This window comes from Sphaerodactylus townsendi, linkage group LG04, assembly GCF_021028975.2.
Source record: "Sphaerodactylus townsendi isolate TG3544 linkage group LG04, MPM_Stown_v2.3, whole genome shotgun sequence".
In the NCBI taxonomy this organism is placed as follows: domain Eukaryota; kingdom Metazoa; phylum Chordata; class Lepidosauria; order Squamata; family Sphaerodactylidae; genus Sphaerodactylus; species Sphaerodactylus townsendi.
In genome coordinates, this window is record NC_059428.1 from 105,256,112 (window position 1) to 105,328,200 (window position 72,089).

The window sequence follows — 72,089 nt, forward strand, 5'->3', positions numbered from 1 at the left end:
CCAATTGCAGGAAAATCTTCAAAGAACAGCCTTGACCTCACAAAAAAATGTCTAATATTGAGATTTAAATAAGATTAACAATGGCTGATTATGCACAGCATGTTTTGCTGTGTGATAGACATATGGACATATTTCTTCAAGCCCTGCTTTCACTTTTCTTTCTCCGTTTGGCAAACATGATGCCTTCTAGAACGAATTTAATTTTGCTTTGCTGCCAGAATGAGGATATTTGACAGTGGGTACAATTTTGCCCAGGACATCTTTCCTTCCTCTGCCCACAGCCAGCCTTTCCACTCCCTCCCACTGCCATCCATGCCTTCCCCCTTGCCCCCCTTCCATGTTGCCACTCTCAATACAATGCTAACAGAGAGTGCTTGGAAGTAACAAACACTCTCTATATTCTCATGGCAGCAGCAGGGGGAAGCTGCAGGAGCGGAGGGGGAGAGCAGCTTTGGTCAGTCCCCTTATTTAGCAGCATGCGGGCCAGTGAATTGCTTTGCTCTTCTATTTGCGGGGGTGGGGATTGTCTTGCACTCCAGGCACAGAGTTTCCTTGGCAGTGCTGTAAAGAAGGGCACCTAGGCTGCTAGATCCCTTGGTGTTCAGTGGTCAGGACTGCCTTCCCCTGCCAGCACGTGGTCAAGTCTCTCTCTCTGCAAGCAACTGCTCAGGAAGCAACAGGTCTTATGGGAGGGGAAGTAGACAGCAGCAGGCAGGTAGAGGTGTGTGTGGATGTCCACCCCCACCCATTCCATTCTTGAACAAATGATTATGCTCCCTTGTGTCTCTTCTCTCCTCCCACCTGCCCTCTCCCCCATATTTTCACCCTCTCCTCTTTCCCCTGCATGTACATTTTTACAGGTGGTGGGGAGAGTGAGAATGAGAGGGAGAGGCAACAGCAGCTGCAGACTGGTGCTGTTAAAAGACCATTTGGTATTCAAGAGTGCTAGCTTAGTCTTTAAACTGCACCAGTCTGCAGCTGCTGCTGCCCTTCTCTCTCTGTCTTTCTCACAGTTTAAAGAATGAGCCAGCAATCTTGAGTACCGATTGTAGTGAGATCTGTGCTAATAAGAGTAAGTGCTTTTAAGATCTGTGCCTTTAAGAATAAATTGATGGGTGAAGTTAAGAGAACCAGGCCAGGAAAATGCCCTGCTGAAAAACTGCAGATCCAGGAGGGAGTGCTTCTTGTGTGTAAACAGAGAAATGTGAGGAGAGCCTTCTGCAAGCCCATTGTACACTGAAGAGACCCAAAGTAAGGTTCCATGCATAATGGGCCAATAATAACTAATTGCATCGTGGGCTGGTCCTGGATCCAGTGGGCCAGCTTTTTCAAGGCCATAAAGCACAAGCATGTGGCAGGAACCATTTTGGTCTTTCACCTGTGGCCATACTCAAATGTTATACCTTGTTATATTCTGTAGAAGTATACACCCAGCATTTTAGGTGTTGGTAGCAAGAAAAACAACAACAACAGCAATAACCATATCATGCTAGAAAACTCCAAAGTCTGTCAGCTGTGCTTTGTCCTATCCATTATATTACAAAGCTCTGCTGAACCTCTTTTGGAATTATAAAGGGCAGTGTGCAGCCAATACCCTTAGTTACGGCTATCAGGATTGCCCCAACTTAAGTTGCAGAGAACCACAAACTGTGCAAGATATTGCTGGGAGCTCTCCTGCTTGTACATTCTCATGGGGCTTAAAAGCTTTGCACAGAAGAGAATGCATAACTAGGTTATGTCCATAAAATAACAGGAATAAATAACTAGCATCAATAGGTATTTTTTCCCATTTGACATCGGCACATGCTAGATTATAGATTGCTAAAGCAGACAGATAATTGTTAGTTACTTAAGGAAATCTACACTGTGCTTGCCAAAAAAAACTTTATGAAGGATTCCACCTCATGATTGCCTTTCTAATACTTTTTGTTCCTATGTGGGCCTTTTAAAAGCCCACATCTTAAAAGTGACAACCACAAAAAGCCTGAGTTAACAAACTTTCAATTCCCGTTATTTACAGTAGAAACCATGGCTTCCAGTTTAATTTGTCTTGCTTCCCTGTACAGCTGCTTTTGTCTGCAGAAAAATAAGGGTTTTCATGAGCATCTCTTTTTCAAATATCAGACGCAGCATGCTCCTTTTAGTTTTGGTTTAGTAAATGGGGATTGAATGGCACCTGCGAATTTTGGTGCTGTGATTCAGAGGAGTTGCTGCTGTTTTCTTTGTAGCAGTTTTAGAATCTGAGCAGAAAAAAATGGCACAGGAGAGCTACTCTTTCCAGAAACCGTGCCACTGGAATTGAAGTCCAGTAATTAAAGCTATAGGGACCAACAAATGTTAGAAGTTGATGCAATGTGCCATATAAGTGAGTTTTACCCCCATCCCTTTAATAATACTCTCTTAGCACTTTAAGGAAGGTACTTAATCATACTTGTGATGCTGTATTAATAGCAAAAGTTGGCAAGTGCCATCTGCTTCCATTCCTGCTTTATAAAAGGAAAACAAGGGAAAATGAACTCTGCAGACAATGTTATCACCATGCTCAAAAGTTTTCAGAAGTGAAACTTCTGGATAAGAATGAAGGCATCTCTTGATCAGCCCCGATTAAGCTTAGCAATTTAATTTTCATTTGAGGACATGGGCCGCTGTCACTGGATGTCAAGCAACAACCTTGGTTGAAGTTAATTACCTTTGCAAGGCTGCAAGCACTTTGCCTTTGAATCGCTGGCAGTTCCATTATAATGTTACCCACCCACAGAGGTGTCAGATTGGACCTGTTTCTTCATAGCATGCTTTTTTGGAATACCAAATTCGCCAACTTGGATGCTTCCATTTCACCTTTCACACATGTTGCTCATTTTAATTCTCATTTCTTGATTGCTCCAAACATAATGAACCTGGATTATACACTGAACAGCACCATGTTGAAAATGATGTTGAAGTTCTCGTTGTGGTGTTTAATATGTGATGGCTCATTCAAGTGAACCAAATCCATTGTCCAATATGGGACTGGACAGTTTAGCTTTGCTCAGTGATTATTTTCCTCTTTCTTTGAATTGTGTTGCTAGGAAAAGGACCAGCTATCTTATCAGTCTACAGATCTTTCTCCCTCCTTCCCTCCTTGGGATTCTTCCTGTCTTCATAGCAACTCCTTGAGGGAAATTAGGTTAAGGAGGAGTGACTGACCCAAGATCACTTCACAATCACATCACACTGTAAGCGGATCCTAGATTTTTCTGATGATAGTTCAACACAAACTACTACATCAAACTGGATTTTTCTTTATACTACTGAATTGTTTTGGAGCAGATACAAGGAAGCTGTAAGATTTGGCAACTTGGACCCTCTGGGTTGCTGTGGAACCAGGAATCTGAACTTTTATGTGTCAACAAAGCCATCAAAGAGCCTGTAAAGACCCCAACTCTACAAGTGTGATTTTACTGATATAGTACAGAATGGTTAAGAATGAGAGGTAATCTTTATTTGAAAGTAGGGCACAATACCCAGATGCTATGTAACAATACTGGCCAATCTTACAATCACAGCAAATTCAGTTACACAAACACATTTTGATCCAGTTGGTTCAGGTGATATTATATGTTTCTTAAAAGAGAAAGCTAGTGGACGTACTCATACTGATTTCAGTGGGATAATTTCATTTCCACAGAAAAGGGAAGGTTGAACTTTCCCACGATGCCATGGGTGCTGCTATTCCCTTTCCTTATACATGTTTTAAAATGCTACCATTATAAGGGGCAAACCATATGAAACTCAGAGTTCCAAAGTATATTTTTAATAAAAAAATAGTAGGCATGTGAATCAGGCATGTGGCACAGAGGCAAGGAGTTTAACCCCACATGAGTCATTTTCCCAATCTGAAAAATCCCCATATATGAGAGACCAGACCCCTTTCGCACGTGCAGAACAATGCACTTTCAATCCACTTTCAGTGCACTTTGCAGCTGTGTGGAATAGCAAAATCCACTTGCAAACAGTTGTGAAAGTGGATTGAAAGTGCATTATTCTGCATGTGTGGAAGGGGCCAAAGTCTCCTGGCCAGGTCCCCCATTCCCTGCTGCCACTTAGTAGACCCGGCTGGTGGTGGTAATGAAGGAGGCTCCTTGGCATGATACATGATGTCATTTCCAGGGAAGACCCAGACATGATATGATTGTCCCAGGGTAATACACTGAGACTCACAGAAAACTCTATGGTTTAATCAGAGAGTTTGGGGTGAATTCTAGAGCATAATGCCAGCACAATGACATTTCTTCCTTTTTTTTTTGCCAGAAGTAAATTGCATGCCTGCGTAACCTTATGTAAAAAAAAAAAATCTTCCAAAGCTTTAAAATGTCTCTGGTATATTTGAAAACAAATTTAAATGTTGTTCGTTCCCTCATAGATGTGTCAGCTTAACTTAATAGTTATCCAAACTCATGTTAAACTCTTCATTGGTATTCTAAAACTCTGCCAAGTACAGAGAACTTCAGTTTCTCTGGTATTAAGTTTGTGATGAATTCAGTGCCTGCTTTTTAGAGTATGACCCTAATCTATCCATGCAGAGAGCCTCCTTCAAAAAGCAGTAATTGTGCCATTCTGGAGTAATTGAGGGGAAGTTAATCCACCTTTGCTTCCTCTTCTCAAGAAGAGTTTGGCACAATTACTGCTTTCTGAAGAGAGCTCAATATATGGCCTAGTAGTTTGATTGGGTCAGCATTCAAGGCCAGTGAGTGGAGCAGTTGCTTTGGTTCTCGTCCAGGTAGAAATATGTGCAGAAGCTTGCTTCTGTGTGCATATGGCCTCCAGCTAGAGGCTGTTTGTAAGATGTGACTTATTGTAATAAATACAATAAGAGAATCACAATAATCTTATATTTTTATTTCTTTTTAAAAAATATAGATACAAATTAACAAAACAGGGGGCAAGAAGAACCATACAATATTTACAGTTAGCTCTAGAGATGGGCAGCTTCATTCAAACTTAGAAGTGGCAGGATGTGACACCAGCACACTGTCCCGCTGTTTCCAATAGGGTTTTCCGGAGGTGTGGGGAGCTCAGAAAAGCCCCAAAACTCCCCTGCTGCTGGAAAGCCACATAGGGTTTAAAGAATAATGCCAAAAAGGTGGCATCAATCCAAGGGCCGGGTGTGCTGAGCAACCACTCCTAAGCCCCAGCTGACTAATGTCTGTTCTGCTTCCTGGAACGCATCCCCACCCCCACCTCACAGTTTGGACTTCCAGGTTTTCTGATGGTTTGGCTGATGGATGTGCGGCTGCCATTATGTCTTCCTCTTCTGCCAGAGTAAGAGGGAAAATGCAAGGTTGTGTCCTTTCCAGGAGCCCCCCCCCCCGAGGGGACTGTAAGAAGCAAAACAAAATTATGCATATAATATTATATAAAATATATAAAAATTAGCAGTGATGGCTGTTCTTAATATAAATTCTAATAATCCAAAGTATCTAAAGAACACTGATGAATTATTTCTATTATAACTTTCCAAAAAAATTTCCCTCAAAATAATTGCATTGACTTTATCATTTTTCTTAATGTGGTTAACCATTGGTTTCGCTTTAAACCACTTTTCAACCTAATGTAATCATTTTATAATTCTTCTAATTGTCCCAATCAACCTTTCTCAATCCTTCTTATATCTGGCATATATCCACCATAAGATTAGATCTTGCTTCTTCTTTTTTAGACAATAAGATTCTGAACTGAGTCTCTTGGGAGAAAGGCAGGTGTTGGATGTTTTAGCGTTCTTGTTTTGAAAAGTGTTCTTGTTGAGAACGTTTATAAGAAAATACAAAGAAATCCAAGCAATACAAAAATTATTCACTGGCACAAATTCAGTTGATAGTTGTTTGTGCTAGGAAAGGTCAAAATCATCTACAAATTCAAGTGATATGAGTAGAGCTCAATTCTAAGCCTTGAATGCTAGTCTGTCACCCCTGTATTAATTTGTATCCTATTTGCCCTCTCAGTAAAGAGAAGAATGACAAAAATGATTGATGAGTTGAGAGTATAGCAGCTGCTCTGGCATCTTACGTGACAACATTTGTGTGTGTGTATGTTGGGGGTGTAGTTTATTGTTAGCTGCTCCACCTTTTAAAATACAGTTAGAGCCTCAGGATCTCAGTCCGTATAGCCTTACTTAGGAGAATGGACTAGGGTTGTGCATGATTTTTTTCTCCAGTTATTATTTGGATTTGGGTTTAAGGGATCTGATTTTTTAAAAAAAATCTGAAGTCAAATCCCCTTATTAATATGGCCCTTTTTGGCTTTTTTTAATAGATATTTGTAAATTTTGGGGTCTATTAAACCCAAGCCTGAAAAATTCCAGCTGCCTTCGAAGTTCACATGGATTTCAGAGGAAGCAAGCAGCGCAGAGCGGAATAAGCCGTTCAGCTCTGCACTACCCACTGCCTCCAAAACCAATGTAAACATTGGAGGTGCAGGTGGCGCAGAGCTGAACGCTGGGCCCAGCCAAGGCCAGCATTCAGTTCTGCACTGTCTGCAATCTCCAATTTCAGTGGACTTCAGAAGCAGAGTCTTAATCATCAAATCTGCAAATCATCAGTTCATTTTCCCCTCTTTACGCAAAAAGTCTATAAGCCATTTCCAGTCAGTAATAAATGAAGATGTTGTCTTTTCTCTGATTGAAGAAATAAGTTGGGCCATCTTTGCAATTCCATCAACTTCACCAACCTGTTGTAGATCATCTTAGACCTTTTCATTTTTGAGAATATAATAATAATATTGCTGCCGTAGTCAAATATAAAATAAAGCTTTTCTAGCTCTTTGTCCATTAATCCCTACAGGAAAGCCTCTAGTTTCAATTGTACTTTTGAATTTTCTGAATTAGTGAGTAAATTTGTTTCCAGGGGTTTTTTTTTGGGGGGGGGGGGATTGGCTTTGCTACAGGTCCACCATAAATGATAAAATATCCTTCCTTTATACAGGACAGCATTTTTAGTTGCCATCACTTCAGCTTGTAGAGTGGGCACTACGTGCCCTTCACCATTAATGAAGTTTCTTAAGAATGTTGGTATTTTGCCCATGTCTGATTTTCCTTCCTGTTTATTCCACCTTTCTCAGGACATAATACTCCTGGTATTTTTTTCAACCCCTGCTTTCAAGAGAAACAGCCACTGCACACATTAAAGAACTATCCTTTTTTATTTGCGATGTACAAAGAAGTTTTTAAGGGTCCAAAATTTATTTGTATGTTTCTCTGGACCTAATAAGGGATAAGCTGTATCTTCCTAGACTTTAATTTGCTGGGTTATGTCTTCTGTCAGACTGGCATACGCTGTGTCTGGGTCCATGTCCTTTCCCAATTAATGCTCACTCCATCAGGACACAGCTTTCTTCAGCTGCCTCTCTTGCCAAGATTTCTTTGGAAAACATCTGCATAGCTGCCACCTGGTCATCTCCATCAACTTTTGTGGAGCATGCACTACTCCATCAATGTGGATTCTGGGAATGAAGTGGTTGTGGGGAAAGTCGTGTTGTAATCACTTTTTCACTGATGAGCCTACATCTGCCTCCTTGGTAATTGAGATTGCTATTCTCCCTCGTGGGATTCCACAGAAACCATAAAGATGAAAACATGGTAGTGCTTACCTGTAATTACTGTTGATTGAGTGGTCTTCAATTCAGGACTATACCCCTCTCTCCTTTCTCCACTAAGAGCTGTTCACTTGGAGGGTCTGACTTTTCCATGTTGGCAAAGGGAGACCTGAGGAATGAGGACTATTTCTGCCTCCCCCATGTGCCAGTTTGGGTGGGAATGCCAGCACAAGATGGAGAGGAAAAGGGAGCATTCCAAATGCTTGGAAAATTCTAGAAGGCTTTAGATTCTTCATCTCTGTGACTGGCCTGAACAAGCACAGTTCCATGTGTGTCTGCACAGAAGACCGTTTTGAGGTAAACACAACCCTTTACTTAAAAAAAAAAATCTTAATAGTAGGTACCACCTTTTTATTCGAGCCCCTCCTAATATATAATGACTGATGTTTGTCATAGTCTTCATGGGAATTATTTCTGTTTGGCTTAGTATGGCAGATGCTTTCTTTTCTTGTTTCTCAGGAACATAAGCCTTAATGCTTCTGTGAACAACGCAATATAATCTGTCCACTGTCACAGTTTTCACACTTCTTTCCACTGCTGAATATGCAAGCACACAGGTATAATTCATTGGCAGGAGAGTGGGGGGGGGGAGTATTTTTTTAAATAGAACTGAGGTTGCTTGACACATTTTTCACAGGCTTTACAGTTGCCAAGCAGCTCAAATGATATGTGCATTTGTTATGGTTATAAAGCCTAAATCTAAAAGATGAGGGAAACACAAGGATCCTACCTGTGTGTGTGAGAGAGATTTTTTTTTGCAGTGGAGAATTAATTGATGGAATAAGTGTGCCTTATAGTTTTCCTGCTCATCATGTCTTTCCTGTATCCCCACCCGATCTTTCCCTGGGTAGTGTTTCATTCTGCCCCCCCCCCCCCATCCAAACCAAGCTCCAAAATAGATGGTGAGCCTTTCTGGGCACTACATATAGATCTTAAAGGGATTTGAAGGTTAAAGCCCACCTCCACCTGCTAATTGTCTCCTGCAGTTTCCCACCATCAATTCCCATTATCTCAGTAAACATGGGGATGAGAAAATATGTTTGGAGAGATAATGTCTGGTTTGGTCCTAGATATACATCACAAGCACAGCTGTGACATAGTGGATTGAAGAGATTACAGAAACAACATTTATGTACAGTTTGTTGTTTTATGTTTCAGCATTCCAAAGCCTGCATAGGACCCAGCTGCATGCCAGAATATTTTGGCATGCAGCCCCATATAATGCAAATTAAACAGTAATTGGCACGTGGCTTGATCCTTTGCAGAACTGGGGATACCTAACCCCATTGAAATCAGTTCTGTATAGGAACTGAGCTATTAAAGTGTGTTTTTCCATTGTATTATATGAGACCCTGTTCTGCTATTGTACTAACAAAAGCTGGTAATGGGTAATAAAAAGAAAAGTGGGAAAGGACGAGAAAATATAGGACAGAGGAGAAGAAAAGGCGAATAAGAATTTGAAGGGAGCTTTACAAATAAGTGTTAAGGATAAGGAAAGCAAGATTATCAAATGGGATTAAATAGGAAAGAGACCATGGTGCTAGAGTCAGTGGTGGCAAACCTATGGCACTTCCAATGTTCACAGACTACAATTCCCATCAGTCCCTGCCAGCATGGCCAATGGCTAGACTGTTCCACAGGAGATAGAGTCTGTCATCCAGTGAACATACTCATCAACCTGCATAATTAAGATGATTGTATGTACCAGCAGAACAAATTATGCAGAAAAAATTATTCAACAAAGTGAACAAACCAAGCTCTGGACCTTGTCTGTCCCGCTCTCTGATTTTTTTCAGCCAATATATACTGATCAAGAGCACAACCTTACAACCATTTAGTGCTTTGCGCTTCGGCTCCGAATGGGGCCGGTCCAGAAGGCAGGGCTTTAAATAAGCCCTAGCCCAGCCCCCTAACCAACAGCGGCCAACCCCAATTCACATCAATCTTGCCCTTCTCTGGGCAAAATGACTTCCTGGTGGCCGACTGTGCATGCGCCAGAACGGGCGGACATGTGCATGAAGGTCCGCCCGCAACATCGACGTGTGTGAGGCGCATGTGAGGCGCGGCTGCGCTTTAACCTCTTATTCACATCATAGCAAAGTTAAGAAATACTTAGCCTTTACTGTGAAGAAAGCCTTGGGATTTTCTTCTAGATTATTCTGGAGCACTTCCACTACCTGCATCTTTGATTTGCGATTTGATGGGGGTGAAAGACTCTTTACATGTACTTGGAATTGAACCACAGGATTCTAAGCAAATATGCAAAGAACTGCAGCCAACTCTGTCCATTCCCCTAATAGAGGATATATGCAGAGCAGATTTCTCTGTGCATATCACTAGTGGGATAGAAAATTGCATGCACATATAAATGGTCTGCATCGAATCCCTTAGTGTGATACAGCAGTAGATAGTAGATCCCTAGATTCACTCTGCTGGGGAAAGAAAATAGAAAACAGTACCTTTTCTTTTCTCCTTACCCCCAGTCAGCTGATTTGCAACACTTCCTTTTCAGTGCCATCCTAAGCACAGTTATACCATTCTCTGAAATTCCAAATCCAAAAACCTTTATTAGGCATAAAACCAGTGCCAAGAATTTCAAATACAATAAAAAGATCATTATTGCTCAACTTGCAGTACACCGAGCAAAAACATAGCAACAGCTTCAGATATTGTACCATTCTCTGTTGGAGTCAATGGCCTTGGGAGGATATAGCTCGGTTTAGGATTGCACTGTTATTCACCTGCTGTAACAGTGACACACACAAAGCTGGATTACGCTGAGCGAGACCACAAGTCTGTTGAAATTAGTGTTGTCTGCTTTGACTGGCTGTGGGTCTCAGGAAGAGAGAACTTTCACAACACCTTCCACATGATCATACCTGTTGGCTACTTTGTAGAAGATTTCCCACATGCCCAATTTCAGCAGGTCTATACATATTTACCAGAGTTGGTAGCCCCCCCCCCCTCCAAATTCCTAGCCCCAGTAACACTACAAAAAAATTCTAGTTAGATTAAATTGAGCAGGGGGTCCACAACGTAATGCATGTTAGGGTCGTGGTGCCTGCCAACATATTTTCTGCTGCCCACCAGGTGTTTTAGGAAATACGTGGGGCCAAGTCGGGCTTTTGTTCAGCAAGGCTTCCAATGGCCATTGAAGATCTGATTGGCTGAGCAGAGATTTTTAAATGTTGCTTTGAACGCAGCTGCCACCACAGCACAAGAATCTGCACAGTGTTACTGAAGTTATGATGCAACTATCGTTCTGTGGCTGTCACCACCTCCTGCAGCTGCCATTTTGTATCTGCACCCACTGTGCCATGTCAGAATTCCAAATGTTTCTATAGGCTCAAAAAGACTGAGGACCCCTGAAATAGATTCTACACTTTCATGCCACATATCTTTTTCAGACTGAGTTAAGAAACTTAATGGACTGAGGTAAGGGTCACTCCTCACCACTCTGGGATGAACACAGGACCTGAGACTACCAATGAGTTGTCATGGAGACTCAACATTGCATTTACTACATGTAGCAAAGTCTGAATGAGACTGAAAACTAGTCTAAAGCATGCTGCATCCTAAAGCTATCCTTTGCTTTCAGCTATGTGCTAAACATGCCACAAAAGAGCCTTAAACATGGAACACCCAATGAGTGGGAACTGTTCCATAGTCTACTGTGTTTGGTCTAGTTCACCTGGGTTTTTGTTGTGTTTGTTATGTACATGCCTAGTTAGAAAACCCATGACTGCTTCTTTTGAGTCACTGATTTCAGGACAATTTGCATGGGAGAAAGTAGGTTGCTGCTAAAAGAAGCTTCATTGTCCAGGTCTTCTGTTACCCTAATGCTTTCTGAATGGTAAGAGGACAAAGCAGATAGCTTGTGCATAACAGAACAGAATCTATATAAAAGGTGTGTGGAAGAACACAGGGCATCTTGTTATGCTCTTCTTGACAACCAAGTAAGATGTATGCTATCTATCACTGAAAAGCAGCACAAAGGAAGCTATTTATTTCTAAATAAACCCCACTATAATTGGAACTGAAACCCAGCTTCGCATCAGTGGATGTTTCTTGAAAAGAAAAACCAATATTCCAAAGGCATAGAATTCTATTGTAAATCAGATATTTGGACTTATAGACACACATACTGATCTCATCTGCCAGTAAAGGTTCAATTTTATTTTCTTTCTGCATCTGCAAATTAATCCAACCCATCTGAGTTTTAGGGTTTTATATTGCTAGTTAAGTGGAAAGTGCCTTTGATTCCAGAATTGACCTCTCTGGATTATGTCAGCCTGCTTGTTAGAAGTTGATGAAGTAAGAAACCCTTATAGTTCAGGCCTCTGTTCTCTGGGTGTCTGAGGGTTGGTTTGTATGCATAGGCTTTACTCCTTTTTTCCTGTTGTTTTCCTATTTTTTCTTCCAAAATAATAATAAAAGCCCTATTGGTATCATCTGTAAGTGGTCCCAGTTATAGCGGTGCCAAATAGAAGTTACAAGTGTGCTAAAACCAGCAATTGGGATTGTTGACGGGACATAGAAGGCTGCGTTCCTACAGCTATCTTGCAAATGGTAACAGGGGAAAAGACCCAGCCAGGCTGACTTCCAGCTGCTTCCTATTAGGGAATCCTAGACAGTAATCCTAGACATCACTGAGTCATAAGCAGCCCATGGTCCCAAGAACTGAATATGAGGCCAGCTGAGTATAGACCAGACTTCCAAGGAGCACTAGAACATGTCTGCACAAGAGCTGAGATGGCAGTAAAATAGTACTCAGCCAGTGACAGGAACTAGGTAAGCAATCTAGTTGTAAAGAGAGAAATGGAGCCAAAGAACAGCTGTGATTGTAGTAAGATTTATCAGCAACCAATAATCTGGAAAATCAGATTCAGAAAGAACCCAAGCACAAGCCATCTAATGGGCTGAGTCCTGCCAAACATATTCGCTTCATTGAGTAAAAACGCAAGAAAGTCATCACAAGACATCCTTGGCTAAATCTAACTACCCCCTGTCTTGCATTTCTGCTTCTATAAGACACAGTACAAGATATGATTTGACAACCTAATGATCTTCTTTGATCAAATCACCTCCAAATTGGACTGCATCAATAGTTTTGTTGATTTTGTGCAGAACAAAATTGCTAGGGAATGAGAAAATCATCAACAAATAAGAGTTTGAAGTAGCTGTGATGCAAATGGCACTACATTAAGTTAAACTTCTCTTCCACTATCACATGACTATCTCATAATGGGATCCACCCGGAAAGAAGCAGTGGGGACTTGCAAGCTGGGAGTATGAGCAAATAAATGCAAAGCAGGTATTTGAGTAGATTACTAAGTAAACTATTATTCTGTAGCTTATTTCCTGTGAAAGCCAGAGCTGGGGGAACCACACATTTCCTGGCAGAAGTAGATTAATGCTAGGGCTTGGAAACCAATATTGCACCATTCTTCAGACACTTTGGCTGTTTTTGCACGGACATAATGCCCCAGGGGTCTTACGTGTCGTGGTGCTTTCCCCCCAGTTTTTTACTCCGCACGGCTCCCCGGTTCTTCCCAGGAGTCAAGGCACGGCCAGTATGTAATGCCCCTGCTGTTTCCACACAACTTCAGGGCGTGAGAGAGAAACCATGGATTTTAGACAGAGGGAGGGGGTTTGAAAGTGCCATGAACAGGACGGGAGTGATTCTCTGAAACACACATGGATTTTAGTCTTGCGAGGGGGAGCATCAATTCTGTCAAACACCCAGCGCCTGTTGATTGGTGGGGCGGGCCAGAACAGCGCGGAGGGGAAAATGGCCTCGGTTCTGCTTCCGTGGTGTTTTCATGGTAATGGAAACACACAGAGGCAAGCAAAGCATTTCAAAAGAATCTCCTATTTGGCGGTTTTATTCATGGGGGAAAGGGAAAATGGTGGTGCAAAACGGCGGCAGACCTAGTACAGCTTCGAGGATTGTGAATAATTCCAGGCTGCACTGGGACATTCCTTGTGCTAACATCAGTACAATTTTGCCATGCAAAAACTACCTTTGAAGCCTTGAGAAGCCCATTACCAAGAAACCAGCACACAGTCCCAGTTTGTATTCTGACTAATACTGTCATCTGTGTTGCTGTACGATTATTTCATTTTCGTAAAGAACACCCTTGAAAATCAAACTTATTTCCTAGTACTAATTAGGGGTGGTGATTTGGGTTGTATTTATTTGGGGGGGGGGGTTAATTTATAAAAAAAAATATTGCCACATGGACTTGAGAAGCCTCGGTGGGGAGAACTGAATTTTTTCACATTCGAGTTTTTAACCCCCCCTGCCAATTCAGAAAAAGTCGAATAAAGCTAATGGTATCATCTTTATTCGACTTTACCAAATGTTTCCATATTTTTAAAAACCAAACCTGACATTTACTGATAAAAATTATCCGTGATCACTCGTAGTAGTGGTAAGTTTTGTTCTCAACTAGACTGATGATTTAGTCATAATGTTAAGAAGGACACTTTTTCAAATGATGATACATCTGTACCATTGGTGGCATTCGATGTGACCATTCATCAGGCTAGAATTAGTGCACGTTTGCAATTTACTGGTTTGCTTGGATTGCAAAATCATCAATCTGGTATAATCAGCTAGATTTCAAGTACATGCACTCCTTTAGGGCACGCGTAGATGGTTACATTCAGTGGACAACAGCATTCGGCATGTTCGTACATGCTAAAAGCTCATTAGACTACGCTAATGCATATACTCAGTAAGCACTAAGATGCTCTTTGGGAATAAGGCATGCAAAATGGATGAGACTGGGATGCTAGAGAAAGAAGCACAGAACTTTCCTTTCCCCTGTACACATATGCCATCTCAAAGACAACTAAACAAAATATCTTTTACATAAGTTGGTTTCCCCTCCCCTGTAAATTGGATTGGGCAGTTGGGAGAGGGCAGCAGTATTTATATAGTTGCATTAAGCACTCCCAAAGCAATTCAGAACAACTTGAGACCTAAGTAAAAAAATGTTTTTGAGTGTGTTGCTTGCAATTTTTGATGAAACTGTCATTTGAGCAAAAGGGGCTTCATGCACTGTTGTTGTTCAGGCAATGCCTGTGTGAGTTGAGTTCAACCTTCAGCCACTTAAAATTTGCCTTTTAGCAGCAGGAGAATGCCAAACAACCAACTTTGGGCTGAATCTGACCCATGGGGTTGCATGTATATGAGCATACACTCATGTTATAAGTCGTGGACTTGGGAGAAGGAAATAGGCTGGCATTGACCTGAGATTGCTTTGAGAATTAGGTGGCAGAGAATTCAGGTGGTAGAACAGACTGCTCCACTTCAGATTGCAGGGGAGAGATATTAGATTATTGATGTTTTCCTTTAATGGATACCTTAAGACAACATGTAAAGAGCTCAGTTTAGAACTTTCTTTTCTCCCTGATGGGCAGCTTTTTAATTTTTTGGAGTTTTTACATGATGGAACTTTTTTTCTAAGTGCCTTTCCCCACTGCAACAGCAAGGTTGTACAGCTCAATATATCATGTTGTTTTGTATAGACTGGATCTAAGTCTTCAGAGGGCCACTGTTTACTTTGTGATGTAAGTATATTTTCCTCATATTTTAAAGTTACACCCCTTCCAAAAAAGAATGAGTATAATGATTCCCTGTTTTATGACTTGAGCTGCTGAAATCCTTTTGGAGTTCAGCTGCCTAGCTGAGTGTAGGATTTCATTCGTTGGTTGTAATTTTTATGCACTTAAATAGGATTGAAAGGAAAAGGGTATGCACAGCTGGAGATGAAGCGAAAAATCTCACTGCAGTTAGTCACCTGACTGAGTAGACTTTTTTTTCTTTTAAAAGGTGCCTGCTTATTCATTCAGGTGATTATCTGCAGCAAATGTAGATTTTTGTATTTTATTAATAAAACATTCTCAAAGTATCGCTGGTTAACCACACTCTCTATTCCTCATTCCTGCATTTGTGACAAAGGTTGAAGCCTTAATGTTTGAAAGGTACTTTTTAAAGAAAAAAATTGTGCAAAAGTACAAAAACCATGATGGAACTTAGACACTCTTTCTGACGAAGTTCATTTCCTTTGATTGAAAAGAAGCAATTGGGTTTGAAAATTATCCATTAATGCTGAACAGGAAGATGCCTGTAAGACTAGAATATAAGCATAATGGAGTCACTCCAGATGATTTTTTTAAGAATGAACAGGTAGTTTAATGTGTTTATTTCCTGGGCTCCATTTTCTCCCTCTTCTCTTTCACTGAGCTAAAGACTGGACTACATAAGCAGTGAACAAAATTTTACAATATGGCTAGTCAATGGTTATTTACCTGCCAGAGAGAATTATGATGATCTCCAGTCACTATTTGCCAATTATATATCCAGACTGGGAAAATTATATCCTTTGGTGGAACTCCTGATTATAAATTCAAGAATCGGAGCCAATAACTTAACGTAAAAACAAAGGCCGTTTCTGCATGGCCAGGAGAGCCGCGCCCGGCTTAGGAGTTCTGCCGGCGTGCAGAGTAGCCTGCTTCGCGACGCAAAGCGTGCAAGCAGGCGAAGGGGAAGTGCTTCCAGACGGCAGGCGGCTCCGCGATGGAGCTTCGCCTCTCCCTCCCAGCCCACTCACGCGATTGTCCTCCTGCAAATTAAGCCTGTGGGGCGTCGCAGCCCATGCGCAGTGCCCTTCCGACCCCCTGGAGGTGGGAGGGACAGTGTGGGCGGGGCTTAATGCCCGCAGGCTTAATGCAGGAGTGACTACCGTGAGTGGGGCGAGATATCGGAGACAGCGTCTTCCCTTAAGCGGCCACCCGGTTACGCGCAGCGCCGCGGGAAGAGCGCTCCCTCTAACAACAACCCTTTAAAAAAAGGAGGTTGTTGTTTAGGGCCCGGCTTGACGCGCCCTGGGAGGAGGAAGAAGAGTCCAGATGCGCGCCGCTAAGCTGCGTTGCAGCTTAGCGGCGCCTGTCTTTAACAGCGGCCTGGGGGTGCCTTTTTTGGCGCCCCCAGGCCGTCATAAATGGGCCATGCAGAAACGGCCACAAACATTAGGCTTTGAACTTGAAGATTCTTTACCCCAAATGCTGAGTCAACACAGGAAATCCAAGGGCATCAGAATCAACAAAGCATCAATATTGTTAGTGGAATTTTGTACAGATAAATGCATTATCAATGGCCTAATTTCCAAGGCTCTACTGAATACACATTTACCTTGCCTGTAGGTAGGAGCGTAATAGATTATGGTTTATGTTCTTCCTAATTAAGTACTAACTTCGGCTCATTTCAGATCAAATTCAGATCCGAAAGCAATCATATGCCTCTGCAATTGACTCTAACTTTTAATCAAAATGTCTCCATGTTAACTTGCCAACCTCAGACTGCAAAACTGTGATTTAAAAGGATCTACTGGTCCCCACAGATCTCAGAAATACTCTCATGATGAAGCCCTGAGAATATATAACTCAATTTTATTCTTTAGTGCATCTCCCCTTTGAAGAGTTAACTCTTCAAAGTCTTTCACTTGGTTTGATCAAGAATGCCATCAGGTTAAAAAGGCTGCTTTTTTTTGGTGAAATGTTTCTGAGCTGGCTTCCCTCACAGTGCAATCTAAAATGTTTTATTTTTCCCACCAAAACTATTGGCCATTTTCCATGCCTTCAGTGCAGTCACCAAACCTCAATTCAGTGGTTGCTCTGCCATTTTTTGGTCCCTCATCTCACAGCTTTGCCTCTCTCCTTTTAAAATTTATTATTTCTTTCATCCCCCCCCCCAAAAAAAAATGTTTTTGGCATCAAATGTTAAGAAGCACTGCTATAGTATATGCATGGGGGGGAAAAAACCTGACTGCCAGAAAACAACTTGAGAAGAGGAATGTGAAACACCTTTGTTGTAATCGTTGGGATCGAAAAAAATCTTCAAAATGGTATGAGTGGTGTGTGTGGAAAAGGCCTTTATCTCTCAAAATGTAAAGTATAAAATAATATGTCACAGATTTTATGTGCTTTATCAATTAAGAAAATTTATTAACTATATTCTAAGTCCTTTCAGGTCTGTGTAAAGGGTGGTGGTAGAACGGAGACTTCACACACAGGTTGTGTTACTTTCTCTATAAGTGTAACAGAGGTGGTTACTGAGATCAGGAAACCTCAATTGATAGTTCTCTAAAAGGAAAACAAGCCTAAACAAGTTTACTCAGAAATATTGTACACTTATTACTCTGTAGTATTGACTTCTGAGTAAACTTGCTTACAATGGCAATGCTAATCAATGCATAGAAAGGAAGATTACTTGGGCCCTTATTTTTTTTTAAAAAAAATGGTATCAGTGAGTGACTATCTTCGGTGGCCATTTGGATGGAGCCTGGTCTTGGCCCAGATAAATACATATGGTAGCGCTATCTGTAATTGCTGCCATGCTGCTGGCTTCTTGTTTCTTCCTATTCAATGAGAACTCAAATCACTAGAAGAAATATGTGTGCGCATCTCTGACTGAAGTCCTCTGTTGGCAGCAGGCAACAAAACGATGCGTTGTCTTGTCTGACTACAGATGGATGCTGATCTTCCATGTGCCAACCCAGCCTTCTGGCTTGTCCCTGTTAGCTTTCTCATTGCAAGCATGGCACACAGCTCTGGAGGCATGGTCCAAGTTCAGGTTGATAAAACTCTTAATGCTACGCATAAAATATTGCCTTTAGACATTGGTTCCAAAACTCCCAATGAATGAGACTCTTCCATAAAAATAGGAACATTATCAGTTTGTCCTACCTGCACTTCTCTGTTCTCTCTTTGTTAATAAAAACGTATTCAAGACATTCCTTCAAAGCATCTGTGTTATCATTAGACAGTTCCCCACTTGTATGATGAATACAGACACATCGGCAAAGGGCTTAAAACAGGTCTTTGACTCGAGGTCCCCTCGATGTGGCCAGGTTTTCATAATTCCCATCTTTCAATGTCAATGAAGAATGGAATCAAATGCAGGAATGATTCATTGGTAAGGGTTTTCTTTCTGAGTTGTGACAAAATAAATTCGCTAACCTCCAAATAGCATTCAGAATTAAATAGCTTTCTCTATAGTTTCAGACTGACAGCTCACCATCCAGAAATGACGAAAGCCAGAGAGACTTGCCAAATGAAGCCTCTAGAGACCAGATAAGTATTAGGATAGGAAGAGATATGGAAAAAGAGAGCAACTTGAAGAGGAGGGGGAAGGTCTTCTGTTGAGACTTTTTAGAAACTTCCCTTTGTCCCTGAGATTCAGCTGTTAGTCTCAAGTGTCCTAGTTAGAACATTGTCCTTCTTGACAAAAGATGATCTATACAGAGAGCCTAAGACATGCAATGTTGAGTCTTCCCCATAATCCTATGACAATTGTCTGTGACTTGGGTAACTTTCTTGTGCAACCTTCTATGAAGTTTCAAGGCTGCTGGTTCTCAGCAGTTGATGCCTTATCTGTATCTTTTTGGTTAGTTGACTAGCTGACTGCCTGTAGACCAGTGTCTGACCACGACTGCTGCCATAGTAGACTTGTTTGGTTACTTTTCTCCCCACTTATGAGCTGTCTTATATCAGTTTGGAAGCCTCAGCTGGTACAATGCACAGCAATTAGACTGCTTGCAAAAGCCAGGTATAGGGCCCATGTGTTCCCTTTACTATAACATTGACACTGGTTACCAGTATACTTTTGAAACTAGTTCAAAGTGCTGATTATTACCTATAAAACCCTCCATGGCATTGGGGCAGGTTACCTAAAGGACCACCTATTTCTGTATAAACCTGCCCTGTTACTAAGATCATCTGGAGAAGGCTATCTGTCCATCCCATGAGTCCACCTGGGACCCAGGAAATATCCTTCTTGGTGGTGGCATACAGACTTTGGAACGTTCTTCCTGCAGTAGCTCGATGTGCTCCTTCCTTGCTCTCCTTCTGTCATCAGGTGAAGACGTTTTTATTTCAAACAGCTTTTAACATCTAGGTTTTTGCTAGCAGCATTTTGATTTTATGGGTGTATTTTAGTGACTTTTTTAGATGGCATATTATTTTTTTAATTTTGTTTTATTGATCTTGGTTTTACTGTTATTTTATTAATACATTTCATTGCACTTTGTAAGCTGCCTTGAATATGGCTATAGAAAGGTGGGCTATAAATACTTTAAATAAATAAATAAAATATTAGGGAAGATGAGCTTTTTGTGAGTAAGGCTTTTTCCCTCTGTTTTTTTCATCCTGCTCTGAATGAGAAGAGATTTTTGAACCTGTTGGAGCCAGTAATTACTTCTGAGGTCAGATATTAAAAGCTTGTATGTATGTTTGTTTTTTTAAAATCTTGTAAGCATCAGAGAAAGGAACAGTTTTTCTAGTATTATAGTGTTTGGGGAGAAAAGCCCCCCAAATGCAAAGTATCAAAACCTATTATTGTGGATCCTTTTTAAAAAAATTCTGGTATCTTACTAGTAGAAAGCAATCCATGGCACTGTTATTCAGCTTTTGTTCACCACATTAATATTTAATGGAATGAGAGGAGTTTCTTTTCCCTTTGAAAGATACACAGAGTCATATCAGCCCAAAATGGCACCTGGGGCATGACCTTTTGCCCCCCACCCGGCTCCTGCTCCTGGCCCCCCATGCCACACTTACAGTGGCAGGTGGCCTCCCTGTGAGGCTGGCGCAGGCTGGGGGTGAATGTGGGGCATGCCTGTTCAGCCGGGCGGCCCCCCTGCCTTGTCCTGGATCTTCAGCAAGTGCACCCCCACAGTGCAGGAGAGGACCCAGCTGGGAAGGAGAGCACTTAACCTCCTGTCTCCTTCTCAACAAAACTCAGCACTCCCTTCCCTTGCAGATTTCTGGCAAATGTGGCCCTCAGCGATGGGGGTGGAGGCAGAGTTGTGTGTGTCTGTTCAAGATTGACTAAAACAACTGACCAGATTGCCAACTGGAAACAAGTCAGGAGCTCCATGAATGCCCACTGCCCACTGAATCTCACAGGGACCAGGAATGCCAATAGATGCAACATGTCTCCGTTGAACTGCTTGAAAAGATTGCAAAAGTTTGCAGCAAACAAGGAAGGGATTCAAAGAAATAACCCTTCCAGGAAGGGAAATGAGTGTTCAAGGTCTGGAATAATGGGAGTTGCTCCTCACTCAGGGACAGCCATTCTTTTCATGGAGGTAGCATTCTCAGTGCAAAGAGGGAGGGCAGGGACCCCCATCAAAATCCCAGAAATGGTTGGGAAGTGATTTAGTCAGGTCTGGTCAGTGCCTGGATGAGATTGATCCTTGGAACCTTACTTTTATGGTACTTCAAGTTTCATTATGGACATGAGGTAGGAAATAGATATAATAAATATATTATTTTCAATTTCGAATACCTTTAATGGCATATAAATAGTTTAAGATTAAATATATTATATTATTTTGAAATTCAGCTTTGTGTATGGAAAGTTAAAGTTCTTCATGCTGTTACTCTCCTCGCCCCTCATCTTTTTTAAGTGAAGAGCAGGGACAAAAGGAATATGACTGGGATCTGATTGAAAACAAGCCCAGGTAAGAGATTATTTTATTTATTTTATTTTATTAAATTTGATACTCTGCCCATTCCCAGCCATTGTTGGGCTCAGGATGGCTTACAAACTAAGCTTAAATAAATCTCTATATATAAAAAGCTAACCATTCGTTTGTTGGTAATGTCCTAACGCCGAAACGGCTGGACGGATCGCCCCCAAATTTTCACATGACGTCCCTCCTTGTTGTGGGCAGGTAATTGGACTTCAAATTGCCAAAAGTCCATACTTGAGCCAGGTAATTTTCCTGGCGCACCAAGCCATGAAGCTGGCTCTGTTTAACTGTCACCCTTAGAATGTTTGTGCAGCCTGTCTGTGGCCTGAGGGCTTGGTATGCCCTTAGAATGTTCACGCAGATGGCCAGAGATGAGCAGTGAAAACAGTAAATAGGTAATACTGGTAGGTAATACGAGTGGAAGTGAAACACATACACACTTTGCCGTGTGAGATGTCCGGTGGGGTTCCCCCCTACACACACATGTAGGTAACTTTCACTCTATGTGCCTCACCCACTACTACCACACAACACACATCCAGAAGAAGAAGAAGAAGAGGAGGAGGAGGAGGAGGAGGAGGAAGAGGAGGAGGAGGAGGAGGAGTTTGGATTTATATCCCCCCTTTCTCTCCTGTAGGAGACTCAAAGGGGCTTACAACCTCCTTGCCCTTCCCCCCTCACAACAAACACCCTGTGAGGTGCGTGGGGCTGAGAGAGCTCCGAAAAGCTGTGACTATCCCAATGTCACACAGCTGGTGTGGGAGTGCACAGGCTAATCTGAATTCCACAGATAAGCCTCCACAACTCAAGCTGCAGAGCTGGGAATCAAACCCGGTTCCTCCAGATCAGAGTGCACCTGCTTTTAGCCACTACACCACTGCTGCTCCCAAAAGGCTATGCTGGGGATCATTGGACCTGCATGGACATCTGTGTGGGTTGCGGACTGTGATGAGAAGGACAGTTGCCACAGCAACGCATGGCCAGGCCTCGCTAGTTAATCATAAAATCAATTCAGAACACTTACAATATTTAAACCATTAAAACATTAAAAATACAAGATATTCATCATCTGAGATGGTGGCTAATTGGGGATCTACAGTGGAGCCAGATACAGCCTAACAATCTAGCCATCTCTGTCCCATCATAAAATCAGTTACTATTTGGGGAAGGGAGGACTGGGGACAAAGTAGAGTCCAGTAGACCAATGACATTTTCCAAGTCTGGTGTCTCTCGTTATCACCAACCATGTTTTAAATAATGTTAGGAAGAAAAGATACCATGGGCCCTGGAACTTGTGGACCAAAATGATCTGGGGTACCAAGGTATACACCATATGGAGGTATCTCTGATTTGGGCTGGAATATGTCTTGATTTAGCCCCAGATAGTTGGACAGTCAGATGTGTGGGGCAGTGAATAAATTATAATAAATATGGTGTTATACATATCCTGGCTATGTAGACTCTGGCAACTGTGAAGGGAAAATGTTCCATCCCCTGTCACAGTCCTTGCTTTTGCTTTTGTTCTCTTTTTTGCTTGGACACATTTCAATAGAATGTCACAGGATGCTGATGCCAATCTGTATCAGGATTTCATCCAGCAGTCTAAATCGGCCTCCGTGGCAGGCTCTGCAGGCGACTGGTTGGCAGCACAAGGCCTGGCTTTAGCTCTGCCACTTAATTAACTGTTGATGGACCATCTGGGCTACTCTGTCTTTCTGTATCCTGTATGCTTCAGTTCACCTTGGGGGCTGTGTAATGGACGAGTATTTGCACATTCATGAATAAGAGCTCTGTCGTTCAGCATAAACGATATAAAAGTAACAGCAGTTTCGTTTTTTGTGGGAAAAGATATAATAATAATAATACATAATATAGATTATGTGTTTATTTTTGTCCCGTTGTAAGGCACAGTGGAAGCAAAATGAAGACTAGCTTTCCCACAAATCCGCTGTCTGTGAACCAAAGGCTCCTTGTCTCTGTATTACATTTCTGAATTTTTGACTAAATGGACATTGTTGTATGAGTGGCAATTAACAACAGTTCCAAGGCTGGTGTGGCAGGAAAATGTAAAGGTAGTCACTATGCAAGCAACAGGTCATTACTGATCCATGAGATGACACTACATCACAACACTCCCTAGGCAAACTGTGTTTACAGGGTGGCTTGCCATGGTCTTCCCCAGTCTTGAGTAGAGCTTTTCTAAAGTACTACAGCTTACCACTCTTATAGACTTTTAATTGGGAGAAATGGAGTAGGAGTACATGAAGGAACACTATGGCCCCTTCCGCATGGGCCAAAAAACCCGGGATGGGGAAAAACCCATTTTTTTTGGGGGGGGGGACTTCGCATGACTCTCACCCATAAAGCGAGGCTGCCCCTGAAATGGGTTATTGGAGAATGGCGCTATCCACAATTCTTTTGTTTTGATGTGTTTTGCAGCAACTCGCGAGCAAACTGAAGTGCTTTATTTGGCTGCGCTTTCCAAGTTTTAACAGTCCCTGCCTGCAGCCTTCCAGCGGAGGGAGGTGGGTTTTTCTTTTTTTAAAAAAGCTGCGTCTCTGTGTGAAGGAGTGACAACAGCCCACGTTGCATCCGCAGGCTCTGTTTGCTGCCTGCACAGAGGCATGCGAACGCAAAAACAGGGAAGCAGGTTACTTTATGTCACCTGCAACCTGCTCTCCTTGTGCTGTGCGAAAGGGGCCCATGAGATGGGGAAAGAAGAAGGTCAATTTCCATGTGGGAAGTGCCCTTTTATCTCCTGCTATCTTCTTTCTAAGAGGTGAATAAATGTTTCCCTCATCAAGTAGATGGATGTTCTCATTTTCTCTTGTCTTGTGCTCATTCTTCTCTGGAAGAGAGGAAACAGAAAGGAACAAGTGTAACAAACCCACTTTAGGACTTCCTTGTGTGAAGAAAAAATTCCAGCACAGGAAAATAAATGGTTTTAGTTTTCTAGTTAGCTCCAAGTGGTGTTGTTTTCAAAGGGGAACTGCTGTGTTGAGAGAGTCACAAACACCGTACTCTTTCCTCAACATTCATTTGTCATGCATGTGTTCATGCATGCACACAAACTGTTAGCTTGATACAGATCACATCAACATAATTTGGCCATTTAGTCCCATTGCTGCACTAGGTGTCTGACTCTCCTAATTTCTGCTGTAAACAATTCTGGAATCTATTGTAAACACATCTCTCTCCTTTTATGAGACTGGGAAGATGGAAGTCCTTCTCACCAGTGAGCAAGAGTTGGCAGGCTGAGGAGCAAAAGTAAATTAGAATGCTGCTGCGTTAATTCAAATATTGGTGATTTGGGGAGGAATATTTGAATCTGTGGGTCAGAGTTCGAGCTGTTGAACACATTAGACTTATAAATGAACTTTAGCAATAAACCAATACTGACCACAATTGTTCAGGCATTTGGGATCCTAACCTATAACTGTTCTGGCAGTTTACAGTAATTCTTTGAAGTAATTTCATTTGCCAGGTGTGTAAAGCAACTGTTATACTCTGTACTGGTAAGAAATCTTATATCATGATAGATATTTGAAGGCATTTTCTGACTTAGCATTAAACTCCGAAAGAATATTTGGTGTTGGTCTCACAGAGTAACTGGCTGACTTTCAGATGCTTTATTTTAATGGAAAGTTAACTCACTGAAAAAATAAAGGACTCATCTCAGCAGAAAATTCTACTTGAATGAACAAATTCATTTCCAATGCATATTGTATTAGCTTACACCAGAATTTATATACTAAACTCTTTCAATAATATAAATGAACAAAAGGTTAGGCAATGCAAATTAAGATTAAAATTGAAACTTCCATATTCCCCAGAGCTTAGAAACAGAGCATATTAATAAGAGCATAATTATATTTTAAAACATCAAATTATTGCAACTAAAAGTGTATAAACAGGATGTGTAATGGGGATCCATGGAATATAGTTACACTGAAAAAAATGAATATTGTCTCAAAAATGGGTCACTGCTGACAATCCACCATTGAACAGCATGACTGCATCAGTAGTCATGGTTGATTGGTGAATTCATCCCTAGTTACTAAGCTACCAGGAACTGTGAATGCTGAGTCTTCAGGGGCCTTATCAAAAGGAATGGCATGTGCACATTAACTTCTATGACTAGCAAGTAATATGACCATTTTGGAAAGATCTGATATACATATTAGGATCCTGGCCAAGTAGTTTGTTTGTTTATGTATTTATAATTTGATTTCTAGTCCGCTCTTCCCCCTGACAAGCTCAGGGCAGCTTACAACAATAATTAAAGAATTAAAATGTACAACTATACACTATAAGGCATCATAAAATCTCTTACTAATAAGAATGAATTACAGAGGGGGGGGGGAGAAAAAGAGGAAAGGAAGAGAAAGGGGAAGGCAAAAGGAAAAGAGGAAGAGGGCGGAAGGGAGGCCAGCTATGATGGAATGCTGTTGCTGCCCTCAACAATTGGCCTGACGGAACAACTCTGTCTTACAGACCCTGCAGAACTGCTATAGGTCCCACAGGGCCTGGGTCTCATTTGACAAAGCATTTCATCTGACTGGAGTCAGGGCCGAAAAGGAGAACCAGATATCTTTCAGGTCAGGGATGACCAACAAGTTGTTATCCATTGAGCGAAGTGCTTTCTTGGGGTGTACTAGGAGAGGTTGTCTCATAAGTGGAAAGGTCCCAGACTGCTCAAGGCTTAAAGCTTAACACCAAAACCTTGAACTTGACTCGGTACTCCATTGGTAACCAGTGCAGCTGACAGAGTGCTGGGTGGATGAGCTTCTGCCATGGCATCCCAGTATAGAGTTGTGTGGCTCCATTCTGAACCAGTTTGAGTTTCCGGGTCAGTCTCAAGGACAGCCCGGTGTAATCCATCAAACCATGAATTCTTCTTGCTTCGCTCTAGGTCTTCCAGTGCAGGCCATCAACTTGAAAAAAAGCACTCTCTGGGTCTGGATTCCATTGTGGTTGCTACTTGTGGCCCTAGTCTGGCCACAGAAGCATGGTTCACAACCTTAGTCTGCAAATTAATGATACTAAATAGTACTGTTCATGAATGAAGAGCAGAGGATCTACTGTTTTCTAAACAAGATAAAGGTACGTGTAGCCCCAGCTGCTGCTGCAGTTGAATAGTTTTGGATCAGGACCTAGTTGTAATCAAGAATGTTCAAATGATGTTGATCAAATTGAAGGAAATTTTAAACAAAACCAGCATTACTTTTGTAATTCTATTCTGTTGTTTTTGATCTATCTGTACTGAAATGTAAAAAGGTCAGAATTCATCAATACTTGGACTGGGGGTTTCACTGAATGTTAAAGTCAATCACTTTCAGGAAACATCAGCCCAATGTAGCCAGTGTGTAGCTAATGTACTGAACCTGGCATTCATGCCCAGGATTTCCTTCACATTTCAAAAGCAGTGTGGCTGCATTATCTCAAGGGAAGATGTTGTGCAAACTCATCTGTCTGTATCCCTTAGCATCTTTAAAAGATAAGAAAGGAAAACAACCCACGGACTATGCAGACTGTGAAAATAACAGTCATAGTTTTGGCATCTCTTAAAGGGTGAGGTTTATTTCTATTACTAATTAAGAACATTTACCAAGAAATGGGCCTCCAAGTTCATTGACACATTTCATCTTGTGCCACAATAAATCTGTTAGTCTTTAAGTTGCCGCAAGACTGTTGGCTGTTTGCAGCCAAATTCTGAAAATGTTGCTTTGTAGTCTTTATCTAGAGAGATCATTTAGTGTCAAGCACTATTACTTGTCTGCAAAATTTGTTCCATATCAAGCCAAATGCAGCCCATCAGCCATTCATCATTATTACAACCTGTTAGGCACTATCGAAGCTTTCCACACCCTTATTCTTTGCAACCCTAGGAAGGCTGCGAAAACTAGTGTTACCGGCCTGGAGATCTCCTGGAATTACAACTGATCTCCAGACTTCAGAGATCAGTTTCCTTGGGGAAAATGGCTGCTTGGGAGAGTGGACTATAAGTCATTATGTCCTTCTGAGATATCTCCTCTGCCCAAACCCTGCCCTTCCCAGGATCCAACCCCAAATTTCCAGGAACTTCCCAATCTGCAGTAGGCAACCCTAGCAAAATCGTCAAGCCCACCTGTGGTATTTCATTCAACCTGTTGTGTTACCAACTTCACAGGTCTGCAATATTCAAATAAATTTCCAGTTATTGAACAGTTAATAGTTTTTCATCCTGACCTCTGGCTGTCCATTTGCCATGTGCTTATTGCACGCAGAGTGCTTACAATTTATAGATTTAACTGTATTTCTAAATACGTACAAGTCTTCCTGGCAAGCCATTACTCAAGGAAATTGCATATTTACTGGCATTAAACACAGTATATTCAAAGTGAGCATAAATATTATATGAAAGGAGAATGTTACAATCAAATACTTGAAGTGAACTTGGGAAATGTATTGTTCAATGTACCAATGAGCATAATTGTTTTAGTGTGTTAATCGTAACCAAGACAGCAGCATCTTAGGGAAGTTCATGACAATAGTTCGGGAGCTATCCTCTTATTCTCAGATTCAGAGACCTTTACTAGGCATATAATCTTCTTATACTTTCTGGGTAATTTAGGCCACGTGGGGAAAGCATATGGTGTAGATACACCCATACTAGTTCATGCTTCACTACTGCTAAGTTTGGAACAATCTGATACTAGTATCACATCTTACCTGACACTTTACAAACATGGGGACATGTTCTCCTTGACCCTTTTAGAGCCAAATAGGAATGCAGATGCATTGCCTGAACAATTGACTGTTAGGTTCATACTGGATGTGACAGGATTGCTTTGGAGATCTTCTCCTGTGGCTTTAGTTTTTGGGGAATCATTTCAAGTCAAATGAGAAACATTTCATGTCATACACAAACTTGATTATTTCAGTGTTTACCGCTGACTATTGGGCATTGTATATAACATGTCCCAATACAGGTCATTGAATGACCCGAGATTTACTTCTGTCTGTTGGAAAACTGTACATTTAACATGGCTACTAAGTTAACTAATAGCTGTGGGTGAAAGACTTCATCTAAGCCTTTTTGGAAGTCTTTGGTGGATTCTGTACAGCATAACTATAATATCTTTAGGATGTTATAAAAAGATCTGTTTTAGGATTTCGTATTCCCACAGCATGGCAGAGCACAAGTGGTGCCAGCCAAAACAGATCTTTTCCCCCACCTGCTGTACTGAGTTCTTGTCAGTTTTAGGGGGTGGGGGAGGAAGGGGGAGGGAGGGGGAGGGTGGCATGCAAGGGAAGGAGAGGAAGGGGAGGGAAGGAGGGGTGGCATGCAAGGAGGGAAGGGGAGGGGGCCCGGCATCTGGACCTGGCCCACCCACCCTAGCGGAGGAAGGGAGGGGTGGCATGCAAGGGAGGGAAGGAGAGGGGGCCCGGCATCTGGACCTGGCCCACCCACCCTAGCGGAGGGAGGGAGGGGTGGCATGCAAGGGAGGGAAGGGGAGGGGGGCATTTTGTGTGCCGCAGCAGATTCTCCATGGAGATTCTCCACAGAGGTTTCCTCTGCTTGCAGCTCATCCATTTGCTATTTCACTGTAAAAAGTAGATGAATAAAGTTTGTTTAGCCTAGAGATCCTGTGCACATATCATTTTTTCCCTTTTTTGTTTTGTTTGAGGGCGATATCTGCAAACCTACAGAATCACAAACATGCACACATTGCAGCTTCTCTAATTGTTTTGCTGTAGCTTCACAGACATTCCCCTTGAAAAAGAAAAAAAAGGGGAAATGACATGTACATGGGATCACTAGGCTAAACAAACTTTATTCATCTATTTTTGGCAGTGAAATAGCAAACGGATAAGCTGCAAGCAGAGGAAACCTCCATGAGGAATGTCCACAGAGAATCTCCTGCAGCACACAGAATGGCGGGTACAAGTGGTGGAAATGAAAGTTAGAGGTTTGGGTGGGAGAAATAAAGCATTTACTGCCTGATGGCATTCACTCAGCAGGCAGGAATTGTCTTCAACCTGAGTTGGGGGAAAAGATCGCTAGTATAGCAATTTTTGAAAAACCCAGGTACAGACGATTATAACAGGCTAAACTCATTTTGGGGAAGAGAGCTGTGTGAAGTTCTCTCCCAAAATGCTATTTATAATGTCCTAAAGATGTTATATTTGTGCTTTGTGAAATCCACCATTAGTATATTGTACCTACTATTGTGTCTGTTGATTTATTGCCCTCAGCTAGGCTTGGCTTGCTCTTGCATATACATTCATTTATAATTATATCCCACTATTCTAAATGGTGAACTAGTAGCTTACATCATGAGAAATTTTTAACAATAAAAACTGGATCCTAATGATGAAAATAATAAAATGTATAACAGAAATAAATCCACAATAAAAACATCAATTGAAACTAAAGGCTCAAAACATATGGGGAGCAAAATGGCTTGTAGGAGCAGCATAGTCCTGCATTGGCATGTTTTCCCACCCTGCTGGTGTAGGTGGCACCTACAGCAGCAGAGAGAGCAAAGATACTGGCTCCTGGACACCATGGAGCTCCACAGTGTCCAAATTTGGAAGAGGCTGCTGCTCAGAAACTAGCAGGGGTTGGGCTGTGGGCCATTCCCAGGGGTGGAACTGACTTTAGTTAGCTTCTACCAGGCTTCCAGCCCAGGAAGCCTCAGACTTACACCACGAGAAAGTGAGGCCTAAGCCTCTTTAGCTTATGGGTTATTTGTGTGGCAGGAAGGTTTTTCAGTTTCCCTCCTTTCCACACTGTCTAAAACCCCTTTGGAGGTGGTGTGGTGCCGCCTTCACTGTACCATCCCCAGCTGCCACAGAACTCCCCCCCGTCCCATCCAGATTGAGCTGTAAAACAATTCACCAGCAACTTTAAAAACTGCAGTTACAATAATGATACCTGAATATATTTTAAAAGACTGCACTGAAACCAAAGCTAATCAAAACATACAATAAAATCCTGACATAAAAACTGTTCACTTGGGGTTTTAGCCTTTTCAAAGGTACTCTAGAAGAATGATGTTACTGACTTCCAGAAGGCCATCTATGAGGACGTTCTGCAGAGGGAGGCAGAGTTCCATATGTTGGATGCTCTATTTCTCATGATACTCACCAATCTTGAAGTCAGATTTCAAGGACACCTAGGGTTTTCAAGGTCAACACCTGCACTTTGAATTGGTTCTGGGGAAGAAACAGACAGTCATTGTAATTATTCCAATGCTGAGGGGGGTGATTGGGTTGGGGGAATTGTTCTCCCAGTGAACCCTGGTTGCTATTTTCCATAACAGTTGAAGTTTCTGAACCATTTCAAAGGCTATTTCTTCCTTCAAGAGGTGCTCCTCTTTTCTGGTGTATAGATAGACATGCAAGAATCTCCACATTTTGACTCCAAGAACTGCTGGCAGCAGCAGGTTTGCAGTTTTTATTAGCTTTCTTACATTATTTGTTGGTCTTTAATGTTGATCACATCTTGCATATGAGTATCTTAGCATGGTGGGTTTAAAAGCTTTAAGAATAAATGCGTGAGCTGGTGTCATGAGCTTGCCTGTGAGTGGGTGGCTCTGCAGTATGGCTGGCACACACAAATGTAAACACATGGAGACCGGGCGTGATGCACTCTTACCAGCGCCAGAATGGAAACTGGCTCAGATTGTCCATAGTGACCTTGAAAAGGCCAGAGAGATAGCCAAAGAGGGAAGGAAGTCTGAGGGCTTTTGGTTCACTGGAGCAGGTGAGAAGACTTCCTTTACACCAGCAAGGAGCCATGTTGGATTCAGCAGCTTGGACTGCAGCAAGATTTTAAACAATTGCCAAAGAGGGCAGGAATGGCAGGGTGGACCACTGGTAGTCCAGTTTAACAAGAGGAAGTCTTCAGTTCAGACTGTGACTTGGACAGCGCCTTGACGATTACTTTCCTTCCTTATAGACTGTCACAGCAAGAGATTAGGATCCAAGAAATAATGTTTATAGCTAGAGTGCCTGTATGCTTCACATTCTCCTTTTTAGATAATGGTGACTATAGAAGCTTTGAGTTTCAAAGTGCTAACAATAGAAATAACTCCTTCAACCAGCTTCATGAAAAAAGTTTTATTGAGCTGCTCAGGGAAACAGCAGGAAACAAAGAGTATAGCACAGTTTTTTCTAAAATAAATATTACAAACTCATCTTCATAGATTTGCTGGAGAAAACAAAAAGAAAGTTAACCTTTGATATAATTTACAAAACTGTGGCACAGCTGGAAGCAGCTTTTTTAAAAGCCTTCCAGTAAACAGAAATGCTTTAGAACAGGGACAAAGATAAATTTTCTTTTTAAAAAGACTGATTAGAACACACAGTATGAAATAGCGCATGCAAAAAAATATTAAAAGACGACATCATGAAACAATAGTGTGCTAAGCCATTAGGTTGAAAAGGAAATTAAGAGTGAGGATGTCAAGTAGATTTTTAGAAGAGGGAAATCAGTTCCCATAAATATTAATACTTAGGAATAATGATCAGGAATTAAATTTCTTTCCCTTTCACTGTAGATGCACATGAGTTCCATTAACTTTCTGCTGGAAGCTGTTAAATTATTTATTGCCTGTGCATGTTATAACTTATCAGGGAGAAATCTTTTTATCCTTACAACAACCCTGCAAGGTAGGAAGGGCCAAGCGATGGTGATTGGCTCGGGCTCACTCAGTGATTTTCACTGAACTTAAACACAGAACCAGCACTATGTCTACTAAACCAAATCAGCTTTCCCTATTAGCCCACTGTATCACATCACAAGAAAACGAACCTTGAGCCAGTTTTGGGATGTTTGACATCATGCTTCCTTCCATCCCTGGTATTTCTGCACTTATAGCAACTGAATCCAACTAGGGGTTGGATGGATTTTCTTCATTGTTTCTTGCCCCATACTGCTTTGGTTTATCCCCAGAATTCCACATGTATTCTTGTGCTTTTAGTTTTCACTTGGTTTTTATTTGTTTGTTTCCCCCAGGGTTTTTCTGGCTCTTTTGAGAACACTTTTACCCTGATCTTTTCCTGGAAGCATATTTTGAGCCAGCGTGGTGTAGGGGTTAAGAGCAGGTGGATTCTAATCTGGAGAACCAGGTTTGATTCCCCACTCCTCCACCTGAGTGGCAGAGGCTTATCTGGTGAACCAGATGTGTTTCCTCACTGCGACATTCCAGCTGGGTGACCTTGGGCTAGTCACAGCTCTTCGGAACTGTCTCAACCCCACCTACCTCAGAAGGGGCGATTCCGCACTCACCCACTCGACCTAGATTCGACCCATCAGGCTGAAAGTGCCAACGTAGGTCGATTCCTCCATTACTCCCCACAGCAGGTGAGGTCATCCTGCCAGAGCCAAGCTCAGAGGGTGAGATCACCTCAACGCATCATTCGCTCCTCATTCCTGATAGGCTGCTGCATTGCAGCGGGAATGCGAGTGTAACCTCAGCTTGTGAGTTCTGTGGGGCAGTACTTGGAAGGAGCTGCAAAGAACTAAATTTAAAACAAAACAGTTTGCTTCTCTTAACAAATAACACTTTTTAAACATTTAACATTTACACTTTACAGTCCTATTTCAAGCAAAACTGTCACCATGCAGAACATTGCCTTCATGGGATATAGGCATATACTCAAGTAGTCTTGACTTTATTTGACTGAGAAGTGTTGCATTATGGTCTTTAAAACCTTTACTGAATGTAGCCTTCTGTTTTACAGCTAATTACATTAAGGTGTCTGCTGAATTACTGAGCCTCAAATGAACCCATCTGAAACAACAAGCATGTAAAGCAGCCATTTTCAGTGAGTCAAATTAGGAAAAGAAGTAATAAAAAATTGCAGGAAGATATAAGATTCAAATCACTTTTAACTGCTGTGGTTTGCCATACAAAGCACAGGGAGAAAAGATAATTTTTGTTAGGAAAGGCTAAACCAGCAGCAGAAAGGAATGAAATATCCCCTCACGTGCCAAGCAGACCAGGAGACACTACAAACATGATTACTTTGAGAAAACCTCAAGAGGCCAAGCCTGCTTTTATTTTATGGGAACTTAATGAAGGAGCACTTCTGGGAGAAGTAGCTGCAGATGAGCAAGGGCCCTAGGTCTGCAGATCTGATCAACTGGGAAAGCTTCATTTGATTACTTTGCAAATACGAATAGTCTTTAAAAATGAACTCCTAAATTTGAAAAAGTTACAATTGAGGATATTATCATACAACTGTATATAATTTTACATTGCAGGCAAGACAATCCAACAGTCTGTTTTCCCTTCCCATGAGCAGTGACAAATTTCAAAAGATTTGCGGCCAGATGTGCAGAGGCTACTGAAATAAGCATGGACAAGGCTTGGATTGCAATAGGGCCACAACCCTTTTTATTTACATAAATGCTTAAAACGAAGCTGGGCAATCAAGAGGAGCACATCATCACATCCGGTCAGCCTTTCTGATCCAGACTTCACCCCATTCTATTGGGGAGGACAACGGTTTTGGGCCACGGGGCATCTGCCCCATTCTTAGTGGCCTCCCCACCTGGGGTGTTGGGCTCACCTGCAGAGGCCCTTAGAGGCATGCTCCCAGGAGCCCTCCCCCGCTTCAAGCCTCTTTTGGAAGCCCCCATAGGGGGGAGATCCAGCATGCAAGCTCGGTCCCCCCCAAACTGATGTGCTCCTCTGCCCAAACCACCCACAGGGCTGTGACGAAAACTGAAATCCCCATCCATTCTGGGAGGGCGGGTGGGTCAGTTTGCCTCGAGGTGTCGAAAGAGGCTGAGGCCACTGCATGCTGTCTTATATAGGCAGCTTGCTCCACCCTAATGCCCGCGCGCATCAGCGCGCAATTGCCGCGTGGTAAGGCCGGCTGTTCAGCTACCCAGGGATGTGCATGCTCCCTTTCTGGAGCGCTTACTGTGTGCCCTGCCCCCTGTTGCAATTAAGGGCCTAGTTGATTTTAGTGCCGTTATTTACAGTTAACCACAAACAATTCAAGTTTGAATGTTAATCCTAGTTTTGTGAAGTAGTTAGTATCACTGGGCTTGACCTTAGTGAAACTACTTAGACCAGACGTAGGGACATGCCTGTGGAAATGGTGTTCCATGGGAAATGTCCATCAGAAAGTCCCAGATCCTTCCTCACTTTAGAAGGGGAAGGGGTATATGGAGAAGGGTCTCAGTGAGTGATATCAGTTGGTGGACAGATACATAGGCAGATTCTGCATGGGCCAAAAACAGCGATGTGAAAAAATGTGAAAATGGTGTAAACCCCTATACACCATTTTCACACTGCTGTTTTTGGCCCATGAGGAATCCGCCATAGTTTCTTTGGCAAAGATTAGATCCTGCATTTCTTACAAAACCATCTGTAGCTGTATGCAGTGGTGGGATTCAAATAATTTAACAACTGGTTGTTTACAAGCATCATTTTAACAACCAGTTCTGCTGAAGTGGTGTGAATCTGCTGAATCCCACCACTGACTGTATGCCATTGAGCAGGTATACATATCAGCAATGCACTCAGTCCTGGATTAACCATTAGCAAAATAAGCCTATGCTTAGGTTCTCAAGTAAAGAGGATCCAATAGAGGTTTTTTTCTCCTTATCTCCACTAAGTATTGAAGCTGATTGGTTGCATCAGATTAATTTTGAGGATATGATCAAAGACTTTGGCATTAAAAAATGCAAGAGAAAACTTTTTATAGTATAAAGTTATAAGTAAGTGCCAGTAAACATTATTTTCTGTGCTGCTGACAGGCAGGCAGGCAGGGCGTGGTCAGGTCTAGCAAGGTTCTCTTTCCACTCAGTAGGAACAGGTGTCTATAGTCATCCTGTGTTTGTGTGGAGCTATATCTATACAGGATGACTATAGATAATCAAAGGGAACAAAGGCCAGACTACTTCTATCCAGATGCCTCACCTATTGACCTTGCTATCCATTGTTACTCACTTGCCAGGGCACTCCTATTCAGATGCCCTCACCTATTGACCTTTACTCACAGGTATATACTCCACTTGCTGTCCTTTCCTACTATCAGATCCTCTGAAGATGCCAGCCACAGATGCCAGTCATACAGCCCGGAAACCACACAGCACCCCAGTGATTCCGACCGTGAAAGCCTTCGACAATACAGAAGAATATTGTTTTTTCTAGTTCTTTGTAGGTGGTCAGAATCCAGTGAGTTATTGGGACTGGTTCTCACATTGCTTGCTTGCTTGCTTGCTTGCTTGCTTGCTTGCTTGCTTGCTGGTGGGGGGGGGGGGGGGTGGGTGATGGGGGGTGGGTGGGTGGGGGGTTGGTGGGGGGGGGGGGGGTGGAGGGGGGGGGCATGGGGTGGGGGGGGGGGGGGGTGGAGGGTGGGTTGGGGGCGGGGGGGGGGGGGGGTGGGGGGGGGGGGGGGTGGGGGGGGGGGGGGGTGGGGGGGGGGGGGGGTGGGGGGGGGGGGGGGTGGGGGGGGGGGGGGGTGGGGGGGGGGGGGGGTGGGGGGGGGGGGGGGTGGGGGGGGGGGGGGGTGGGGGGGGGGGGGGGTGGGGGGGGGGGGGGGTGGGGGGGGGGGGGGGTGGGGGGGGGGGGGGGTGGGGGGGGGGGGGGGTGGGGGGGGGGGGGGGTGGGGGGGGGGGGGGGTGGGGGGGGGGGGGGGTGGGGGGGGGGGGGGGTGGGGGGGGGGGGGGGTGGGGGGGGGGGGGGGTGGGGGGGGGGGGGGGTGGGGGGGGGGGGGGGTGGGGGGGGGGGGGGGTGGGGGGGGGGGGGGGTGGGGGGGGGGGGGGGTGGGGGGGGGGGGGGGTGGGGGGGGGGGGGGGTGGGGGGGGGGGGGGGTGGGGGGGGGGGGGGGTGGGGGGGGGGGGGGGTGGGGGGGGGGGGGGGTGGGGGGGGGGGGGGGTGGGGGGGGGGGGGGGTGGGGGGGGGGGGGGGTGGGGGGGGGGGGGGGTGGGGGGGGGGGGGGGTGGGGGGGGGGGGGGGTGGGGGGGGGGGGGGGTGGGGGGGGGGGGGGGTGGGGGGGGGGGGGGGTGGGGGGGGGGGGGGGTGGGGGGGGGGGGGGGTGGGGGGGGGGGGGGGTGGGGGGGGGGGGGGGTGGGGGGGGGGGGGGGTGGGGGGGGGGGGGGGTGGGGGGGGGGGGGGGTGGGGGGGGGGGGGGGTGGGGGGGGGGGGGGGTGGGGGGGGGGGGGGGTGGGGGGGGGGGGGGGTGGGGGGGGGGGGGGGTGGGGGGGGGGGGGGGTGGGGGGGGGGGGGGGTGGGGGGGGGGGGGGGTGGGGGGGGGGGGGGGTGGGGGGGGGGGGGGGTGGGGGGGGGGGGGGGTGGGGGGGGGGGGGGGTGGGGGGGGGGGGGGGTGGGGGGGGGGGGGGGTGGGGGGGGGGGGGGGTGGGGGGGGGGGGGGGTGGGGGGGGGGGGGGGTGGGGGGGGGGGGGGGTGGGGGGGGGGGGGGGTGGGGGGGGGGGGGGGTGGGGGGGGGGGGGGGTGGGGGGGGGGGGGGGTGGGGGGGGGGGGGGGTGGGGGGGGGGGGGGGTGGGGGGGGGGGGGGGTGGGGGGGGGGGGGGGTGGGGGGGGGGGGGGGTGGGGGGGGGGGGGGGTGGGGGGGGGGGGGGGTGGGGGGGGGGGGGGGTGGGGGGGGGGGGGGGTGGGGGGGGGGGGGGGTGGGGGGGGGGGGGGGTGGGGGGGGGGGGGGGTGGGGGGGGGGGGGGGTGGGGGGGGGGGGGGGTGGGGGGGGGGGGGGGTGGGGGGGGGGGGGGGTGGGGGGGGGGGGGGGTGGGGGGGGGGGGGGGTGGGGGGGGGGGGGGGTGGGGGGGGGGGGGGGTGGGGGGGGGGGGGGGTGGGGGGGGGGGGGGGTGGGGGGGGGGGGGGGTGGGGGGGGGGGGGGGTGGGGGGGGGGGGGGGTGGGGGGGGGGGGGGGTGGGGGGGGGGGGGGGTGGGGGGGGGGGGGGGTGGGGGGGGGGGGGGGTGGGGGGGGGGGGGGGTGGGGGGGGGGGGGGGTGGGGGGGGGGGGGGGTGGGGGGGGGGGGGGGTGGGGGGGGGGGGGGGTGGGGGGGGGGGGGGGTGGGGGGGGGGGGGGGTGGGGGGGGGGGGGGGTGGGGGGGGGGGGGGGTGGGGGGGGGGGGGGGTGGGGGGGGGGGGGGGTGGGGGGGGGGGGGGGTGGGGGGGGGGGGGGGTGGGGGGGGGGGGGGGTGGGGGGGGGGGGGGGTGGGGGGGGGGGGGGGTGGGGGGGGGGGGGGGTGGGGGGGGGGGGGGGTGGGGGGGGGGGGGGGTGGGGGGGGGGGGGGGTGGGGGGGGGGGGGGGTGGGGGGGGGGGGGGGTGGGGGGGGGGGGGGGTGGGGGGGGGGGGGGGTGGGGGGGGGGGGGGGTGGGGGGGGGGGGGGGTGGGGGGGGGGGGGGGTGGGGGGGGGGGGGGGTGGGGGGGGGGGGGGGTGGGGGGGGGGGGGGGTGGGGGGGGGGGGGGGTGGGGGGGGGGGGGGGTGGGGGGGGGGGGGGGTGGGGGGGGGGGGGGGTGGGGGGGGGGGGGGGTGGGGGGGGGGGGGGGTGGGGGGGGGGGGGGGTGGGGGGGGGGGGGGGTGGGGGGGGGGGGGGGTGGGGGGGGGGGGGGGTGGGGGGGGGGGGGGGTGGGGGGGGGGGGGGGTGGGGGGGGGGGGGGGTGGGGGGGGGGGGGGGTGGGGGGGGGGGGGGGTGGGGGGGGGGGGGGGTGGGGGGGGGGGGGGGTGGGGGGGGGGGGGGGTGGGGGGGGGGGGGGGTGGGGGGGGGGGGGGGTGGGGGGGGGGGGGGGTGGGGGGGGGGGGGGGTGGGGGGGGGGGGGGGTGGGGGGGGGGGGGGGTGGGGGGGGGGGGGGGTGGGGGGGGGGGGGGGTGGGGGGGGGGGGGGGTGGGGGGGGGGGGGGGTGGGGGGGGGGGGGGGTGGGGGGGGGGGGGGGTGGGGGGGGGGGGGGGTGGGGGGGGGGGGGGGTGGGGGGGGGGGGGGGTGGGGGGGGGGGGGGGTGGGGGGGGGGGGGGGTGGGGGGGGGGGGGGGTGGGGGGGGGGGGGGGTGGGGGGGGGGGGGGGTGGGGGGGGGGGGGGGTGGGGGGGGGGGGGGGTGGGGGGGGGGGGGGGTGGGGGGGGGGGGGGGTGGGGGGGGGGGGGGGTGGGGGGGGGGGGGGGTGGGGGGGGGGGGGGGTGGGGGGGGGGGGGGGTGGGGGGGGGGGGGGGTGGGGGGGGGGGGGGGTGGGGGGGGGGGGGGGTGGGGGGGGGGGGGGGTGGGGGGGGGGGGGGGTGGGGGGGGGGGGGGGTGGGGGGGGGGGGGGGTGGGGGGGGGGGGGGGTGGGGGGGGGGGGGGGTGGGGGGGGGGGGGGGTGGGGGGGGGGGGGGGTGGGGGGGGGGGGGGGTGGGGGGGGGGGGGGGTGGGGGGGGGGGGGGGTGGGGGGGGGGGGGGGTGGGGGGGGGGGGGGGTGGGGGGGGGGGGGGGTGGGGGGGGGGGGGGGTGGGGGGGGGGGGGGGTGGGGGGGGGGGGGGGTGGGGGGGGGGGGGGGTGGGGGGGGGGGGGGGTGGGGGGGGGGGGGGGTGGGGGGGGGGGGGGGTGGGGGGGGGGGGGGGTGGGGGGGGGGGGGGGTGGGGGGGGGGGGGGGTGGGGGGGGGGGGGGGTGGGGGGGGGGGGGGGTGGGGGGGGGGGGGGGTGGGGGGGGGGGGGGGTGGGGGGGGGGGGGGGTGGGGGGGGGGGGGGGTGGGGGGGGGGGGGGGTGGGGGGGGGGGGGGGTGGGGGGGGGGGGGGGTGGGGGGGGGGGGGGGTGGGGGGGGGGGGGGGTGGGGGGGGGGGGGGGTGGGGGGGGGGGGGGGTGGGGGGGGGGGGGGGTGGGGGGGGGGGGGGGTGGGGGGGGGGGGGGGTGGGGGGGGGGGGGGGTGGGGGGGGGGGGGGGTGGGGGGGGGGGGGGGTGGGGGGGGGGGGGGGTGGGGGGGGGGGGGGGTGGGGGGGGGGGGGGGTGGGGGGGGGGGGGGGTGGGGGGGGGGGGGGGTGGGGGGGGGGGGGGGTGGGGGGGGGGGGGGGTGGGGGGGGGGGGGGGTGGGGGGGGGGGGGGGTGGGGGGGGGGGGGGGTGGGGGGGGGGGGGGGTGGGGGGGGGGGGGGGTGGGGGGGGGGGGGGGTGGGGGGGGGGGGGGGTGGGGGGGGGGGGGGGTGGGGGGGGGGGGGGGTGGGGGGGGGGGGGGGTGGGGGGGGGGGGGGGTGGGGGGGGGGGGGGGTGGGGGGGGGGGGGGGTGGGGGGGGGGGGGGGTGGGGGGGGGGGGGGGTGGGGGGGGGGGGGGGTGGGGGGGGGGGGGGGTGGGGGGGGGGGGGGGTGGGGGGGGGGGGGGGTGGGGGGGGGGGGGGGTGGGGGGGGGGGGGGGTGGGGGGGGGGGGGGGTGGGGGGGGGGGGGGGTGGGGGGGGGGGGGGGTGGGGGGGGGGGGGGGTGGGGGGGGGGGGGGGTGGGGGGGGGGGGGGGTGGGGGGGGGGGGGGGTGGGGGGGGGGGGGGGTGGGGGGGGGGGGGGGTGGGGGGGGGGGGGGGTGGGGGGGGGGGGGGGTGGGGGGGGGGGGGGGTGGGGGGGGGGGGGGGTGGGGGGGGGGGGGGGTGGGGGGGGGGGGGGGTGGGGGGGGGGGGGGGTGGGGGGGGGGGGGGGTGGGGGGGGGGGGGGGTGGGGGGGGGGGGGGGTGGGGGGGGGGGGGGGTGGGGGGGGGGGGGGGTGGGGGGGGGGGGGGGTGGGGGGGGGGGGGGGTGGGGGGGGGGGGGGGTGGGGGGGGGGGGGGGTGGGGGGGGGGGGGGGTGGGGGGGGGGGGGGGTGGGGGGGGGGGGGGGTGGGGGGGGGGGGGGGTGGGGGGGGGGGGGGGTGGGGGGGGGGGGGGGTGGGGGGGGGGGGGGGTGGGGGGGGGGGGGGGTGGGGGGGGGGGGGGGTGGGGGGGGGGGGGGGTGGGGGGGGGGGGGGGTGGGGGGGGGGGGGGGTGGGGGGGGGGGGGGGTGGGGGGGGGGGGGGGTGGGGGGGGGGGGGGGTGGGGGGGGGGGGGGGTGGGGGGGGGGGGGGGTGGGGGGGGGGGGGGGTGGGGGGGGGGGGGGGTGGGGGGGGGGGGGGGTGGGGGGGGGGGGGGGTGGGGGGGGGGGGGGGGGGGGGGGGGGGGGGGTTCGGGTGGGGGGGGGGTTGGGGGGGGGGGGGGGTGGGGGGGGGGGGGGGTGGGTGGGGAGGGGGGGGGGGGGGGGAGAGCGGGGCGGGGGGGGGGGAGGGGGAGCGGGGGGGGGGGGGGGGGGGGGGGGGGGGGGGGGGGGGGGGGGGGTGGGGGTGAAGCTAATCAGATTTAGTCATATCATGATATCACTAGGGCAAATGCTAACCCATACTAAGAGTAGTGCCTCTTGCACTGATCTCATGGGAGATCCTAACCAGCCTGGAGGATGAGGCCAGACAAAGCCTATTCAGTGCAATGTAGGCAACAAGTTTTATTCTTTTTGCCACAATACCTGACTATACTACTCCATGCTGATGAGCATTCACAAAAATTCTCCATTCCTTATTGCCACAGCCAAAATCTACATAAGTGATGGAGACTTTCAGAATGTGCCAACTTTGCAGTTTTTCTAACACAATGCCTTTTGGTTCACATGGACTTATGGCATCTTTAGCAGTAGACGCATAATATCAGTCATTTCTGCCATGAAGTAAATGTAAGAAACACAGTTTGTCTCATTCTGGAACCTTTTTTATGTCGTATCTGTTCACAAATTATTTGATAAATATTTGGTTTGATAAATATTTTACACTAATGTCTTAGTTTGCTTTTCTGTGTCTGGGTCCTGGTGCATAATGAAGCCTAAAGAATGAACAAGGCCCTGCAGGGAGAGATTAGCGACATGACCATAAAATTGAAGGGAGAGAGCTGAGGAGAAACAAACAAGGCAAGGAAAAATGAGAAAGGCCAGGATAGCTCGACGTCTGTGGTGAGATATTAAAATATTAGAGTTTCTTTAGGGAAGCAGACATAATGAACTGATTAACGGGAGTGGAGGTATCATACTCAGTAAATAGGTAGAACACCCAGAGATCAATTATTTTAATGTTACAGCTCAATTGTTTTCCTTAAGGGAAGCTAAAATACACAATGGCCTAAGCCAAAAAGCATGAAGTATAGTCCATCTTATTTATGGATTACTGTCAAAGCTCACTTGTGGAGGCAAATGATTTATGACATCTCATAATTCACGTCACGTGGACATAAATTTCATATTCCAGTATAAAATTATGTACTTTACCAGATGATGGTGGAAAGTGTCTGGAAGTCTGATGTACAAAAATCACAGCAGAACAGTTGAGAGTAGTCAGAAAAGATTCTAGTTGGCTTAAATGACGAGATTCAAGCTGCAGTCAAGAATATTGTTAGGTGTGTTTGAACCCATTATTATCAGTATGTTTAGGATTTCCTAACTGTTGCACTAGATCTACATCATACTTTCTGTTGTACATATATTTGTTATAACCACATAGCCAAATGTGAATAAACCTTAAATGTTTGTGCCTCAATCACCCAATTTGCTTTTGAGCAATACAGTCAAGAGCCAAGTGTCACTGTAGTTCATTATTACCTTGTTCAACTACATGAATTTGTCTAGTTTGCAACTGTCAGATGTACGAACCAAATTTTATTTCCCTGGGTGTTCTATTCTGGCTTTGAATAAAAAATAAGCCTTTGAGCTGACTATACTGCTTTGTGTGCACATATACAGAAGTCGAATACTGTTTATGTGGGGTAAAAGTTCCCACACCTCCCTTCTAGCCAAGGGCAAGAAATGTTTCCTAATTCATCTCCTTTTCTTCTGATTTTTGCAACTGATCAGCCTTTAGCTGCCTTTTCTGCTGATACAGGAATGGAGGTGGTCATCCTCTCCGTCACTCACTCTGTTTTACCTCAGATAACCATGCTAGAGACCTTTTATTGTTTTACATCTAGCAAATAAAATAGTAGAATTTTATTAATCATCACAAGAGAATAGGATAGGAGGGGATATTAGTTATATACAGAAGTATGAAAATGTTCTTGAAGTACAGCTCAGATAGTATTTTACTGTTTGAAATTATTTAAGTTTGTCACAGAGTTCTTGATGCTTGAAAATAAGATAGGCTTTCTAGAAGTTACACAACTTCATTTTAGGCTTATATCCAGAAGTTTACATGTTAACTCTGGTGCTTGTAAACTATAAGAAAAAGAGTAACCCCCCCCCCTCAACTTTCTTTCCTTTTAAATTGGCCAAAACTTTAGGATCAATTCAGTATTTGAAGCAATTTTTCCTTAGAACTTGGGATGGAATTCTTCTCCTGCACACCATGTAAAATCCCTTTCTGACTTCAGAATGGTCCGCCTCTAATACAAACTTTTCACAGTCAGTTCCCTCAGTTCTATCCATTCAGAAGATGACCTAGCTCTCTTATTACAACCTAGGCTAGGAATTCTTCCCTCCCTAGACAATAATTCCCCTTTATGGCTAGAGTATGGTTCTTTTCTCCCAATACTTTCTCCCTGCCAACACTTCAACACTATACCCATTTGAATCCCTCTGGACCAACCCCTTACATTTATGTCAGAAGCTTTGATTACATTCCTAACTCCACCCACTCCTTGTCACTCTCATTCTCAGGCTCTGTGAGGGATTAACATTTTTCAGTCAGGTTTTTCTGCCTCCGTATGCTTCTTAGATCATCACATTGTATGATCTGTAACATTAACAACCCTGGAGTTATAACAGTTAATTTCTGAAACTTTCGGGAAACCTCTTTAAAATACTTATTTATCCTTGTGGACTATGTGACTAGATGCCCAACTAAACAGCCTTGCATGCCCAGAAATTCTTTCTTAAATGTATATTGTCAATGAACCTCTTGTGGAACCTTTTGCTTGATGGCTATCTCGTCTGTTTTGGCTAATTTTCTTTTTAGCTGTCTCCCACCCAGATTTGAAGCTCTCTTTCAAAAGGGATAGGTGAATACTACAGTTCCCAGGGGGTCAGATAATAAGGCAGATGTGTACAGCTCCATCAATATCCAATACATGTGCCAAAATTACAAGACTGAAGATAAATACCAAGAAAAAGCAGCCCAGTAACTAGTAAAGTAATGGTTCTATTTGGGTTGCCATACCCTTGCCAGTGGTAAGGAATTCCCTACTTTGGGTCTTCTCCCACTGGTGGAGCTCTTACCAGCTGCAGATTGAGGCCTAGACCTAGTCAACATTGATGTGTTGATGTTATCATGTTGCTAACAATGTGGGAGATGCTCTGGTATTTGAGTAAAACTCTATGGTGAAAACAGCTAAGAACATAGAGTTTTAGCTCTACCAGAGTTTTAACTCTACCAGCAATGTGATGATGTCACTTCTGTGAGTGATGCCAATGCACTGATGGCAAGGATGCTTGAGCCTCAATTTGCAGCTGGTAAGGTTCCCCCCACCCATCTATCCTCATGGAATTATGTACCTGAGATAACAGAGGGAGAAGTCCAGTCTGTTTCTGGTCCCATTCCCTCAGAAAGAATGGAGCTGGAAGGCAGCTCTGAAGCTCTTGCCCTGAATCAGTTACTGACTCATCTACCATGTTGCACGACCTTTTCTCCCTTGTCCTTTTCTGTCCTTTCCTTCATTCTCATTTGTTTCTTCTTCACTTCTAATGTCAGCAGTGATACTTGAGAGCAGAGGACAAAAAAACCCAAAAACCTAAATGAGATTGGAACTACTTTTGGATTGCTCCATCTGTTAACAGGAACAAGAGGAAGGGGAGATGGGGAGGAAAATAAGTGCCCAGTCTCAATCAGTCCTCTATCTGTTTTTAGTCATTAATTGCAAGCCTCCTTGCTGAAACCTGGCTGTTTGAGATGATCTGTGCCACTGAGCATGGGCAAGATGCCTTTAACTTGCCGGTGAATAACCACGGGCAAGCTCCGGTCCTCACCCCAAAACTGGCTAAAGGACTGAAACAGCATAATGCTTTGGCAGGCTACAGCCCCAGAACTTATTGCTACACCAAAAAGAACTTTGTTTCAGAGGGCCAAATGGGCATAATATCCAGGCAGCTACAAGGCAAACTGCTTTTCACTTCGTTGTGGAGAAACCTAATAAATATGAACCAAGGATAATAATGTTTGCACTGAATGTCAAGGTTGCAAACTGGCGAGTAGAGTACTATGAGTATGTACAGAATGCATTTCCTTCCCTGCATAGTAATCACATGTACATCTCTACCTGCACGGTATTAGGGAACAAAGGAAGCATAACTCAGAATTGTCCTATTTTAGTACCTGAAGGTCCCATATAGAATCTATTAATAGCTCCCAGTATTAATCAGCTCCCAGTTTTCCCAGCACATTTTAATCCGATGTGAATCTAACCCAAGTTCTAACTGAAAATAATTTTAAAATTTTAAAATTAAAGAAATTACTGACAGAACATGGCAGAAAAATTCCTTTAAAAAGTACAGAACTTTTTACAAACTGAAGAATTCACCACATTGATTGCTGATCTTGGCAATCTCCTTCCTCTTCTTTGCCATTAGTTAAAAACCTGAGCTCTCAAAAGATTTCTAATTTATGAAGCAATTCATGATTTCACAGCTTCATTATTGTCATTCCTGCAACAGTTCAGAGGCTTGTCACAATATGATCTTATGTGAGTTCACTTAGAAGAAAGTCCCACTTTGTTCAGTTGAATGTGTTCTGAGATAAGCGTTACTAGGATTGCTTACTCAGTTAACCTATGATGTCATAGGATGGAATATTGTTACTGTAGTAATAATGTGCTTTTATATCAGGAAAGTGCAGAAATTGTCTATCCAGTCTTTAAAACTTTCTTATGAGGTAGGTCAGGCTGGCTGTAACCTGGATGAGCCAGGCTAGCTCAATCTTGTCAGATTTCAAAAGCTAAGTAGAGTTGACCCTGGTTAGTATTTGAATGGGAGACCACCAAGGAAGCTCAGAGTCACTGCACAGCAATGGCAAACCTCATCTGTTCATCTCTTGCCTTGAGAACCCTATTAGGTTGCCATAAATTGACATTCCACCACCAAGTTAGGCTGAGAGAAAGCAGCCCAAGGTTAATCAGTGAGCTTCATGGCTGAGAAGGATTTGAATCTAGTACTTTAACTACTATACTGTATTAATAAAATGTAGGATCTACATGAGCCCCTTGGCACTGAAAAGATAATTTCATTAATTGAATCAGTTAAGCACAGAAAACCTAAGAATAGCCCTGCTGGATTAGACCAGTGGTTCATCTAGGTCTGCATCCTGTTTCACTTAGTGGCCAACCTGTTGCACTGAGATCTGACAAACTGGAGAACAAGATCTTCTTTTGATATTGCCTCACAGCAATGGGAGATACTTTTAAGCATATCTTGGATTTTACCATTTCAAGTTGACTAGTAGTAGCTCCCCTCTGCAACCCTTTTACCTATAACATTTCTGCCTACTGGCCTGGGGATATTTGCCAGTAGGGTTGGATTAAGGTAGAAAGAAAGCTCTAAACCGTGTCTAGTTTAAGAGGCCCAGTCTAGCTCGATCTTGGCAGAACTCAAAGTTTAGCAGAATGAGTCCTGGTTAGTATTTGGATGGAAGACTAACAAAGAAGTCAAGGGTTGCGCACAGAGGCAGGCAATGGGACATTGTTGCAAACTTCCTAGGTCGTCAAAAGTCAACTGTCATTTGACAGTGCTTTATGTTCCTGGGATTTTTTTCCCCATTTAGAAATTGTTCATAATCTGAAACTCCAAGATGTTGTTTACTTCACTAGTGCATAAATCCATCTCTGCTTGCAAGTATATAAACCAGCAAGTTTCAATTCTATGGGTGATGGATTAATCAAGAACAAACCTTGTCAGATGGATGTTTTGTGTTCATGGATCTGCCGAAGGAACCATGATGTACTATATTGGGAGCTTTAATAAAGCATTTGATAGTGCCAAATGAAATTAATTCAAACCAGCCTGTAGATTAATACTGTCACTTAGAATAAAAGTTGCTGAAGGGTTGGAAATAGAGTGGCAGTATATTGCACTGAATTTGATGGGGCGTAGCATCTGATGATGGATTTCACAAATAAAATCAGATAGGATTGGAAAATGTGAGGAATGCTTTTTGAAAAGAAATATGAAATAGTTTTTCTGTACTATTTCATTTCCTTTATGTAGGGTAGTAGTTCAGAGTCAGGGCTGGGAAGTCCCTGTCTCAAATTGCACCACAGCCGTAAACTCACTCAGTTCTGCAAATGCAGGTTCTCAAGAAAGAAAGTCCCACTGTGCTCTATCCGACTTACTCCCAGGTAAGTATTATGGCATTGCAACTTGTCAAGGGCAACTTGCTGCAGGCACTTGTTTGCAATACACTGATAATAAAACTCACAGGGGATATGTGCAAGGTCAGACATTACCACTGTGGCTTGAAAAAAATCTGATTATCACTTTATTTATTAGATTTTAAAATTTAATAACATTTGACCAGATGAAGAGTTCTGGTCAGCTCAAAAGTTTGCAGAATGTTTAGTGTCATTTTAGTTAGTCCTAATAAAACATGTTGCATGGATATCAGTCTTGGTTTTGATGATAATACTAACCTTCTTGGGGCAAATTTGATTTAGGAGATTTATAAAAAAAACTTTTGCATCTATGCCCCCTACCCACTCTGCACTAAGCATCCTAGGGGAGCAGTTAGCTTTGGGACCATGTTGCTGAGAAAAGGTCATTCCCTGATGCAGATCACTCTGGAGTTCTACAGATGTGGCTGTTCAGTCTTCTAATCCCCCACTCAAGGCAGAAAACCTGAAGATAGAGTGCCTTGACAGATGGTCTGCCACCTGATGGAAAATATACAGGTACTTGAATGGCACTTATATGCTTTCTTCACACATAAGATAGCAACCACAGAAGGGAAAACTCTAGAACATGGAAGATCAAGAAAATGGCTCTAGGGAAACAACTCTGGAGACATTACAGATTTTATTCACAGATTTTTATATATAGATTTTTCAGGCCACATCTAATTTGACTCTTAGAAATAGGTTGAAGAATTAGTGAAATTCATTGATGCGAATGGTGTCTATACTATAGTTAGACTCCTGGCCCCATCTACATGTACCACAAACTCATGCTTATGTACCACATGTACTACTTATGTACCACATGTACCACAAACTCCCCTTATGTATGGTAATCATGCTGTGATTTGGCCATTCGTGGTTTATTTAAAGCTCTTTGAAAATGACTCCCCCCTCCAAAGAAAACCCCTGTTACATAAACACTATTATTTTGGAATGGGGGGAAGATACTGTTTTTGTCAAAGTGGAGATTAATATGTCTGGAAAAGCAAAGGCTAGATTGTCCAGTCAGTTAAAATCATGTTCTGAGAGAGTACTAAAATTTCTGGAGAAACTGATCTATTTTTGGTTGTTGCGATGAAGGAAAAAATGTAAAAAGTCAAGTCTTGAAGATGGTGGCTTCTTACCATCTTGGCTGCACTCTTTAATTAAAAGCAGGGCAAGTTCTGAGCCAGAGGACCAGTGATAATTTGGAAAGTATTCAAAGCCAAATTATTAGGGAGTTTCAAGGATTCACTTGTGAATTGTTACTTAAAACAAATTACCCATAATTAATTTGTAATCTTTTCAAAGGCGGGATTATTTCTATCTGTGAGGCCTTGAAATGTGCAAGAGGCAAAGATGGGCAAAGTTAATTAGAGTGGCATGTGACACACAAATCAGCATTTGGCACTGACAGACAGAAAGTGACTCATTGGCAGAATTAGTGGGGAAATGTCTGGCAATTTGATCTGATCGTTATTGCTATGTTTCATTTACCAAATAACGTGGCAGATTTCTGAGATGGCCAGACTACCTTGTGAACTGTATGCAGATATAGGGAAATTGAAAAAAAAATTGAAATAAGTATAAACCAAAGAGAATATGATCAAAAGACATTCATTCCCATTCTCCCTAATCAGGCAGACAGTAACTGAGGCTGCCAAGGTACTGAAGGTGTATATTCGGGAAGGGAGTGAGTGGCATTCTGGTCAGAGGCCAGAATATACTGGGAACCATCATGTATTTTGTGAAGAAAAAGCAGTAGCAACAGGGACCAAGCTGGTGAATTTGTGAAGGGGAAATCTAATGGAGATGCTTGTGTGTTTGATGGCAAAAGGGATTACCATGTATGATCAGTGTGGACCTATCCTTTAAACTGCAGAAATGAGACTGCCCAAGCCCCCATAACATCATGTTTAGAACTAAGAATACAAAGGACTTGTTAAAGTTTCATTTGGATTCTAGATAATTCAGTGGGAATTTTGGATACCTATCCTCACTTTTATACCGCCAGTTTCAGAAGAAACCTTGTGCATTGTTTAACACACAATACTTTTACATGGACCTTCAACAGAAAACAAAACATTATTAACTATGTTTTAGCAGAGTTTACCAAAAGAACAGTAATCCTCACCACTGTAATTTGAGTAAAACAAAATCCATGCAAAATTCTGTATGTGGTCATGTTGTAGGGTATAAAGCATTAGCCTAAATATGAGGTCTTGGTCTATTTCCAGAAATAAATTATGTCATGGTCATTTAATTGCAAACAAACAAATAAATAAGTGAGGAGAAGCCACTGAGAAAAAGAAAGGTATAAAGTCAATATAAATATGATAGAGGAAGAGAAACTGAACACCTGAAAACCAGGTCACCTTTGCTGGATATCTTAAATTAACATTCTGGGCAGCTGACAGTAACTGAGGTTTATAATCCTCAGCAACACTGTGGTCACTGTGTGGTCTCATGAGCTCTGAGTCAGATACTTTTAAAGAAGCAAACATTCCTTCCAAAAAATTAAGTCTTTCTGACCTACCAAACCTGGAAATTCTCCCAGACTGGCAGCCCCCCCCCCCCCAAATCTGTACCTGGCCCTATTGTGTGAATGTTTTGATCCATCCTCTATGTTCAGAATTAGACATAATGATGTAATGTACACTATATAAGCCACTGCACAGTATAATAGACACATGTTGTGCCTTTTGAAGTCTGCTAAGCATCCAGTGTGGACAGAAAACATGGCCGCAACTTACTGCGGCTGCCGTTGCTCCCCTGGGAAGGGGCCAGGCACTGACCCCACATCGGTCCATTTGCCCAGCTGAGGGAAAGGGACGGATTCCTGCCCGGCATGGAGCATTCTCATGGGTTGGGCTGGGGTTGGCAGGGAAATCTCGTTGGTCACATCTGTGGTCTCGCAGGACTGTGACATCAATTACTGGGTCTGGGCTGGGCACCTTTAAAAGGTGGCACCACATGGCCCAGGCCCTCCTTTGGCTGCCAGAGCTTGTCACAGCAACCCATCCACTCGGTCCCCTTTTTGAAAATTGTTAGTGCATGTTTTTTCTTGTCATAGTCTAATGGCGGATTGCGCAGGGAGGGTGATCCGTTTGGTAGGGGAAGCTGGTGTGCTGACCCTGTTTGTCAGGGGTGGAGGCTATGGAGGCTTGCGCCCCCAGCAGCATGCTGGGGGGGGGCAGACAGGGGCCTTCTGTCTAACTGCACTCTTTCCTGTAGTCATTTCCTCCAGCAGGCATTTCCTGTAGTCATTTCCTCCAGCAGGCAGGCTCAAGGAATTGGTTTGCACTGGGGAACAGCATTTGGACTGCCCAGTTGCTCGGATCACCCCTTCCATGCTGCGCCTTTTGCTTCCTGAGTTTGGTGTCCATAAACTTCAGGCTATGGCCAAATAATTTTACCCACAAGAATGGTGTTGTGTGTGTTACTTGGTTTGGGTCAAAGCTGGCAGATACCTTCCTCGGGGGGGACAAAGGCCTCAGCACCTTGGGCTGCAATATGTATTCTCCCTTCCCCCCTCTTGATTTGTTTTCTTTTTCTTCTATTTGTTTGTTTAACATCTACTATCCTGAAGAAATTTGAAAAAATTGAAACTAATGCTTAATGGGTTTTTTTTGTTGATTCTATTGCAAGGTTTTACATGCATTTTGATTTGGGTTGTTTTAGATAATGAACAAAACTGCACATTAAATCAAGTTGTAGAAAAAAGAACTCATCTGGCTGGCCCTGGCTGGCCTGATCTTGTCAGATCTCAGAAGCTAAGCAGAGTCGACTCTGGCAAGTATTTGGATGGGACTCTTCCAAGGAATTCCAGAATCATAACGTGGAGGCAGGCAATGGCAAATTACCTCTGAACATCTCTTGCCTGTGAAAACCCCACGAGGGATTGCCATCAGTCAGATGTGACTTGATGGTATTTTAAAAAAGGAAATGGTACAAATGTTGGCACAATACATTCTGGTGTTTTTCAGGTGACTGTGGACCTTCTACTGAGATTAATAAGAAACTTGCAACATTTTCAGGCTGCAACTAAAATGTTTCCTCTGTGGAGTTCTGCACGGTTTTCTCACCCTTTGGTTCTGAAAATGTTAAGAACATAAGAACAAGCCAGCTGGATCAGACCAAAGTCCATCTAGTCCAGCTCTCTGCTACTCGCAGTGGCCCACCAGGTGCCTTTGGGAGCTCACATGTAGGATGTGAACACAATGGACTTCTGTGGCTGTTGCTCCCGATCACCTGGTCTGTTAAGGCATTTGCAATCTCAGATCAAGGAGGATCAAGATTGGTAGCCATAAATCGACTTCTCCTCCACAAATCTGTCCAAGCCCCTTTTAAAGCTATCCAGGTTAGTGGCCATCACCACCTCCTGTGGCAGCATATTCCAAACACCAATCACACATTGCGTGAAGAAGTGTTTCCCTTTATTAGTTCTAATTCTTCCCCCCAGCATTTTCAATGGATGCCCCCTGGTTCTAGTATTGTGAGAAAGAGAGAAAAATTTCTCTCTGTCAACATTTTCTACCCCATGCATAATTTTGTAGACTTCAATCATTCCCCCCTCAGCCGCCTCCTCTCCAAACTGAAGAGTCCCAAACGCTGCAGCCTCTCATCACAGGGAAGGTGCTCCAGTCCCTCAATCATCCTTGTTGCCCTTCTCTGCACTTTTTCTATCTCCTCAATATCCTTTTTGAGATGCGGCGACCAGAACTGGACACAGTACTCCAAGTGCGGTCGCACCACTGCTTTATATAAGGGCATGACAATCTTTGCAGTTTTATTATCAATTCCTCTTCTAATGATCCCCAGCATAGAGTTTGCCTTTTTTACAGCTGCCATGCATTGAGTTGACATTCCCATGGAACTATCAACTAAGACACCCAAATCCCTTTCCTGGTCTGTGACTGATAGCACTGACCCCTGTAGCGTGTATGTGAAGTTTGGATTTTTTGCCCCTATGTGCATCACTTTACATTTTGCTACATTGAAGTGCATTTGCCATTTCTGAGCCCACTCACCTAATTTATCAAGGTCCAATTGGAGCTCTTCGCAATCCTTTGTGGTTCTCACCACCCTACATAATTTGGTATCATCTGCAAACTTGGCCACCACGCTACCCACCCCTACTTCCAGGTCATTTATGAATAGGTTAAAGAGCACTGGTCCCAAAACGGATCCTTGGGGGACACCACTCCTGACATCTCTCCATTGTGAGAACTTCCCATTTACACCCACTCTTTGTTTTCTGTTTCTCAACCAGTTTTTAATCCAAAGGAGGACTTCCCCTCTTATTCCTTCATTGCTGAGTTTTCTCAACAGTCTCTGGTGAGGAACTTTGTCAAAAGCCTTTTGGAAATCCAAGTAGACAATGTTTCCAAGCAGCTTTCTCTCTGTCATTTTTTAAAACCCTTTTCCAATAATTCTTTTTGCTGAAATGTTTTAGAGCTGGCTTCCCTCACTGGGCAGTCATATTCATAATGTTTTATCTTTCCTGCTGCTGTTTTCCATGCCTTTGTGCCATTGCCCAACTTCCCCCTCAGCGCCATTTTTTCATGTCCCTGACTTCTATCCTTTCCCTGATGCCTCTTCATTTTCATAATTTCTGTTTTGTTGTTGTTGTTTGGTTGAATTTTTGAAGCATCCATTAAGCAGAACTACAGAGAATCAAAGCAAATACCCAGTGAAGCATTGTTCTACAAATAACACACACACATCCATTAAAAACATCCTCACATAGGCCATGAACCATTGGGAGGAGGTGAATGCAAACAAACATCGTTATACCGGGCAAGGGTGGGGTGGGGTTGAAAATATTCTGGAAATGATTTAGGTGACTTGTGAAGAAAGGCCCTATGAGTTCCAATTTAAATGTAGCTTCAAAGTTCAAGTCTCTGCTTTTTCTTCTTCACATGTGTACACTAATGTTTTCTTAGCCCAAGTTTATAAGCACTTACAACTTACCTGGTTATGTGTATTAGCAGGGAATGATCTCCAGTGAGCATACTCCAGATTTAGAGTAGTTGCTTTTTCAGTGAATGGTGGGTCAGATCTTTTTCTTGGAAAGGAGACCAAGGATCCCCAATACTTGTATAAAAGTATCTGCATTATTTGGACGGTGGGGAACAATACATTCTAAGGAAAGCTCTGGATGATCTAGATTCACTGAATTAACCATATTATTTAAGACTTTACGTGGTGTTGTTTTGTTTAAAAGGGAGAATGGATTGGAGAGTTTTTGCATGCCATTACCGTCTCTATTATCGCCACTTTCACAGAAACCATTTTCGGGAAATGTAGCTTTATATAAATATATTTGGTACTTTACTTAGCATGATAGTGTAGATCTGAATAATAGAGGGGGCAAATGATGACATAATATCAAATTATTTATTAATAACAAGACTACTTGAAGCATTTTGTATACATTATTCATAAAAAGCCACAGAACGAAGTACAGCATAATGGCTTTTCACTGTTTTGCAAATAGTGGTAAATGTGTTTAAAAAGCTTTGACCAAGCAAAAGACTCCCCTGCCCTCCGGTGTGCTGAACACACACAATTGCTGAAGCTTCACTCAGTCTTCAAGAGATTGACTGAGAAAATTATCTAGTAGGAATGTCTGACTTTAAAAAAAGAATCTATTAAATTTTAGTGCAACATTGCCTGGTGTTTAAGTTAACTAGTTTTGCCAGTCCAAAGATGCCTAGAATATTTATGCCCTGAGATATGCCCAGTGTCAGTTGAATTTGCCCAGCGTCAGTTGAATTTGCCCAGCATCAGTTGAATTTGTGAGCTGTGTCTGTCAAAAAAAATTAGTTGGATTCTATAGAACATTTGTTCCTGGGCAAAAGTTCTTGGTGAAGTGAAGCACAAGAAAGTCGCTCTTGCACTAACTCAGTGTGACTATATCCTATCTTGCATTTCTGTTTGCACAAAACATAGTACAAGGTATATTTCTGCAACCCTCTTCTGGAAAATGACCTCTTTTGATCAAATCGCATTTGTATAACTAAATTGAACTGAAATAGCAACATGAAAAAGCCCTTTACCCTTTGATTTTTGTTCATCTCAACAATGATAGGAAATGTTTTAAAAATAGAATGTGATCTTATAAGTAACACTTCTCTTCTGCTATTGTATGGTGGAATTCAGTCCTGTGTACTGACATGTTCTGTTGTATCAGTGATAGTACTGTAATACCTTCTGCCTCCAGTATGGTTTTCAATATGGCCTTAACTTTAATAGTCCCCTGCTTATTTAACATAATTCTGAAATTATTTTAAAACATTTATTTTAGTTTTTACTCATTCCAAATGTTATTATTATCATCATTTTCCCAATGTTCTCATGACAAATGTGACGGAACCCATGGATCTCACTACCAACTATTGTCAAAGGCTTTCACAGCTGAAATCAACTGGCTGTTGTGGGTTTTCTAGGCTGAGTGGCCATAATCTGATAGTTTTCGTTCCTAACATTTCGCCTGTATCTATGGCTGGCGTCTTCAGGGAAATGTTATGGTAAGATGTGTTTCCACATCTCACCGTGACATTCCTCTGAAGATGCCAGCCACAGATTCAGGTGAAACATTAGAAGCAAAAACTGCCAGACCATAGCCACATAGGGTGGAAAACCCACAACAGTCACTGCCAACTTTCCTCTCCCTGATGGCAATTTGACGACCCACATCATGACCAGTGTGTCAGTTTCAATGACAATAGTTCTATCAAATTTGGTAAAGCCATGGCAAAAGATGAGTCCAGACCTAGAAACGAGGATCTTTTTAATATCAGAATAGCACGGCCACAAAATCTGGTAGCGTCTTTAAAACTATCTGATCATTTGGGATAACCGTAAAAATATCTTTAGGAAAGTCTTTCCCCCTTTCATTTTCATTATATTTTCTTAGTTTTCCTCTCAGGAAAGAAGACAACTAAGTAGCCCTATTAAATGCTAGTATGTCTCTTTTTATCTTTCCCAAGGACCTCGGTACTTTTCTGTTCTAAACATTTCCCCATATTCTTGTTTTCATGAAGGTCTGTACTCAAATATGAATGCAAGTAGAAAGAAATCAGTTCATTCTTCATGTTCCTTCCTAGAGAGATCAGTCACAGGCTAGGAAGATTCCATTAAATCTTCAAAGGTACCCTTCCAGGCAAATCCTTTGGTTAAGGCAAGTTAAAGCATGTATTAGTCATGCATTTGTTCCGAGTTTCCTCTGCACTGTTTCACGAAAACTGAAGGCCTTTATAGTGGATTTCTAGCAAGCCAGTGTACATAACTATGCATAGGGATATGCTTCTGCAGGTGAAACTGAATAGAACAGCATGTGCTTGAAGATGGACACCTCAGAGCATTAGCAGTTTAGCACACATCTTCTAAAGCAGTGGTTCTCAACCTTCCTAATACCGCAACCCTTCAGTACAGTTCCTCATGTTGTGGTGACCCCCAACCCTAACATTTATCCATTTTACAGATGGAGAACACTGATGCAGAGAGTCTTAGATGACCCCTGTGAAAGGGGTCCCAACCCCCAGGTTGAGAACCACTGTTCTAAAGCCTAACATACTTGCTGGACCAGAACTGACAATCTTAGTTTTGTTGACATTATTCTGTCTCTTGAGTTAAAGAAAAGGCTAATTAGAAACCTTGGTTTTACCAGATAATGAATTTCCTGTCACCTCTTGAATGAATATACAAATCAGATGTTGGTTATGATCCCTATCTGTTCACCCTAATTTCTATCCTTATTTCCCATAATAATTCTGAGTCAGCTCTAGGAGCAGACTTTTGCATCAACTTACGAACTGAAAAGTCCACATAATGGAAGCCTGCAAGGAGTAACTGTAACAGCTTTTCTTTCATACAATTATGGGATAAACACATGTTGACCTGTAGAAGTTCTCAAACAAGGAATGTTATTTTCTCTACCTAAAAGCTGCAGTCGAGAATACTTCCTGGTAGCTCAACAATCCCTTAAACACCCACTTCTAATCAAACTCACCATTCCAGTTGAGACTATAAGCTCTTTGGGACAGGACCTTTTGTTATGTTGGGACAGGGGTTAGAGATGCTTCCTGAGACATTAGGAAATTAAACCTGCTGTGCTTGCAAGGTCTGTTTCCTCTCAAGTTAAGCACCCTATTTGGTTATGTTTGCAATTTAGAATGAGCCATTTTGTATCCACACAGTTGTAGTAATTCAGTCGGCCTGGTTGCCACTTGTTGGATCATGCGCAGAATTTACAAGGTTAGTTGGGTTATATATGCTAGGCATAGGTGTCAAACTCTCAGCCCTCCAGATGTTATGGACTACAGCTCCCATCATCCCCTGCCAGCATCATGCACTTCCCTGCCTTTACCGGGACCATTCGTATACGCTGACACACACCCCAGCGTGGCTGTACAGAAGCAGCCTGAGATTTCCTCTGCTAAGAGTATTTTCCTCAGTATTTTAAAACCTACGCGATCGCAAAGCATCACAGAAAGAGGAACATTTGCTTCCAATAGGCCAGAGGAAACATTTGAAGGTAAAAAAGAAAATCATTTAATCTCTGGGGGAACATAAGCACAATTGAAGTTCTCCATTGCAGTACTTCATATGTTAATTCCCTTTCCCATATATATATAAATTCTCTCACTAATAATTCAGCTCTAACAGAAGCAAGACGACTCCATTGGGACCACAGTCTTTTGTGAATTAAGGCAAAACAGTCCCTTGTTCTCTAGAGAAATGTTGTTCTCGGAGTAAGAACTTAGCTTCCCTGGAGATACACAAGCAAAAGAGAAAGTAAAAGGGGGGATTTTTTCCTCCCTTTTGAGATTTTTCCCCATTATTCTTTAACGTTTGTTTAGTTGAGTCAGAAGACAGAAGCTGTAGCAGTGACATGGAAAGTCAAGCAAGAGTGAATAGAGTAGCTCGCAAACCAAGGCTGTCCTGTATTTTGACATGTTTTTATCTTGAACAACTCCTATATTCATGTAGAAATAAAACTAATGTCTTGAAAAATCCTACTTTGAAAACAACCTCATCTCTCCCACCTATACAGTTACCTTAAATTCAGATCCTTTCTTATTCTAGAAAGGTCTTGTACAACCCAGTTTTCCTAGTTTTTCTGTAAATTGTAATATAAAAATAAGGGTTTGTGTACTTCTTGCCATGACTCTCAGCACCCATGTTACCTCTACTTACCACATGAAAGGAGGGCAATGGTAGACTACCTCTTGCTTTGAAAAGCCTATGAGGAGGCCCCATAAATTTGCTGAGATGTGACAGTACTTCTCTCTCTCTCTCTCTCACACACACACACACACACACACACACACACACACACACACACACACACACACACACACACGATTCCTCAATACAATATAAGCTATGCTAAGTTTCTTCACTAAGCCCTAAAGAACAGGTGTTTTTGAATTTCTGTCACTGCTATTTTAAGCCCAGATCTCCATTTTTATTTCCTTTCTCCTTTGTGAAAATGAAATCCAAGGTTCTTTTTTTTTGCCTTTTCTATTTCCTCACACCAGCTTTCAAATGTATTGGATTGCTAAATATTATTGTGCCCAGATTTGCAGAGGTTTTATCTGGTGAATAACCACAGGACACGTGTTGGAATTAAAATGGGCCGCAGCCCTTTTTATTGAGGTAGAAGCTGGGCAAGCAAGAGGAGAACATCCGAGCAGCTGGTCAGCACACATGGCTGAACCCCGGCACCAACCCCAATCCATATTGGGGAGGACAGAGAAGGTACTGGGCCACATGGGTGCCTGCCCCTTGTGGCCCCCTTCCTGCTGGGGTGTCAGGCTCGATTGCAGAGACCTCCGCGGCATGCGACATGAACCCGCCCCACCCCAAGCCTCTTATGAAGGCCTTCAACCGCAGGGAGGTCCAGTGCACAAGCTCGATCTCCCCATAAGGATGTACTCCTCTGCCCAAACTGCCAAGGCTGCAACAGAATGAGCAGCGAAAAAACCCTGCCCAAATAGGGAGGGAAGGTGGGTCAGTTTTCTCCAGGTGTCAAAGAAGGCTGGAGCTACCGCATGCTGCCTAATATATAGGGAGCATGCTCCACCCTTTGCGCTTGTGCGTCAATGCGATCAGGCTGGGTGTGGCTCAGCCGCCACGCCAGCCCAGGACACTCATGCTCACTGTTCCAGAGCTCACCATGTGCCCTGCCCCCTGTCGCAATTACGGCCTAGTTGACTCTAGTGCCATTATGTAATACGTTGTAATTCTATTGTAGATATAAATTGCATGCATGTTATGAAAAAATACAATATCGGGTGTATAAAAACCTTATGGCTTATATGTTCCTTACTAATGAATCCAGAAAAACAACAACAAAAGTAAAAAACCAAAAGTGTTCAGAAAAATAAAAATATAAAAAGTGGTAAAATAGGGAACATGGAACTTTCCCATGTGATCACAAAAAGTAAAATGGTAACAAAATTTATAGCAGGAAAATTGATAAGAACAGAAACTTTTGAAGGAGAATCCAGTTGGGGAGAGAGTAAAGTAATATATAAACCAGACTGTATAGATTAGACCAGGGGTCCCCAAACTTTTTAAACAGGGGGCCAATTCACTGTCCCTCAGACTGTTGGAGGGCCGGACTAAAAAAAAACTATGAACAAATTCCTATGCACAAATGATTGTAAAATGTTTGATTTCACCTTTCAGCCTTTCTGTCATGGTCTATTTTTAGAACATGGGCCAAAGTCTGTCAAGTACAGGGTGGGCTCCAAATATTGTTGGGGAGGCTGTGGAATACCTTCCCCTGTAAAAAAAAAAAAAGCAGAACTTTCCCAATGAAGCATTCCATCTAACCCAGGATCAGGTATCTTCCTGGATTCTTTCCTCCCTAGCAGCCAGCGAGCGATTTGCCAGCCTGGCTGATGCCAACGGGAGTGAGGCGGAACAGAAAGCCTGAGAGCAACACATGGAGTAGTTGAGAGGGAAGGGCGAAGCAGGCGTTGCCACATGTGAGGTTTCCAACTCTGGGTCAGAAAATTCATGGAGATTTGGGGGTGCCATCATGTAACTGCAATCAACAGCCGTTGGGGCCGGTTCCTCCTCTCCCTCGAGACCCCACTGCACATGAATGGAGCCATCGCCACCATGCCTGGCGGGCCAGATAAATGCCTTCAGGGGGCCACATTTGGCCCCCGGGCCGTAGTTTGGGGACCCCTGGATTAGACTGTGTAGACTGTATAGATTCTATTCATCACCATACAATAGGTTTGCACTGTCTTGTGTATCTCTCCATATTATTTTTGGTTTAGCTAGGAACAGTACTACAAGTGATTCCAAAATTGGATAATACAGATTTTGTATCAGCTTTTAGAGTTTTCTATTCACTTCTCTTTCCCCCCCCATGTTATTGGTGCAGCAACATACGCACACATGCAAATTGCTTTTTTGAGATGTTTTATCAGACTTCAGGACGTATTTACTCATAAACAGCTGGATCTTGGATTGATATATACACAATGAATAGTAGCCCCTAATAATTTGTACTAGTATCTCTGCTGGTTACAATGCTGCTTTAATAGCACACTTGTGATACTGAACTAGTATAATAATGAGATCATCTGTATCTAGTTCATTTTCATTAGATCTTGGAAGCTAAGTAAAGTCTGCACTGGTTAGTACTTGGATGGTAGAGCCCCCCAAAAGTCCAGGGTTGCTACACAGAAGCAGACAAAAGCAAACCACTTTTGAACATCTCTTGCCTGGAAAACCTTATGGGATCACCATAAGTCACTGTGACTTGACAACACTTTCCACCACCACCTGCACCAACATGCAATTTGGCAAAATTTTGCCCGAGAGCAAAATCGTATCATGTGCAACCAGATGGTTAATAAGGCTGGATTATAATGATATTATCAAACATTCTCTGATCCTAGTATTGTACTGCATTTTTCTAGGTTTTAATTAGTTAATTAATTAATTAGTAGATTTATTTCCTGCCCTTTACAACTGTTTCAGAGTGGGTTACAATAAAAGCCATAATAAAATCCCGTACAACAGTAAAACCACTATAAAACCAATCTTAAAACCATAAACCACTCTAGACTCTTAAACTCTCACCCCAACCATCCCCAAAAGTGAGAGAAGTGTATAGGACACCTCAAGAGTGCCCCCTCCGCCAATCCCAGTAGATGAGAATCAGCCAAACACCCAGGTGAAAAGGCCAGTCTTCACTAGGCTCCGAAATTCCAGGGCAGTAGGTGCGTGGTAGGCCTTTAAATCAAAATAAGCTGAACTGAACACCAGATGCCTCTGAAGGATATGTTTGCCATTGCTGTGTATCTGCGTATGTCAGCCTGATCCAGGGTAAACCATCACTGGACTGGTGATAACATATTGAAGATGCAGTCCTGTGTGCAAATTACATTTGCCAATTAATGTCTTTCAACTGGCAAAGAACCAGACATTACTGGCATTCGTCACAGTTACAATGATTCATCTGCATCAGCTCTTGTTAGTATGTCCTTTGTTTCTTTCATTTGACTGTTGCAATACTTTATGATTTCTGAAATCATATGGACAAGTGTCCTTCCGAAGCACTAGTGTCAGTCATAAAAATATTTCCTTTTCTTTAAGCTCAAGTTATAAATGCTTAATTCCAAAAGGTGAAAAGATGAAGGGGGGGCAGACAAATAGATGTCCAAATGTTTGCTTTTTAATGTTTCTGCATTACTTTCCAGTGTTTTCACCTGAAAGGTTAGCCAATTAAAACCATAGTAAAAATTTTGTAGATTTTTTTCTAATGGGTTGCATTGGCTATGAAATACGGATATTCAAATCATGTTTATTCACAAGTAAGTTCCCATGAGTTCACTGGGGGTTGCTCCCAGCCAATGGTGCATAGGGCTGCAGCCAGAGCAGCAGACATTTCCTGTTGCAAGATACATCTTCTGCCAGGCACATCCAGGAAACAGAAGTTTGATCAGAATCCACTTGCCATCCTCAACAGTAAAATTAGGCTAATAATCAAATTTAGATGGCAAGTACAGTTACTGTAAAAAGTGGCAAAGGGAAGCCTGAGCCATCTGGGCTTGGCATTGTGGTGGGTGTTATGATCAGGGACCCTGAACGCATGGCAACTGTTTATTTTCCCAAGAGGGGACAGGCAGAGAAAACAGAAATTGGGTTCAGTGGGAAAAACCAGTCACTTGCCAAATGAACTAATGAATGGGCATCATATAACCTGATTGGAGAGACACAGACATGAGGGTATGCACCGGAGGTCCTCACTGGGGCAGGATCCCTAGCTGTGGATTGGGGGAAGGAGGTTTTCACCTAAGCAGGCAGAAGACTTAAAAGGTAAAATCTTCCTTTGTTCGGCTTTCAAACACTTTGTGCAAATGCTGTGACCAGAGGGTCTTTTTCCCTCTGTAGCTGGCACAGCATAGGGGATGGGAATGTATTTGCTCAGTTTAAGGTAACTATCTTGTAATGCAATTTAGCTAGATTTTTGTTTTCCTTTTTGTTTCCTTCCTCCTCCCCTTCTCTTTAGATCCGTATTCTCTTGCGATGATGCTGTTTTCCATGTATGCACTCTACTTTAGTCTTTAGTAATAAAGCTAATTTCCTGTTTAAGAAAGCAGGCAAAAACACCATCCCCAGGCAGCCGTTAGCACAGGCTGCCCTACTAAAACGCAGCAGCGCTGACCTGGCTCCCCTCCCCCTCCCCCAGGGCAGCGTCAGGCCGCCTCCAAAAACCTCCCTCCTGGAGGGAGGTTTTTGGAAACTAACTGCTTGCTACATTCCCTGGCCCAGTGCGGTGCGGTCGCGGTACCAGCACTGCTGGGGAATCGCAGCTGTTTTCCCAAATCCCTCTCCCCACTCACCTTGTCGCCGTCGTCATTAAGCCCTGCTGTCTCCTCCTAAGACCACTCCCTGCGCTGTCCTCCAATCCCTGGAGGTCCGGGAGACAGTGTGGAGCGGGTCTTAGGAGGCTCAGCAGAGGCTGACAGCGGCGGCGTGGTGAATGGGAGAAAGACGGGCTGAAAGGCGACTTTCCGTCGTGGGAGCCCCTCTCCTGTGCCCGAGCCTCTGTGGGGAGCGGCTTCGCATGCTTTCGTCTGGCGAGCGCCCCCCCCCCCACCAGCAGAGGAATTCCCTGCGGATTGGGGAGGCATGCCTGACTTTGGCCTGTGCGGAAAGGGCCAGAAATGCTAAGGACTCACTAAGGACACACATGTGTGATGGGATCTAAAGTATGTGGAAGCTCTGCTCTTTGTTCTGAAGCAGCCATACCAGAGTACCCAAGGCACTGGTTATTTGAGAGGATGGGTTTTATATCCAGGGGTGGTGGCAACAAAGAGGTAACATGCATTTGCATGCAGGCAAACATGTAGCATGTATGTGAGAACACACAGACCCAGGTCGGATTATGACAGTGGCTACCTGCCTTTCTGGAACTGAGGTGCAATGCGCCATGGGGGAGGAGTGGTGTTTTGGCAGCCGGTAAGGAAAGCTCACCTGTGAGTAGACTTTTCCATACATTGTGTTAAATTTGTCTGAAGAGCAATGCCTATGATGAGAGGAATATCTTAAACCAAGTCTCAGGTGCAGGAATATCCTAAGCCCTGACCCTCTTGGAAGAATAAAAATATCCGAAAAGGGAAGATCTGATATTTATGTGGGAGACTCATAATGCTATCTCCCATCTTTTAACCACCTTTTATCTCTCCATGCCTGAGCCACTCCAGAGGGTGACATTTTTTGGGGTGGGGGACAGCCTCCTTCCTTAGCATTGCAGCATCAAGTCCCCTTTCTGTCATAGCTAGGAAATCCCGCCACAAGTATTCCACCTAACATGTAATTTGACAAGTAACTTGCAACATTTTAAGAAAAAAATATGATACTTATAACAAAGAGGTACAAGTCTATGGGGAAGTCTTCTTATGCATTAGATTTTTATTTGTTTTTGTATTCTACAATTGAAATAACAGCACACAGAAAAACAAGCAGTGTTTTTTATTAAAATGAGAGTGATGTTCTTGATGTTTTTGAAACCATGTTTCATCGCATACTTTTTTTTCATTTAATAAAGGTGAGGCCAGCCACACATTACTTTTATTTACAATGGAAGGCAAAAAAAGAGAACTATATCTAAACAACACAGAGACCTAGCAGTTACAGGAAGCCTGACAAATGTTCTTCATGTACAATAACAAAACAATAGATATATCACTGCTTATTTCTCAACAGCTTTTCTGATATTTCTTATTAGTGAGGTCAAAATTCTCCATTCTGGCCTCTGCTCCTTTTTTTGCCCTCTCTTTACAATTGATCCATCAACAGTTGAGAACAGTTAGAAAATAGAATCTGAGTCCACATTGGTATACTATTCTTGGCACATGAAATTTTGATACAAAAAAGAGAGGTTAGGTTACAGATTACAGATTAGAGGGTTTACAGATTGGAGAATACGGATGATCAAGCAGGTTTCATTGTTCTGGAACCCTCAGAAAACATTAGTGCACACTCCTCCTATACAAATTTACCAAGACCAGTACTATCTGGTATCTATTAAATTACTGTTTGTCTTTTGAAGATGCCTTGTTCATATTCTAGTGGGAGTTTCTGGAGATCCCATTCATCAGACTTCAACTCTTTCCTCACTGATTTAGCAGCTATGCGGAAAATGGGTGAATCTATTAAATGCAGGAGCACAAACATTAAAGCATGTAAGTTGCTGCTTACATAACAATAAAATTTGATTTGAACATTAAGGCACCACAAATGCACACAATGCAACTACTAAGGAATATTTTTGCTGCCCTGCGTATTTTATGACATCAGGGGCTTGTTTGGTCTATCTTTAACCAAAGGAACCTTTCTCTGTTGTTGTTTGTAAGTGGAAGTTATTAAACGAAAGAATAATGTAGCATACTGAAGATGGAGCATAAAGTTCCATAATGTGTGTAGGAAAGATGGGAAAGCCCTGACTTTGATGGCCCACTCTAGCCCAATATCATAAAATCTCATAAGCTAAACAGGGTCCATCTTGGTTAGTATTTGGATAGGAGACCACCAAGGAATACCAGGGTCGTTACCTGTATGAAGCAACGGCAAATCACCACTGTTAGTCTCTTGCCTTCAAAACATTGTCGGGTTGCTAAAAGTCAGCTGCCACATGACATTATTCTCCACCACCCTAGAGGGGAGTGTTTAGCAGTTCAGTAATGAAAGTTGGGAAGTGAGAGGTTGTTTTTTCCCACCCTTTCTCCACCTCTAATTTATTGGTATGAACTTAGATTTTGTTTTCAAAGGGTCGCACATGCAAAGATCCATTTTGTGCTTGCTGTCATTTTGGAATAATTTTGTGCTTGCTGTCCCTCAAATGTGATTCTGAAGAGGGTGTATAAATGGTAGGTTTGAAGTAGGATGAGGAAATTGATGATTTGTATGCTGGTGCTAGAGCCATACCCTTCTTGCTGAATTTTTATCTTCCTTCTTTCAGTTTTGCATGTATCAATATGTGTTCTTTTGCACTTTGTGACTAGTTTGTAATGTGTTAACTTGAAAATGTATTTCATGAAGTCGAGTCACCCTCAACTTTAAGCATTAACTGACCCTGCATGACCTTTAGTACTTAGATTGACATTATTCTTTCACATATACTCCAGCTCCAAGGATCATAACAATCTCCAACTTCTTTTTCAAAAAAAGTATGTTCAGTTTTGGAAATTAATTCACCTAACCTTTTCTTGAAACCACTGCAAGAACAACAGGTTTATAAAGCCATTGTTAGCTTTTTAAAAATTTCATTAGCGGGTATAGTAAAAGCGATGTGATTTTACTTTAGCTGACAGGTTGCTGACACAATGCAAGCATTATCATATTTTATTATAGCATTGCGTAAAAGGGACTTGTTCTAGTTATACCAAATCTGGCCTTGCAGTTTTCTCCTCTCATGTCACTGGAGATTTGGTATGCTGTAAGAGATATGCACGAAAAGCTGGAAATAGGGTGCCCAGTGACCTGATACTAAGATATGGTGGACCAGTGAGAAAGTTCTTGGGATAGCCACTCTGGGGCTTCTGTGAGAATGATAGTAGGCGCCATCTGGAACTAAATTATTAATGCTGCATTTTAATAGAGTAAGATTTATTTTTATCAGAGCCATCCTAATTTTATATTTATATTGTATTTTAATTGATTGTGCTCTTTATATTGTTCACCGCCCTGAGCCCTCCGGGGGAGGGCGGTCTATAAACCTAATTAATAAAAAAATAAATAATAATAAAATAAATAATAATAATAGGTAATAAATAGATCATCTGCACAGACAATGATATTAAAATGTTGTAGTTGTAAGGGATATTATAGTCCATATTATAGTCTATATCATTCAATTTTTGCTAAGCAGCCAGAAAAAAATGTGCCCCAAATCACAGTATTTCAATGTGGATAGCCCTAACCCAACTGGATTTTTTTTTTGGTAGACCCCAGGTTCACAGAAAATGTCTGTATGATCATAAGGATATAAATGAAGTTTACTATAGACTTCATATCTCTATGGTAGAATGGAAAACAATGAAAATGTGCACTGATAAAGTGCATGTGTGTTAATGGACACATTGTAATGTAAAATTGCCTACGTAAATAAGTAAATAAATAAAATATGTAGATTATCTTTTGAATTAGGATGGCAGTTAGGTGCTACGGTGGTATATCATTTTTAATAACTTGAATGTATTGTTTGAAGAGGATGTTTATTGTTTATGTTCAGGTTAGTTCAATAAGCTTTTAAATGTAAACCATGTAGACTTAATACAGAATAAGTATAATACAAAATAAAATGTAAGATTTCTGTAAGATGACTCGATTCAGAGTTATCTACAAGTTTCCTTGGAGAGGTCAGCAAACATTTTGCATTCCTGTATCATTTAACTATATCTGATTTTTATACGTATTGCCTAACATTTATTCATTATGAATATGGTACACAATGTGAGTAATAGCTATGGGAGATTATCTTTGACTTTTGAAGGATGGGTGCACTTTATTCCAGTAAGTTGCTTCATGGCTTCTTTGTGGAGATGGGAGATATGTTGATATAGGCCATTGCAAGTCAATCACCTTATTCCAGTTAGGAAAAATTCATTTTCCTTCATGTGCATCTATTTATTTATTTTTAACCATACCCTGGTTAGCATGAGGTGGCTTATGCTAAAATGACATACATACTAAAAATTCCTTACAATTCATTTTATTTTATTATTTGCTGTTCTGATTGAAAAATATGAAGCATAGAATTAATCAAAGGCTAAGTGCCAAGGGAGAAATGTGTCCCCCATCCCATCCCATTTCAAGAAATGAATTTAACAACACAGTCAAGACTTGTGTCTAGGATACAGAGGCAGACTCTTTGAGGGGCAGATGGGATTTTATCTCTTGGGTCTTCATCTTGGCTGTTTGCCTGCAGCAGAAGCACTCCAAGTACCAGCCTTGGTGGAGGCACGCCTGCACCATGCTCTTGAGAAGAGGTGCCCAACATTCCCTTTCGCGCACAGGCAGGCCGGCCATGTGGGCTCATTCCCCATCCCATGTGGCTGGATTTGTGATGGACAGCTCCAAGTTCCCACTCCAATCCCATTGCAGAAGCAAGCAGCAGCCAGACCCAGGGATCCAAGCTCTCCCTTTGCTTTTGGCCTGGTAAACTCTTTCTGTGGAGGTTCCCTTTTGCGGTTGGCACCCCTCTGTCTTTGTCATCACCTGCTGCAGTCAGTCCTACAGCTATGCCAAGCCTTCCCAATAGGGCTCTGGTGGGACCCCTCTAAGCGCAGGACCTGATTGGGCAAAATGGGTGCAATCAACCTAAAGCTGGCCCTGATCATTTGCACTTGAGCAAAGATGAAGAGTAAAAATAGATTTTCCAGGTGAGGATGTGCTACTTTTCCCCTGAAAGCAAACTTCCCATGTATTGAGGTGAATGAGGCCAAAAGCTAAGAGATTTGTGCTGTTGAAGATATGATGCCATGCCTAACACCAAGGACTGCAGCTCTTCTGCGGCATCTTTGCAACTCTAATTAGGCTGAACTGACAGCTTCTCTAAAAGAACATGGCTGAAGAAGATCGGAATGTCTGTCAGCTGCAGCACATCATGGTAAGAAGCTTAGGCCCATTCCGCACACGCAAAATAATGCGTTTTCAAACCACTTTCACAACTGTTTGCAAGTGGATTTTACCATTCCGCACAGCTTCAAAGAGCACTGAAAGCAGTTTGAAAGTGCATTATTCTGCATGTGCGGAATGAGCCTTACACATCTGCAGTGACTCCTCAGTTGCAAAAGTGCTGATATCCAATGGGGTGAGTACAAATTTCCCACTCCTTCTGTTGCTTCCCCGTAATAAACAAACCCTACTATGGAAAGTGGAGAACTGAAACCCATGGCAAAAATGTACATTATTAAAAGAAGCAAAATAGGGAATGCTTACTTATCCCTACATTACACAAAATTAGGGGTGAGATGTATGACATTTTTTCTTTTATGCATGTTTGTTTTCATCCAACCCATTTCCTTCTCTAGTTCCCTCATTATAGCATCTTTACATCATTTTTATGGCATTATTTTGCATTTATGTGTTAGGTGCCAGGTGTATACAACCTCCACTGAGCAAAGCCTTAATATATTTATCAGTGATCTATATGAAGATGTTAAGGGACTACTCATTACATTTTCAGATGACACCAAATTAGGTGCGATAGTGAAAACTCTGGAAGATAGAGATAAAATTCAATCAGATTTGGATACACTGGAAAAAGGGGCAGATGTGAATAAACTGGTTCAGTAGAGATAAATGTAAAGCTTTGCTTCTGGATAGTAAGAATGTTATTCACATGTAACAGATGAGGAATATTCTTTTGGGTAGTAGCATGTTAACAGGATCTTGGAGTTTTGGTAGATTGCAGATTGAATATGAGTAGCCTGTATAATTTAGCAGCAAATAAGGCAAATTCAATCTTAGGGTGTATTAGCGGATGCATAGCGTCTAGGACATAAGATAGGACCACTCTATTATCATTACTGGTCACACTCCATTTGGAGTTTTATGCCCAGTACTGGAGGCACAGGAGAGCCATGAGGATGATTAGAGGTTTGTAGACCAAGCGTTATGTAGGGTTGGTAAATGGGAAAAAAATTCGGCCCCGGTTCGGATTCAGGTCCAGTTCGGATGTATGGGGTCGGATCCCCCCATATCTGAGCCTGCCAGGCTCGGATACACCCGAATTTCCGAGATTCTCGGGTTCGTTTTTATTTTTTTGCTGTTTTTCCCTGTTTTGGCCTGCAGGGGGCGCATTTTTGAAGATATTGGCATGCCAAGAATTTCAGGAGATTATCTTCGAGAATACTTGTTCTAATTATGCACCACAAGTTTGGTGCAGTTTTGGGTCAGGGGCCCAAGTTATGGACCCTCAAAGATAGCTCCACATATTCCATTGATTTGTCCCAATGGAAGCCAATGGAATATAGGGACTATCTTTGAGGATCCATAACATGGAGCCCCTGAATCAAACTGTACCAAACTTGGGGTGCATGAATCAGAACAGGCTATTCTGAAAGATACCCAACCCTAATTTTCATGCTGATAGTTCTTTAAAAATGCGCCCCTACACCTGGCACCCTGCAAGATTTAATTGCCTTAAGATTCTGTGGTTTGCATTTGGAATTTTTCAATTGCTTTCAATGGGGAATTCCTGGGGTGCCTGCAGAGGGCGCGGCATTTTTAAAGGTATGCCATCACCAAACTTTCAGGGTGTCTCCCAGACGCTATTACCTGATCATACACCCCATGTTTGGTGCAGTTTGGTTCAGGGGCCCAAGTTATGGACCCACACAAACAGGTGGTCCATTATCCTGCCCAATGGCTCGAGGAGGGGGATGAAAAACGCAACAACCAAATTTTTTTTTTTTTTTAAAGCCTTCGACAATACACATTTTTTTAAAGGCTAGAGACACCAAAAATTTCAAGGGTATCATCTAGGAGACTTTTCATGATGGCATACCCCCTAGGGTTTGAGTGCAGATTTGGATTGAGGGGGGCCAAAGGATCCTTGAGGGAACCTTTGCTTTTTTAAAACAGATTTTTTGTGCTACTGTGATGTTTTTCTTGTGTGGATTTTAGGGTGACCAAGAGAGAAAAAAATCATTAGGATCGGTGGAGGGGATCGCCATTCTTTTTTTGATCATGTTTCTTTTGAGGCAATCTGTTGGGCCATGAAGCGTGGGATGTGTTGGACTGCTTTTGTGCCAAGACATGTGTCTAAGGACTCTTGTGCCATGATATTGTGGTGGTGATTTTGGGTGACCAAGTGAAAAAAAAAACCATCGCGGATCGCCGAGGATCCATGCTTTTTTAACCATGTTTTTGGGGCACTTCCTTTGGAGCCCATGAAGGCGTGGGACATGTGGCGACTGCTTTGTTGCAGACATGTGTCCTAGGACTTGTGCCATGATGTGGTGGTGAATTTTGGGTGACCAAGCTGAAAAAAACCATGTGGATCGCCTTGAGGATCCCATGCTTTTAACTTTCATGTTTTTTGAGGGCACTGGTGTTGGGCCATGAAGCATGGGATGTGTGACTGCTTTGTCTCTTTCAGACATGTGTCTAAGGACTTGTGCCATGTTGTGGTGGTGATTTTGGGTGACCAGAGCTAGAAAAAAACCATGCTGGATCCTTGAGGATCCATGCCTTTTTTAACCATGTTTTGGCGCGGCACTGTGGTAAGAAACTCCCCAGGCAGGTGGAATTCACACATAAATTCTATTAAAGTTTTTAGTTAGTTGTTCAGTTAAAGTAGTTGATTTTTTTCAGTTAAAGTGTTGAGCTTTTGCCACATTTCTAACATAATTTGGGGATGTGGTAGTTCGCTAGCTTTGTTTCTTTTTTCCCCAGCACTTTTTTTTCTTCCATGCCTTTACTGTGCGTTGTCCTGCCTTCCACTGGAGTGGAGAAGCCTGTGGACAGTGAGCTTTTCCCCACTCCCTTCCATCCCCCTATGCCGCGCGCTGCTTTCTCAGCGCTTAGCGGCATCCCAGGCGCAGCAAGGTCCAGGTGTCCACACACGACCCAGCGGCTCTGTGCGGGGTCGTCAAAAGGCGCCGTTCAGAAGAGCCGCCTGGGATGCAGCAGCTGAGGGGGGCACGACAAGCGGCAGCGGTGAGGCTGACTCGGCGCTGTGGCCGCCTCTGCCGTGGGGAGGAGGAGGAGGAACCCCGCACTACTCTCCTCAGAAGTAGCAGCGGGGCTTCACGGTCAAAGTGGGGAAAAGATTGGCCCGGCGGCAGCCGCAGGCGGCTGTGCTGTGGCAACGCCCCTGCCGTGGGGATGGAGGGAGGAACCCCGCCGCTACTCTCCTCAAGTAGCGCGGAGCTTACGGTTCAAGTGGGGAAAGGCCCGAAAGCGGCAGTGGCGGGGCGGCTCGGGCGCTGTAGCAGCACCTACCGTGGGGAGGGAGGAGGAACCCCGCGCTACTCTCCCTCAAGTAGCACCGAGGGTTACGGTAAGTGGGGAAAGGCCCATGGCTTAGCGGATGGGCGGCCGCGCTGTTCCAGCCGCGCCTGCGTGGGCAGGGAGGGAGGAACCCCGCGCTACTCTCCTCAAGTAGCACGAAAGGGCTTACGGATAAAGTGGGGAAGAAGGGACCCAGCGGACGGTGGGGCGGCGTAAGGACTGGCTGTGTGGCAGCCCTGCCGTGGGGAGGGAGGGAGGAACCCCGCGCTACTCTCCTCAAGTAGCAGCTTGGAACGCTTCACGGTAAGTGGGGGGGAGAAGGCCAGCGGCAGCGTAAGGGCGGCTGGCGCTGTGTATCGCCTGCCCTGCAGGTGGGGAGGGAGGAGGAACCCCGCCAGCTACTCTCCTCAAGTAAGCAGCGGGGCTTCACGATGAAAGTGGGGAAAGGCTCCAGCGGCAACGGCGGGCGGCTGCATTGTGGCTGCCCCTGCCGGTGGGGAGGAGGAGGAACCCCGCGCTACTCTCCTCCAAGCAGCTGGGCTGATACGGTACAAAGTGGGAAAGGCCCAGCGGCAGCGGTGACGTGAAGGGCGGCTGGCGCTGTGTAGCCGCCTCCCTGCCGTGAGGAGGAGGAGGAACCCCGACGCTACTCTCCTCCAAAGTAGCAGCAGGGCTTACGGTAAAGTGGGGAAAGGCCCAGCTGACAGCTGGCGGAGGCGGACTGCGCTGTGGCCGCCCCTGCCGATGGGGAGGAGAAGAACCCCGCCGCTACTCTCCTCAAGTAGCGGGGCTTACGGTAAAGATGGGGAAAGCGCCCATTTGTGACACTGTGGGTAAGTGGGGTCTCTTTGGGATTGGGAAACTTTGTGGCAGGACCATTCTGTGGGTTTTTTTTATTTTGTTTAAAAGTTTGAAGCCCCACTCGTCCCACCGCCACTTGCCAGGAGCGGCATGGGGAAGTTCGGGGTCTTGGGGTTTAGCTGGCTGGTTGGGTGGTGAAATGAGGGCTGGAGTGGGGGGGTGGAGTGCTTGCAGGAACTTTGGCGGGAGTGGGGTGGGGGAGCGGCGCTTGCGGCGGAGTAGGGTTTGTTTTTGTTTTTTTACTTGGAAGCTGCTCGTCCAAGCTTACTTGGAAACTCCATTTCGTCCCCAGAAAGCACTTGCCAGGAGTGGGCGGAGCTGGAGCCGAGAAAGGGAGTTAAATTCTTATTTTCCCCAGGCTGAAACTTCGGAGAAGCCAGGCTGGCACAGAGGGAAGGGCCAACTTCGGATTGCGTTTAGTGAGGAGGGGGCAGGCTCGGCTCCTCGGCCCTCCGACCCCCTCCGAACTGACTGATCTCGGCCTGATTTGCCGTTCGGGAGGGGCCGAACCGCCAACCCTGGTTATGAGAAAAAGGTTGCACGGACTGGGAATGCTCAGCCTGGATAAGAGAAAGTTGTGATGCAATATGGGTCGAATCCCCACTACTGTCTTAGCCAGGTTTCAGAACACAAACTAACTAGGTTTGAGGGACAACCTCCCCGGTTGAATCCCTACTACCGTGTTAGCCAGGTTTCAGAACACAAACTAACCAGGTTTGGGGGTCGCTTGCAGTGTTCTGGAAAGCCTGGCTAAGACGGCAGTCAGAACCATTTCGTAGGAGGTAATCCCCTCAAACCTGGTTAGTTTGTGTTCTGAAACCTGGCTAAGACGGTGGTGGGGATTCGACCATGATCACTCTACTTAAGTATTTGAAGGGCTGTCATTTGGAGGAGAATAGGACATTATTTCAGTTAGTAATGGACTTGAAATAATGGGTTCAAATGATGGAAAGATATGAGTATGATATTAGGGAAAACCTTTTAATAATGAGGGCAGTTCAGTGTAATGACTGATTGCCCAGGAATGGTGTGGGTTCTCCCATTTTGGAGGTGTTTAAGCAGAGATTCAATGATTACTTGTCAGGGATGCTTTAGGCCATCCTGTACGGTGCAGGTGGTTGGACTGGATGGTCTTTAGGTTGGATTGGATGGTCTGTGATTCCTCCAGTATAAGAAGGCTTCCTCCAACAAGTGGTTCTTTTGACAACAGAATTTCCACCAAGGGAACTTCTTCCAACTTGAGAT